Genomic DNA, 70319 nt, shown 5'->3' on the forward strand with positions numbered 1-70319 from the left:
ATGAGCCTAAGAAGATGTCTGCTGCTGGAAAACTGAGCAAAAACGGAGGTCACATAACATATAGCAATTGTAAAGGAATTGGGCATAACAAGAAAAAGTGCACAAAAATTGGTGAATCTTCTGGTGCAACTGTCTTAGAACCAACACAACCAGCTAGGCCAACAGTACAAGTACAACAAGTCAGAATAAGATCAAAAGCACAACCAACTACACCAACACCAAGAGCACAACCAACAACACCATCAGCTCAATCATCACATGTATTATCTTTGAATATAAAAGATTGTTTTGTTTTATGTCTAACTTTTTTTTCTCTCATATGTCAGGCTTCCAATAGAGCAATGCCACCAATGTCAAAACGACTAGCTCAAGCACTTGCTAGAAGGAATGCAAAGAGAAAGAAAAATAATGATGATGATGATTATGGAAATGGAGTAGGTGTAGTGTATGATAGAACTTCTGGCGCCACCTCATTCCGAGTAAGCATGATATATTATTATGCATTGATAATGGTTGGCCATATTTATAATGGTTGGTATACATTGATAATGGCTGGTATATATTTAATGTTTATGTTTTGTGATTGGTATGTAATAATAATGGCTGGTATTTAATGTTTCTGTTTGAGGTTGATACTTATAATGGTTAGTATTTGTTGTTTTATGGTTGGTATTGTTGTTTTGCAGTCTTCACTTAGCACTGAAGTTGTCATCGATAATGGCGTTCAAAATGAGGATAACATATCAAATGAGCCTCAAACACATGTCACTGATTGGACATTCAGATATTCCATGTCACAGCCTGCACCTACAGCCAGAGGACCTGTAAGTAAAGGGAAACAGAAGTCTGCAAACTTGAGAAAAATTGCTTTTGTTCCAGATGGTGCCGGCCCTTCCAACCTGCCGTTTAAACCAACCAAAAACTTGACATGGAATGGAAGTCCAGCAATAAGTCCAACAAATATAGAGCAACAAAGAAATGATATGATTCAGATGCGAAGCCGGAAGACTGCCAATGCTAACAATATCAGCAATTCTGCTCAGATCTGAAAAAGTTGGCCATGGATTTTTGCTTTTAAAATGACAATTGTCTCTGTTTTTTGTATCCATTTTTGTGAGCACACTTGGTTTTGCTCAAGGTCTCTAAGAACGATGTCGATCTTTTTGTGTACACGCTCATATATGTTGGCGTTATTTTGTTAGCTTTTTGTATACACAATTAGCTTAGATATTTAGGCTCAAGGAATGTAAGCAGCAGATGCTTTTTGTTTGAGTTTTTTACTCTCAATTTGGTTATATGAGCAAAAATATTCTAAAATTTGTTATGTTATTTATTTTCATTAATCATACTATATTGTTTCTTAACTAAACCACATAGTCCAAAGCAACATAAGAGAAAGGATAATAACAGAGCATAGTTAATTCTATATATTTGAACTCCAAATCATCAAGTACATTAACTGATATTAAGCAGTCAATACTTAGACTACTCCCAATACCTAGAATTATGAATGTTTCGACAAGTACATTACAAATGTTTCGACCAGTCCTAGACAACTCCTAATACCTAGAATTATAAGAGAAAGCCCTTGATGATGAAAACACCAAACAATGCTAATGTAATCATCAATGTAATTTTGTAAATTTTCAATTTTTCTTGCAATTCTTTAGCCTTCTGCCTCAGTTCTTCATTCTCATAACGTCCATTAGCATGCAGATTTAGTTCTTCATTCACATAACCTCCATCAAAATTCATCAGCCTTCTATTTTCTATGAGAAGCTGTTTATTCTCTCTTTTCAAGTCATTGATCACAATCTTTGCTCTTGGAGGCACAACGGGATCAGCCCAACTGAAAAAATTGCATCCACCATCCTATTTCATTTCATCAAATTTAGAATCTCAATTGATTATAAATGTTAACTAGAAATTACAAGCATATCACACTTACATCAAAATTTCGGCATCCATAAAATCTTCTCCCAGCATTCTTCTCCTGCCATGAAGCAAAGAGTTTCGCAGCTTCTAAACAATCGCACAACGGAGGACGACAGGCGTACTCTTCTTCATTGTTGCGCCCTTGGATCCTGCTACCATGAGCTCTCGAAGAAGAGGAAGAGGTGACCATCGTTTGAGTTTGGGGAAGAGTTTTGAGTTTGGAAGAGATGAGGTTGCTAGGTTTTATTTTCAATTTAGAGGTTCTGTTAGGGGTTATTTTAGGGGAATATATAAAAAATGGTGGCATGGAATACCTTGGTGACATGGAAAACAAAAAGAACACAGCTAGCTGAGCACGTGGTAGAAGATTGACGGGGTTAGAGGGCTCCGTTAGTGAGGTATTAATTTGTCCCAAAAAATGAGTCCAGGTGCTTATTCGTACTTTTTTTAGTTTGATGGCTTATTTGTACCAACTGCAAAAGTACAATGGGTTTTTTGTACCTTCTGCCTTTTTTGTTTGGTTCATGTTGTGAGTTTGAGATTGGCCTTTTTGTCAAGTGTTTATATGTGATTGGTATTTTTTATGTAGAAACTCTATGTAAACTACATGTAAATTTAAAGTAAACTCAACGTAAATTTAATATAAACTAGATGTCAACTTAATGCAAACTATTTGTCAACTAAATATAAACCAAATTTGCATCTTATTTTTATTTCTTTTTTTTTTGTGAATTTTTCTCATTAAGGTTTAAAGTTCCGACTGTTGTATTCAGAACTTTAATCATGATGTATACAAGGCCGGCAAGTGCTAATTTCGACTTTCTTCATGAGTCCTCTTTAATTTGTTGAAAATTTTCTCTTGTAATTTGACTAAATTTAAAAGATAAATTAAATATCAATCGGAAATCAACAAATGATCAACTGAAAATTAACTAAATATCAATCAAATATAAAAGAATGACTTTTCATTTTTCCTTCAGCGAAACATTTCAAATTTATTATTACCATTTTTTCCCTCCTTAATCTTAACAAGCGTCGATTTCGACTGGTTTGACAAGTTCGCTTTAGTCTGTTGAAACTCTTATTTTGTAATGTTACAAGATTTTAAAGACCAGCCTAATGCCAACAGAATATCAATCAAATGTCAACTAAATATCAACCGAATGTCAATCGAAAAACAACTAAATGTCAACTGAAGATCAACCAAATATCAAATGTTTTTCACTGACACAGAAGTGAGGACATGATTCAGTATCAACTTGGATTTCTTTTTTAACATATTGAGAGGATATTAATTGTGCAGATTGAATAATTTTAAGATCACCTAATATCATTCTAATATCAAACAAATATTAAAATGAAAAAGAAATTTCAACAATTCACACAATAAAATTCTAGATAATATCAAAACACATAATTAATTATTAATTGAACTAACAACAAAATTTTATCAATTTCAATTTACGTAAAGTTGATTTTCACTTTGTATCAACTATACTTAAATTTAATTTTTGGTTATACATATTAAAAAAGTTTTTTCTTTTTGTCTCTGTCAAAATCAAACCCACGATTCCATAATCAATATTAAATTAATTCATAGAATGGCTATAAACTTGTTTATAACTACTTTTCCAAATACTACAAACATGAACTATCTACTCAATTCAACTAAAACAATAAAATCCACCCACATGCATAAGCAACAAAAATCAAAAACTATATTAAAATTGTCTTTAATGAGACCTACTAATAATATTCTATATCTGCATATACAAAGCTACCTCTAACTATAGTGCTAACACGAGTTTGCAAATTGCGAGTCTGACCCATTTTTGTTAGACCAAAATCTAAAATCTTAGCTGCCCATGTTTTCCTCCATATCACAGTAGGACTCTAAGGGACAACAAATAGGAGCTCGACTGTCGCCGGATCTCTGCCGCACCTTCCATAACAACAACACCGTATTGTCGCCGGATGTCCGTTGTACCTTCCATAACAGCCGCACGAGACTGTCACATTTGCTTTCGCCCGAGAAATTTGTGCTCCGCCTCCACCTTCGATACATTACTTGCCGATTCCCTTAAGGATGATGACAAACGCAGTGCTACCTGTAGTGGAGTAGTTGTTAGTAGTAAAAAGATCAAAAAGAAAGAAGAAGATGATTTGAAGATTTTATCTTATTTTAATACTAAATCAGCTTATTTTAGGTTTTGAGGTATGTATGCAAATTTCTAGGGCTTTTTTCATAAACAACCAACATTTGGTAAGTTATTACTTTTATACAGACAAGAGTTTTCAATATGAAAACTACTGTACACGCTGAAAAATATTACTTTTATACGGATATATATATATATAAGATATTTCAAGTCAAACCCTCATAAATGAATAATTTTCTCTCTCATCACAATTAATTTTTCTCTCCTCTCTCTCAACTCATCTCTCTCAGCTCGTGTTTGCTCCATCGTTTTCAGCCGCTACGTCCTCTGTTCCTCTGCTCCTCTATCATCGTTCTCATCATCTTCTCCGCCAACGCCATCATCTCCTATGATCGTCGTCGTCATCAATTTTGATTTCAGATCTATAATTTATTCATTGTTCTTCTTTTTCTTTTTTATTTTCATATCTACAAATTTTATACTGTTTTTTCACCATTAAACATGTATGAAGATTATATTTAGAGAATATAATATTAATTATATGTTATGTAAAATAAATTTGTGGTTTAATAAAATAATTTTTTGTTATTTCTGCATTTTTTGTGTTTGGTTGTATTTCTGTATTTTTTATTCTGCAACACAATTTGTTGATGATGGTTGATTGCTGAATAATTATAATGTTACAGTGTTGTTGATTTTATGTTGATTTTGTGTTGATAATCAGTTGGTAATTGTTTGATTTTAACATTAACAAATTTTATTCTAGAAAAATAATGGTAAATTAGATAATTTTGACCGTGAAATAAATTAAAAAAAAAATTAATTGAAATTAGATAATGATATGTTAGCATTATCATGTTGACATGTTGTTGATTTCTTGTTGATAATTTATTAATTGTCACCGTCTTTTAAAAATATATGTTCTATTTTATTTTTTATGTTGATTCGTTGTTGATTTATTGTTGACATTATGTTGATAAGTATTTCAACTTTTTTTCATACTAAATTTTATGTTGACATGTTGTTGATTTGTTGTTGATTTATTGTTAACATTATGTTGATAAGTATTTCAACTCTTTTTCATATTCAATTTTATGTTGACACGTTGTTGACATAATGTTGATAACATGTTGATTTTTCAATCATTGAAAAACAAATAAAGTTTAGTCTTAATTTGTTGTGTTGATGAGCTGTTGAAATGATTTTGATAATATGTTGATTGTTTACGACTTAAATCAATCAATGTTCTCATTTTACAAATATCTTGACAAAATTAGTATTAATTGTTGATATCGTGTTGACATTATGTTGATAACTTGTTAATATGATAGTAGTAATTCTACTAAAGCACAACAAAGGTACAAAATGTTTAAAATAAATGAATCAGATAAAGAAATTATCAGAGTAAGCAATCAAAATAATATGAAAAAACAACAACAATAATTCAAATGAAAAAATAAAATTATTCTTACATATAAAAATAAAAATATATTAAATAAACACCAACACAATAGTTCACAAAATATTAAAAGTTTATTTCACAGACAATATTATCTTATTTGTCAATGTTGAAATAAAAACAATAAGTTGATATCAACATAATATCAACATAAAATCAACAACACTGTAACATTACAAAAATTCAGCAATCAATCATCATCAACAAATCGTTCTGCAGAAGAAAAAAAAAACACAGAAATACAAAAAAATGCATAAATAACAGAATTTCATTATATAAAATCACAAAATTATTCTATATAACATGAAAAAAGTATTAGATTTTTTAAAGATACTCTTTATACATGTTTAATGGTGAATAAACAGTAAAAGATAAACAAACTACAGATCTGAAAATGAAAAAAAAAATCAGATCTAAAATTAAAAAGATAAAAGAAAAATGGCGCGGCGAGAGAAAGGCGGAACGATGGAGGCGAAACGGCGGAGGCGGCAGAACGGCGGAGGTGAAGCGACGGAAGCAAAGGAGCAGAAATCGTGAAAATTTTCTTTCACAGCTCAAAAGAAATCGTGTAGAAGAAGAATGATTGAGAGAAATAAGAAAAATCGTATAAAAGAAAAGAATTTAAAGTACAAGTTATTAAAGTAAGAAAATGAGGTAGGTAAAGTAAAGATTTGGATTGGGCCGTATAAAAGAAAAGAGTGGCCGATTTCAAGTATTTCATATAAAAAGCCCAAATTTCTATCTTTTTTTAGAGATTTTTTCATATTTTTGAGGTATAAATGAAAACTAATTGAGTTTTTGAGGGATTTTGTGTGCTTAGCCCATCTGTATTTGGGTTATTTGTGAAAAGAGCCCAATAATAAAAGCTGTTATATAATCCATTAAATAGTCACTTAAATAATGTTAGCTCAATTTTATTATTTAATTTAAAATTTTTAATATTTATTTTAATTCAGTAGTGTTAAATAATATAAATTAAATTATTCAAACAATTTTAAAACTATTTGAAATGTGAAGTCAATTTTTTTAATTTAAACGTTTTGCTGAAAATATTAAATTACTAATTTTGTTATTAAAATAAGTTTTATAATTTTAATTTCTTGTAAAAATATTAATAATAGTTCATAATTTTTGGACCTTTATACTATGTACTAATGTTATTAACTGTTTTTTCTCTATATACATTTATATAGATAAAATATTTTAAGATACCTATTAGTTATTAGTTATAATTATATTCATTTAATAAAAAATTTAACATTTAAATATATTTAATGAAGTAGTCAATATTTTTTGATAGTTAAAGTTAATAAAGTTGTGAACATTTAAATATTTTAATATTTATAACTTTTAACAATCAAAATCCAGTATTAGATTTTTAATTTTATTAAGGACTAATGCCTTAAACTCATTTTCGATCCTACCCTGACGTTGAAAACTTATCAATTTTATCCTATTTTGCATTTTATCATTTCAATTGTACCCCAATCTTTTAATTTATGTCATTTTTTTACTTAAATGATGAAATCATTCAATTAACCATGTTTAAAGATAAAATTAAATTCATTTCCATTCAGAAAAGTACAAATAAGTCTTTTATCTTTAAAAACTAACTAAAAACCATAACGAATTTAAATTCTTAATTAATTTAACTAAATCTAAATAAATTTTAAAACATATACAATTAATATATACTATACATGGAGAACGTTTTTGATTTTTTTTTGCAAATGGAAAAACGTCAATTTAATATTTTAGAGTACAATTGAAACGATAAAATGCAAAACAGGGTAAAATTGATAAGTTTTCAACGTTAAGATAAAATCGAAAAAGAGTTATAAGGTTGGAGTTTTTTTTAATGTATTAGGCCTTTTATTAAACACTACTTCATGTACATGCACAACAACAATGAGCTTCGGCCTAAACGATAAGGAGTGAGGGTTTGAGTTCAAATCTCACCTCGGGCAAAAATTGAAGATTTATGAAATTATTGAAGATGAAATGTTATATAATTGAAGCTTGAAATTGGAATTTAAGAAACAGAAACCCACACTGCAACATCATGTCGTCAAAATGATGAACGATGTAATAATAGGACGACATAGTAATTGTAACTTGTAAATAATAGTTGTTGTAAATTGTAATCACAGAACGACGTAATATTCTTGTGTTTCGTTTAAAGATAATTACAGATCTGAAGTTTTATAATATGTTCCTTAGATTCATAATCAATCAAGAATTTTTTTATTATACTGTAGATCTGTAATGCCGATTTGGCTTGATCTAGTTTTAAATCTAGTGTTTTATGTTGCTACGTAATAGACTTTGGGTGGTTCATTTGGTAGCCGAAACATCTAATATGTGTTGTAATTATCTAACCCGATAGTTTGGCTAAATTCGAGACTCTTATAGTCATTTTATCTATCAGTCATTTTATAGCTTGTAAAGTAGTCCTTTCAAAAAGTCATGCACAACAATTAAATTATTCCATTCAAAAATAAAGTATCTACATGAGATTATTGAAGTACATATATGATATATTCAATCTAAATAAGCATCAACGTGGACTTTCTTTTGTACTTAAATTCTTGAATCACAAATCACAATTACGTTAACGTTTCCAGTATTTATATAAAATAATTTTTTCAAAGATATCTTAAAATTTATAAATAAAAAATAAAAAAATCAAAGATTAATTAATATATTTTTTTATGTATTATCATATTAACTAGTTAGATAGATAGGGACATTTGACGTGTATTAAATAAAATTTATGTTGCATTTGGAGTTCATTTCGCGTTGCTGTTCGAAATCCAAATCTTACAATACAAAACATTATTAAAAAAAAAAGAAAAAACAAAACCCAGCTTCTTGTATATCTGTTGGGTTTTTTAGAAGTCGATGAGCGAGCTGGGTTTGCAGAGTGGAGTAAAACAAGAAACGACGGCGTTTTAATGGCGTTAAAGCTCGAGGAACAGCTGAAGGAGGTGGGATCGAAGCTCCAGACACCTCCTTCTAGTAAAGATGCGCTTCTTAAGCTCTTAAAGGTTCTTAGTTTTACCTAATTTCATAATTTTGTTTTGAATTTGGTAGTCAAACTTGAATTGTTGCTTGTTTCAGCTTTACAGGATGTGAACTATTTGTTTTAGGGTTTGATTTTATTTTCTTTCTTGCAATTTCGTTTTAAATTGGTGATAATTTGACTCAATTAGGGTTTTTAAGACTTAATGTTGTATTTAGGGTTTGGAACTGTGTTTTAGGAAGTGTACTATCAGTTTAAGTTCAAGTCTAGTCTTTAATTAGCTTGAAAGAATGTGACCTTGATGGTTCAGTTTGGTTTTAGGGCTTAGTCTTAGTGTGATGAAATAGAGAAGTTAGGTTTTTGTGTAAGTTGTTGAATTAGGTTAGGTTTTGATTGAATTAGGCTTAATGTTTTTTCTAGGTTCTATAGGTGAAATTTTAAAATTGAGTGAAGTGTGTTGTATAGAGTACAATTCATGTTGAAGATTTAGATTGTGTTCAGATTAAATAATAGATTAGATAAAGACCAATTTTTTTAACTGTTAGCCAGTTTCATATTTTACCCCCTTTTATTTTATATTTTTGGGGAAAGACATACAGTGGTGCACTTCTGTACTCAGCAAAGACAATTGCTATTACATGGGTAGTTTTCAGGTTTACACGAGGCAATGGTAGAGGTGTGACATGTGGAGTTTTGTTGGGTGTTAGATGGGGAGCATTGCTGGGATATATAGTTGATGGATTTTAGTGGTTGTAATGGTGTTTTCATAATTACTACCATTTTCATCTTTGAGATTCTAAGTATTGGAGAGGTAGGCCCTATTTCATGGACAATTGTCTCCATTAGGAATATGGTAAAAAAAAAGTTAATAGAAAAAGGAAGTGGAGATTTTGTATTTGAGGTTTATTTGTATGTGTATGACTGCTTTATCATCGATGTCACTTGCAGTTCAATGTATGATCTGCTGATACATCTATCTATGCCTCACTGTGGAAAAAAATAAGTAAGAAAGAAGCATTTTTTTGAGGCCCCAACTTCGCATGTCTTAAGTTAATAGCTTTTATTGACTGCCTTATTAGATTTTAGGACAACTTCTGACTGTTGCATGTTTCTAGTAACTATACTAAAATGTTATTTATATGTTTCTAATTTTTGTGCAACATATTGAAGATTTACTAGGTGTTAATTTTGAGGGATGCAAGTAAAATTTATTCTTGATCACGATGTAAAAGATTCAATTTTTTAGTTTGTAGCTGGTTGATTCTTGTACATATGCACATTTACTTTGACATGGTACAGTAATCTGTAAATGGTGAAAGCCACCTAATGGATACATCTTTTTTCTTACAACTTGTATTATATCTTTTATGCGACTTAAGTGGCAACATCTATTTGAATCTATCTTTATGCCAGGTGTTCCTCCCTCATTTTTTGCTCCTACTCCAACAATCTGATTTTATGAAGTTGCATGATCGCATCCTTTACGGAGCAAAAGTTTTATTAACATACAGCTTAAACAAACACTAGTGTGCTTCTTTATGGCTCAAAATTGTTGGGACTGAATCACCGCTTCCTTCTTTGTCACTCATTCAATCTTCAGTACTTGACATTCATCTTTCTTCCATAATGCCATCAAGTATATTTTAAATATTTCAGTTAGTTAATTGCTTGTTATGCAATTTTCTGTAGTTCATTTATATTTCATTTTGGTTACTTAGTGTCAATATTGTTTTGCTGTACTCTTTTCTATGGGAGAATTAAGAAATTTTACTTGATTATAATTGCATTTTTGGATACTTGTTCTTGTAGAGGTGCAAATTTGATTACATTGTTGTTCTTTTATAAACTTGCTTAAGTTTTCTTTGCCTGCAGCAAGCTGCTATATGCCTTTCTGAGATGGACCAGTCGCCCTCAGCTGCTATGTTGGAGTTGATGCAGCCTTTTCTCGATGCGATTGTGAAACCAGAATATCTTAAGCATCAAGATAGGGATGTTAAGCTTCTAGTTGCAACTTGTATTTGTGAAATAACTCGTATTACTGCACCTGAAGCTCCGTACAGTGATGATATTCTAAAGGTTTATTATCTTTTCTGAAGCTCAGCAGATTAATGGAACTATTTGACGTATTTTTATATCACACTTTTTATATTGCATATTCAATGTAATAAGATTGGACTATTTGTACCTGCAGGATATTTTTCACTTGGTCGTAGGAACTTTTAGCGGGTTAAGAGATACTGGTGGCCCGTCATATGGAAGGAGAGTTGTTATTTTGGAGACTCTTGCCAAGTATAGGTCATGTGTTGTGATGTTGGATCTAGAATGTGATGATTTGGTGAATACAATGTTCAGTACATTTTTTGATGTTGCCAGGTGTGTTCTATTTTGCAGTTTTTTTCAGTGTTTTCAAAGGGATTAGTCATAGTGATTCTACCTTGTTCTCTTTTTTTTTTCGGGGCATCATTCTTGACATGCCAAAATGACCAAAATGACTGCTTCTCTTCTAATTCAAAGATACACACTAATGGCTGCAAATGATCTGATCATTCTTCTGTCATGTTTTGTCTCGTACTAAGCCTTAATTTTAGGTTTAGACTTGGAAATTAACTCAATCAGCCGAACTAAACCAACCTCATTAATTTTTATTCGTCTTATTTGTTAAATGTGCCAAAAATAACCCGATCATTATCATCAATATTGGCGTTAGCAAGGGTTGGGAGGGTGTGTTTATAAAAGCATAATGTAAATGATTCACATATTCGCGCTAAATGAACTGGCACTCACAGGAGGATAGCTCTAGACTGAGACCACAAACAGTTGTCAAAACATTCCTCTTTGTTCTTTGTCTTGCACACGCAGATATAGGCGCACACACATATAGACACACAAAGATATAGGTGCAGGTGCGCGCGCACACACCTACAAGACAAACATGGATCCGCACATGCAACCATATGACTGACTGGATTTGTCTTTTGATTCTAATTTCGCGATGTGAGATCTTCAGATCCTGGAGACAGCTGCTTATATTGTAAATATAAAAATACATCTACTTCTACAGCTGCTTGCTTTTTGTTGTTCTCTCGGTTTCTGCATTTGAAGTACACAGGAAGATATTATATGAGCATGGTTTACTATTCTTTTCCTTTTTTTCTTTTTACACACTCTCTTTGAACTACAGTTATTTCGTGGATGTAGAGCTTTTTTTTTCTACCATTGTCTAAAAAATTTCACTTGTGCAGTGACGATCACCAAGAAAGTGTATTGTCATCAATGCAAACAATAATGGCTGTTCTCATAGAAGAAAGTGAAGATGTTCGGGAGGATCTTTTATTTGTTATATTATCTGTATTAGGTCGAAATAGAACTGTAAGTATCTTACTTTTGTTGTTTTGCACAATTTGTTGCGCCTTGTGTTTATTAGTATTATTTTGTTTTCCTGTTATGGTATTAAATCTACTTATTGTTTGTCCTTAGAAGTAGCTAAATTTTAAACCCTTAATTCCAGGACGTTTCTTCAGCTGCAAGAAGACTTGCTATGAATGTGATAAAGCAGTGTGCTGGAAACCTTGAAGCTGGAATTAAACAGTTCCTTGTATCATCAATATCTGGAGATAACCGGTCAGCGAATAGTCAAATTGACTATCATGAAGTTATTTATGATGTCTACTGCTGTGCTCCTCAGATCTTATCAGGAGTCATTCCTTACCTCACAGGAGAGCTTTTGGTAATTACAGATTCTGTGTCCCACTGCTCTGTATTTGATTTAGGCTGTGGTGCATTATGAAATGGTTCTTAAGCTCAACTATTTTTGATACTTCCTTCCAAAATGATCTTGTCAATAAATGATCCTTCCTTTCAAAATGCCTTTTGAATATTATAATATTGATTACCTTGCATATTAACTTTAGACTTTTGGGGAGCTTTTTACCATTTAAGTTTATGATGCTGGTATTTCTGGAATTAGTTTCATATTGCATAAATTTTATTACTTGCAGACAGATCAACTGGAAATTCGCTTGAAAGCAGTGGGGTTAGTTGGAGATCTGTTTGCTCTTCCAGAATCTCCCATACTTGAAGCCTTTCAGCCAATTTTTTCTGAGTTTTTGAAAAGGTTGAGTGATAGAGGAGTAGAAGTCCGAATGTCTGTCCTGGAACGCGTCAAAAGCTGTCTGCTGTCAAATCCATCTCGAGCTGAGGCTTCTCAAATTATCTGTAAGTACGGCAAGTGAATTTAGGAATCTTTAAATGTCATTTATGTTTATATTGATCTTGTTCAATGCTTTCCAGCTTCCCTCTGTGACCGATTGTTGGACTATGATGAGAATGTCCGTAAACAAGTTGTTGATGTGATCTGTGATGTGGCATGTCATGCCTTGCATTCCATCCCTGTTGAAACTATAAAATTAGTAGCAGAACGTCTTCGAGACAAATCTGTATGTTATGCCTTCTCCTTTAGTTGATGAGCAGAAAATTGTTTCTTGGTTTTTTGCTAGATATCATAGATAATCATACATAGTTGCCAATGTGTTTCCTGTTTTTTTTTGTTTTCTCTAGCTACTTGTCAAGAGATATACCATGGAAAGGCTGGCAGAAATATTCAGGGTTTATTGTGTAAAGTCCTCCGAGGGCTCAATTAGTTATGGCGAATATGATTGGATTCCTGGGAAGATTTTGAGGTGTCTTTATGACAAAGATTTCAGGTGATACATCTCGATTTGCGTACTATATCTATTATTTTATATATATTGAAGCTAAGAAAGTACTTAGTTTTCATTTGAATATTGGTTATGCATGTTCCCCACTACAGATCAGATACAATTGAATTTGTTCTCTATGGGTCAATTTTCCCAACTGAGTTCTCAGTCAAGGATAGAGTTAAACTTTGGGTCAGAGTGTTCTCTGTATTTGACAAAGTTGAAGTTAAAGCTCTTGAGAAGATTCTGGAGCAGAAGCAAAGGTATGTTATAAATGGTCAGTTGACATCAGGCAACTGCACATGACATTTGATCATCCTCCCTTCTTTTAGTTTTATGTATTTGATGGATTGTGCACTCATTTTCAGGGGATTTCCTCTTGGATTGCAGGTTACAACAAGAGATGCAGAGATATATATCCCTTAGGCAGATGCATCAGGTGGAGATGGAATTATTTCAATAGAGGCAAAAAGAATGAGCCACGAGTATCACAACTAAAATATGCTTTCATGTCTGAATACAGGATGGAGATGCTCATGAGATCCAAAAGAAAGTACTGATCTGTTTTCGGATCATGTCTCGCTCATTTGCTGAGCCTGCTAAGGCTGAGGAGAATTTTCAAATGCTTGATCAACTGAAAGATGTCAATATATGGAAGATTTTAACTAATCTCCTTGATGCAAACACTAATTTCCAGCAATTTTGCAGTCTTCGGGTAAGCAATAAGTTTGTTAGTGGAAGGGGTGTGCAAATACGAAAAAATCAAACCAAACTAATAAGTTCGATTCGGTTTAACTTTATAAAAATTTCAGTTTTTCAGTTTGGTTTGGTTTTATGCATGAAAATATTTAAGTTAAGTTTCAGTGCAAACAAACCAAACTGAAAAATCAACCAAAAACAGACTGGTTTGGTTCGGTTTGAAAAAATTTAAATCCTTGTAATTTTGATTTGGTTCGGTTTTGAAAAATAAATTGATTCGTTTCTGAATGCACACCCCTAGTTAGTGGCACAAGTGTTTTTTTAGTGTTTTCAGTAGAAATAGAGATGATCTAGGTGTTGGATGTTGGGCATTGCATTTATGTTATGTATTTGGAGGGTAAGAGAGGAATCGATATTTTCACATTGGCAGTAAGGGTTGGCTTTTCCTTGTAAAATTGAAGTCCTCTAAATTTTCTACATCAAATAATTGCACGTTTTACTGTTACCAACATGACCATATTGGCTCTCCTTGCACCCCTTCTCCACAATTACTATCGGTGTGATGGTTATTTCTTGAGGCAGCACCAGGGCGTCTTTTGCGATTTAGCATCACTTTATGTAATCACACAACAGATTCATTAACATCAAAGAATTATCTTGAGCAATGCCTTGATACAGTCCCGGATGGTTTGATGCCCACAACAGTCTCTGTATCTCTATACTCTCTTAAAAGCAAATAACTTTTTTTGTATGTAGGATGTTCCAGTCCAATTAGTTTTTTTTATTTGAGTATTTAAACAGTCGAGCTATAATTTGGTGAACATTGTTTATGTTATCCGAAACCCTGTTTCATATGCTCTTACCATGCATAGCTATACATTTATTTTAGACTACTGCAACTAGGTTGCTCTTATTGACCAACCAACACAACTATCTGTCATTAGGGTTTTCTAGGAATGGAATTGATTTTTATGTATTTTTTGATATTGAAAAAAGTGTTTTCATATTTATCAAACCATAAAAAGTGAGAATATATAACTTCACTAATTGTCTGCCTTCATGCTATGTTAAGGACTTGCAGATTCATGAATTTAAATTAAGTGATTAGAGGACCGACTAAACTGCTAAAATCAAGCTTGTTTTGCTTTGTTTGTATGCTGATGATGAAACTGCATTCTGCCTTTCCCTTCCATGGAAAAATTTTCAACACAAAAATCTTTCTTTATGCAGGAGGATTTGCTGAAAGTACTTGGCGAGAAACACCGACTCTATGATTTTTTGAGCAATCTATCTGTGAAGTGCTCGTATTCACTTTTCAGTATGGAGCATGTCAAAGAATTTTTGGTGGAGGCTGCCACACATAAATCTGCAGGAAACACACAATTTATCCAATCTTGCATGGATATTCTGGTGGTAAGAACATGTTTCCCTAGTCCCTTCATTTCATTTATGATGAAATTAGTCATCTATGTCCTATATTGTCCAGTTTATTATCTTTTATGAGGTTGGAGTTGTCATTCCATCACTGCGTTGTGAACTTTACTTCTTATGTACAACTTTTTTCATGAATGTTTTAGTTATGCGGTCTTTTATTTCCATTTTTGTAGGCTAGTATAACTTTTCTCACCATAACCTTGTACAGCAGAATTATCTGATTTCTTTTTGCATGTTCTAATGCTTTTCTTTAATCAATCCAACCATGTAAATCTTCAGCTTCTTGCACGATTCAGTCCAATGCTACTTAATGGGACTGAAGAAGAGTTGCTGAATTTTTTGAAAGATGATAATGAGATAGTAAAAGGAGGAGCTCTGCACATTTTGGCAAAGGCTGGTGGTACTATCCGAGAACAGCTTGCAGCGTCATCCAGGTGTGGTTGTTGATCGTTCATATTGACACTTTACTGTCAGTTCCTAGTTAACATGTTCAAACTCTTGTTATTGTTCACTTGTAGTTCAATTGATCTTATTTTGGAGAGGCTCTGCTTAGAAGGTAGTCGAAGACAGGCCAAGTATGCTGTGCATGCCCTAGCAGCAATAACAAAGGACGATGGGCTAAAGTCCCTTTCTGTTTTATACAAGGTTATCTTTGTCCTTGTAATTTGTATTTGGTCCTTTTGTGCATGGCCATCATTGGGAATTTTAGAGTGTATGGCAGTGCTGATGTTGTTTGCATGATTTTTCAGAAACTCGTGGTCATGTTGGACGAGAAGAGACATTTGCCTGCTGTACTTCAGTCTCTAGGGTGTATAGCAGAGACTGCAATGGCAGTTTTTGAAACCAGAGAGGGAGAAATTGATGAATTCATAAAAAGCAAGATTCTTAAAGCTAGCATTGTATGCATTCAAAGATCCTTGTCCTGTATACTTACCATTTGTAACTTGATGTATCATTTAAATTTGCTTGGTTGCTGCAGAAAGCAGAAGACGACTCGAAAGCATGCTGGGATAATAGAAGTGAACTATGTTTGTTGAAGGTTGGTTATCTAGGGGAAGTTTATTCTTAGTCATATCAAACTTAGAGACATCAAGTTTGTGGGATTCTGTGGTGACCCTTTTCTTTGTATTGTAACTAATCACCATTGGATTATGAAGTACAACTCCATTCTAGACTCCTAGATGATATCTTTTATATAACTTTCAGGTAGAGGTTTAGGATAATAATGTTAGCACTTTACTTTGTCCTGGAAATGAACGAGAAAATGAATTGGAGGTTTCCCTGCCTCCATTTTACTTCAAAACCCTGAAAATTCTTATTCCCCAGTTGAGCAGGGAGGTAAATTAAATTGGATTAAATGAAACCTTTATTAATTTTTTAGTTCTGTTGCCTACTTTTAATATTGAAATCTGAGATGCCATTTTCTATATCAAATTAAAGTATAATTATTAACTTTTCTCTTGAGGCTATAGTCCCCATTTTATATGTTAGCTGCAGTTTACGTTGCTTCTCTTGATTTTCTAACCAGCCAGGCAAAGTATTTCTATTGTAATCTTCCCTTAGCAAGGCATATCTTAAAATGAGCATGAGAAGTGTACTTCAATTCTTCTCATCTTTATATGACCATCCATTTCTTTTTCTTTCGTACTACCCAACAACAAAAGTTTAAAGTTTAAACTGTGGTCTACTGATGATTACCTACAGATATATGGGATCAAGACACTGGTTAAAAGTTACTTGCCAGTTAAAGATGCACAACTTCGTCCTGATATTGATGCTCTTTTGGAGATGCTTAGGAATGTACTTCTGTTTGGAGAAATATCAGAAGATATAGAATCAAGGTTTATATTCATTACTTTACTGATTGATTTATTTTATTTTGTTTATAGTTCTGTCTTTCCTTCTAGCTTTTGGGTTTGTTCTTTTATATGGTTTGCGTTTAATGTACAATTTTGTCTTATCTACAGTTCAGTTGATAAGGCCCATCTACGGCTTGCTTCTGCTAAGGCAATTATCCGTTTATCTAAGCAATGGGATCATAAGATACCTGTTAATGTGTTCCACTTAACCTTAAGGACACCTGAGGTAGAGTCCTTGCAATTCGTGTGTAACTTCATTTATACTATTTGCATACCTTTAGCAAGTGAATGATTAGTTTATTGTAAACGTATACCTTTACAAAAAATTCTTTCCTCTTTTGTAGATTGCTTTCTCTGAAGCTAGGAAACTATTTCTGAGTAAAGTTCATCACTATATAAAAGACCGCCTTCTGGATGTGAAGTATGCTTGTGCGTTCTTATTTAATTTAAATGGAATTAAGCCCCTTGATTTTGAAGAGGTATGCGTGTACAGAACCGATTATCTTTACAAGTTCTTTACTAATGGATAAATCAAGTGCTAATCAATCTTTCTCTCAAGGTATGATATATGATGTTTTTCTAATTTGTATTGTGTTTGCAATGGCAGGAGAAGCAAAATCTTGTTGATATTATTCAAATGCATTACCAAACAAAGTCACGCCAACTGTCTGTACAAAGTGATGTAAATCTCTCTGCATCATACCCTGAAGACCTTCTACCATATTTGGTCCATGCCCTTGCTCATCATTCATTTCCTAACATAGATGAATGCAAGGATGTTAAAGCATACGAACCAATTTACCGGTATATCTAATTGCCCATTTTAGGCTTTTTTTGGATATGCTTTCCATGGTGTAGTTTCATTAATAAAGACTGTTATTGCATTAAGAAGAAAACAAGAACTCAAATGGAGGATAACGCTGGTTCTGTTATGTATTTTTTAGGCAACTGCACTTGATTCTTTCCATTCTCGTGCATAAAGATGAAGAAGTCAAGTCAGAGCCTACCACAAACAAGGAGATGGAGATAACATCTGCAATAGTTTCTATTTTTCGAAGTATCAAGCGTTCAGAAGATGTCGTCGACGCTGCAAAGTCAAAGGTTGTGAACTTGTCAATTTTTTCATCTTCTTATTTCAACGTAATTATTAGGATGTTATAATAATGACAAAATAAAAAATACAGTAAACATGACGATCAATGAAATGCAACTCTGCAAGCTTATATCTATACTGATTTACATTCACAGAATTCACATGCAATCTCTGAACTTGGGTTGTCAATCACCAAGCGCTTGTCTCAAAAGGAGGAAGATATGCAAATGTTGTCTGCATCAGCTCCCTTGCCTCCTATGCTTTACAAATTATATGAGAAGAAAGAAGGGGATGATTCTCTGGTAATTATTTTTTGTTTGACTTGAATTTTCTTGCTGTTGTCCCAAGTGTAATCTCATTTAGATGTTACCTTTGCTCTCTGTTTAACTGTTATATATTTTACAAACTTCTTGTTGAATATTGTATAAATTACTGCTATTGCATGTGTATTTGATAGGAAACTGAAGGCAAAACATGGTTGGCTGATGAGAATGTCGTTGCTCAATTGGAATTGCTCAAGTTGGAAAGTGATGGCAAAGTATGCTCTACTCCTTATAAGTTAATATTTTGTGGTTTTTGTGGCTTGTGCATATTTCATTAACTTACAGAGATATTTCTGGTATCACATCAGATTAAATCTGATATTATTGAAGACGAGGTTCTAAAAGACAGTGATAAAGAAGCAAGTGAGGTGCCTCTTGGTAAGATGTTAAAACAGTTAAAATCACAGGGCGCCAAGGGTGGAAAAGCTAAAAAGAACAAGCCTTTAACAGCCAAAACAAAAAATGCTGAAAATGATGTTGATGTTTTGAAGATGGTGAGAGAAATCAATTTGGATAATCTGGGGCTATCTAGCAAGTTTGAGGCAAGCAATGGTCACAAACATTTCCCAAATGAGAAAAAAGAGTTGGAGCCAGAGCATCAAAAAGTTAAAAAGCGAAAGGCTACTGACATAGAATCTGTTCCGGTACCTAAACGCCGAAGATCAACTACTCATAGACTATCTCCGGGGAATTTAAAAGCTTCTTTAAGTGCTTCAGGGGATGATACAAGCCCTGATTCTAAGGGAAAAAAGGCTACCCCAAAACGAACAGCGCAAAGCTTCAAGTCCGACTTATTGGCATCATGCATTGGAAATAATTTAGGTTTCACGTCGAGATATAAAGGTAAAAGCTCTGCTCTTGATCACAATAGCAGGGAAGTTGAAGTTGAAGAAAATGATGATAATTTGGAGGTCAGTTGTTTGTTATGTCTTATGCTAGATGCAATCACACATTTGCAACTTTGTGGTTGCTATTCATTGAATGTTTCACCTTATTATAATTTCTGTAGAAGTCAATTGCGTTAGGGGACACTGATAAGAATGACTCAAAGTCTTTGACTGGAAGCATGAAGAAACGAAAAAGAAGAAGTGTTGCCGGGTTGGCGAAGGTTAACACCTTTAAACTCTTTTAGTTCGCATCATCTAGCTGACTCGTGATATATCTGTGCCTCACATTCACTGATTAATTAAGACACTTTTTATGCTTGTTTTTCTTGTTGTTTTCTTAGGACTACACAATCATTCTTTTCTGTTTGTGTTTAATTGAAGAGTCTGGTCGTCTTTGTTTGCCAAAATTATATTTGTTTGGGGCAATACAATGCAGATGCTGCTCCACTTCCAACTAAACAATGTTGTTGCTCTTATTTTTGCTGCTATAGATTGTCTTATTTTCCCATTTAGTTTAACATAGGAAGAGCCATGGCCCATCTATTGTATCTTATTACTTTTACTGAAAATCACAAATCTGGTGTTGATATGATTTTGATGACCTTGAGTGTATGGTGAGAATTTGTTGCAGTTATCACTCCCTTGTTTGATTTGGATATAGTTGAGCTCTTTACTGGTTTTAAGCAGTCTTGAATGTGCCAAGCAATTGTGTTTTCTGTGTTGTGGTTTTGTGGTGTAAATAATATCTTGTTGTAATTCATTCAAAAGCATGTTTTTTTTCAATGTCTTTTTACCAGTGATCTATCAGAATTTGTGCATAATATTCTCCTTTTCAATTATTTGTTTATCTTGGTTTCTTTGTTGGTAACATTGTGATACTTTTAACAACCCCTACTTTTGTTTCCAGTGCACAACCAAGAAAAGTGGAGTTGATATTGAAGAAATAAATGGTTATAGAATAAAAGTTTGGTGGCCCATGGATAAGAAGTGAGTATTCTCTTGATTTACCCTCTCCTTTTCTTTGACACCAAACTCATGATGACAAAGACTTCTTTATATACTCTCCCTGCCAGTGGTTGTGCATGTGCTTTTTTTTTTATCATAGCCCTTTTGGTGGCTTAAAGCTCTGCTGCTTTACATGTTAAGCTTCCATTAAGTCACTCATGTCAAGATGCTCAAATCTGCCAGTACCTTTCTCTTTATAGATTGAATATTGAAATTCAGATAGTAGTAGAGGGGGTGATATCGGTTTGTGGTAATGCCAAGGTCAGATACTATAGAACTGAGTTGAAGATTTGCAACTAAATTTTCATACTTCAAGGAAATCTTAGGAAGTTCATATTTAGCATTCAGAATCTTGCCTCATGATGTTCTTTCTATCAACAGGTTTTATGAAGGCACAATTAAGTCTTATGATCCTATCAAAAGGAAACATGTGGTACGGTGCTCTTTCCTGTCTGTATCTGTTAACTATACCATATTACTATATGTATATAAATATATATTTTTAGCAACTTTTGCTACTTAGTGTAGATACTATATGATGATGGAGATATAGAAGTACTCCGTTTAGAAAAAGAACGCTGGGAGTTAGCTGACAATGGACGCAAACCAATGAAGGTCTTGGTTCTTTCTTGAATATTTTTCTTTTTGCGTAAACAAGTGAATGTTCCATTTCTATTAAGGCAACCAACACTGACATTTTACTTTGCACTATTTCAGATGTCAAAATCATTGAAATCTCCCCCGTCAACTAAAATGTAAGTGACTACTTCTTTTGAATAATTATATCTTACTCCTAAAATTAGAAAAGGTTTTCTGGAACTGTTAGCTCTGTTTAAATCTGCTGTGGAACTATTTTTCTTCATAGTATCATCTCTTTGTTGTGTTAATATAGTTATTATTCCTGTCAAAATTTAATCTGTTCTTGCCTAATGTTATCCTACTCTAACAGGTCCCCTGCACTGAAAAATAGTTCTGGCAATTTGAGTCGGAGTAAGGAATTAGAAAAGATGTGAGTAGGAAATATTTTCATCATTGGTGCAGTCTGCTTGTACGTTTAGTTCTTTCAGGACACTGTTGGTTGATATTTTTTGTTCTTCTTTTAGTGTTAAACGGAAAAGAACTCCTAAGAAAAACTCAAAGCACATACAGAAAGAACTGGAGGATAAGGAAGACACTGATGTACCCAATTTTGAATCCACCAAGGAATCTAAAGAAGATGAAGAAACACTAGGTTAAGTGTCCTTTTAATTCTGAAATTAGTGTTAGATAATTATTGTGCTAATGTCTTAAAATTTGCGCATTTTGCTATGCTAGATAAATCTTACAGATGGTCATCTTCTTAATAAAAGATTTTTTATACAAGAGTTATGTGAGTTAATGGTGAGATTATATTTGTCAAGGTTAATCCCTACAACCAATCTTTAAGTGTAATTTTGCTCTTCGATCGAAAAATCTAGCCTAAACTGGAGGAAATTGACAGCTGATTCATATAGTGATCCTAGTTGGGCATTTGTATTGTTTGTTGCAATTTGTGTTTGTAATTGTTTTGCATTCTGTTTGAAAAGGTAGTCAAGATAATGATAATTTTTTCTTTTGGGGGACATGAGTCTCGATTTTTATTAATATTCAAATTTGCTTGTTCTGTGTTTATCCAACCATAGTGAACTCTCTATTTTGCAGGTGATTCTCAAGGGGATGATTCTGATAAAGAAGTGGCATCAGTTTCTGGAGGAAAAGACTTGGGCGATGCACTGGAGAACAAAAAAGGATCAGAGGAATCCGATGGGAAAGTGAAATCCAATTCTGAAGATAAAGTTTTTGGAGATGCTGATAATCAGCCGGAAGATGCTCAAGTTGATGATGCAGTAGAGGAATCCCATTCAGAAGGAGAAGAAGATGAATTAACACGAGAGGAAGTTAATAAGCACAAATCAGACTCTGAAGGGGATCAAGATGCAGAGGAAGTTAATAAAGACAAGTCAGACTCGGAAGGGGATCAAGATGCAGAGGAAGTTAATGAAGACAAGTCAGACTCGGAAGCGGAGCAAGATGCAAAGGAAGTGAATAAAGACAGATCAGACTCTGAAGATGCAATGGCAATTGATAAAGAAGAATCAGACACTGAAACGGATGAAGATGCAAAAGCCATCTCAACTACGAGAAATTCCAAAAAACTTCGAGAAGAATCAGAATCATCCGATGCAGGCAGTCCTGAACTATCTGATGATGAGCCCCTCGTATGCCTTTTACATTGATTGCGTTTAGCTTATCTTTTTTACATATCAGTCCACAATAAGTTAATAGTTAATTTTTTACTTGTAATGAAATGCAGAGCAATTGGAAACATAAAGTACGGAAATCAGCATCAAGAAGGGGAGCAAGATAAGCGGTGGAGAGGGAGAAGACAAAGCTGGGGAGATTGTAATGCTTTTTGTTTAGTCGGTTTACCCGGCAGAGGATGGAAGGAATTGAATGTTGTAAACATGGTAATAAATTTATTAAACCAGGTCAGATATGAATGTAAAGCCACAATAGGGATAGGTGTGTGAATCTCATGTGATGTAATATTGCTGGACTAATGGCAGTAGAGCCCAGGATTGGGTTAGTGTAGTCTTATCTTTCTAACCACCAAAGTTGATAAATAGATAGGTGAGATGTACAGTTATAAATTTGGGGATAGTGTTGTATGTTAGCATATTCATGTTTGATTTTTAACACTCGGCAGAGGTGAAGATGAACTGTAGCTTCTTTCATTATCAACTTGTCTTCTCTTTTTTCTTTCCTTTTCGGTCTGTGTCGTCTTGATGCATACCTCTACCTGAACTTTTCGAGCTCCGAAATGGGTCCATTTGCCATTTGCAGTAGTTTTCTGGGTCCTTTTGTTACTATCTGATTCTATCCAAGTGGTGGTTGAAATTAGAGAGGGAACAATTTGGATGAGGTTAAGTAGAAAGCAACCATTACTCTTTCAAAATGATGGGTTTAGTTTCCTTAAAACAAAAAACGGATATATAATTTGATAGGTATAATCAGCTTACACTCCTTAAAAAAATTAAAAAGGATACTAATTACTTATGGTTTTATTAGGAATGGCTTCGATCAAGTTTTTATTTTCAGTTTTCCTCCGACTTAAACTATATTAAAAATTATCAAACAATATGAAATTTACTTTAAAGATAAAAGATTATTATCCATTTACATATTACTAAATCACGATATTTTCAATGATAACAAAATTAAACTTTTTTGAACCTAAGAAAAAAAAGAAAATTAACAGAAAAACACGAAAAATGAATACAACTTAAATAATTATTAGATCACCAACGCACAGACACAAGAACTATGCATTTCAATTATAAATCAAATAAACATAGTAGCAAGGCCAAAAAATCGGTTTAAATAGCTATTCATTTTTACATTGATTGCGTTTAGCTCATCTTTTATATGTGATCGGTCCACATTAATGATACTTTCTTCTAGGGAAAGAAGTAGAGCTAATGATAAAGAGTGTAGCAGCTGGGAAGTTGCTGCAATGAATAATGTTGAAGAAGAAAGTCCATCACTTGCTAAAGCAAAAGCAAAACATCCATTAAAAAGAGGAGAAAATTGAAGCAACTATTTTATACTCAAATAAGAAAAATAAGGCTAGGAAATTGTGTCACTATATAAGAAACTGAATCATTTATCCATTGTATGTGTTTTTAAGTGAGACAGTAACTATGCATATCATTAGCATATATATACACTACGTACGTTTCTGGTGATATACCGAATCATCCCCAAAATGGTTGGAAATGCTACACAAACACGTTTCATTGTCGAACTTAAATAAGCGTAATTTTGATGAAACGATCATATCCCATTGCATAATGATACTTCAACAAAGACCAAATAACAACAACTATCAAACCGTATAGCGAGATATATACTAGCAATCGATGTTTTCATGCTTGCACTCTACCCAAACTACTAAAAACTAAACAATAATATAACCGTCTTGAAGTAGGAAAGTAGACAAAATAATTCGCAAATAAAAACTTCATTGATGATAGCGGGAAAGAAAGGCGAATACCAAATTATGTTAACATCGAAGAAGATGATGCAAGAGTTAATCAAAACTATTATTGCTGCAGGAAAAAAAGGAAGTGTTAAAGAAGTCGAATTCAAGTATAACAAAGAAAGCAAACTCACATATAAAGATAATATCCCAAAACCTATGCAAAAAAATGGGTGAGATAACAAACAAATCTCTTCCATGACTTACTACAGAATGTCCTGTTTTAACAAGGCATAAGACAATCTCTGTTTTATGATTACCGCGGAGGCATAGCATGTTAAAAAAATCAAACATATCTGCAAAGTTTCCTACGATTCTCACGTACGTTACTGAGAATTTCTCATTTAATTGCAATGCTAGTTAATAACTTGCGAAACTGTTACAATCCTCGTTAGATTACCTCGATGGTCTAAATAATACAAGCCGTCGCTGTGTGATTCCATCAAAGACTTCGGCTTGATATGTACCAGTATTTTTGTCATCGTCCTTTGCGTCTAAAGTGATATAGTACAGTACGCCGGACGCAAATGCATAATTAGCTTTAATAATTTTGACCAGTTCGAGATTAGAGCCCTAAACAAAATGACACAACAAACAAATCAGAATTATACTTTTTTGTGTTTGAATTCATAAACCACAATCTAAAATTATCCTACATTTTCTATGTTGTGTTGTGCAATTGCAAAATCAGCCATAACTTTGAGTTCATCGTCTGCCTCTTCTCCCACATGCAAAAGAGGCACGATTTCATCGCACACCGATGAATCCGAAATACTGTCCACGTCAAAACCCTAAAAATATCAAAAAAAACAGCAAACATTAGTTACGTTGTTAATTTTTCTTTTTGGCGCCCAGATAGCTGACGCTTAGATCACTAGACCAAATCCGTGCGGGCAGTTACGTTATTATTATTATTATTATGGAAAGAAAAAGAGAGTGTTACCCCCGAAGCATAAACTTGTTCCCTGTATATAGCAAACTTCTCGTCCTTAATTTGTTCTCTCAAACGTTCATAAGCTTGTCCTTCTTCATCGTCCGGGTTTGCCGACGAAGAGAAAAGGGAACCGGCAACTGAATGATGGATCAACATGGCAGATCAAAACTGCACTGAATGTGTTGTGACTTGTCAAACAGTTTCACAAATTCGATTTGTTTATTTATATGTAAAGGGAAAATAAGCGTGAGTTTCCTTGTCAAAATACGATTAGGAACCCAATGCCAATGGCCCAATGGTATAAGGAAAACATACAAATAATATATCCCCCATGTTTTGGGGACTTCATGTTCTTTGCCACTCAAATATATCCCTAACATATATATACTATATTATAAAAATGAAACAAATTACTTTAAACCTTTCACGTTTTATAATTCACAGTTTAATCTTTCTTATTTAAAAATCAAATAATTTTATACTTCAATTTTGATTTCGACAACAATTAGAGAAGTAAGTCCATTAATAATTTAATATTAACTTTTAAATAATTTGATACCTCACTTTCAATTATGTTAACGATTTGATACTTCATTTTCAAACGATTTGGTACCTCACATTTCATTCCGTTAACAATTTGTTATCTTATTTTCAAACGATTTGGTACCTCACATTTTATTCCGTTAACAATTTGGTACTAATGGACACCAAATCCTATCATAAGTATTTTGGAGCCGAGTTGCAGGAGATCTATCCTCAGATGACATCGGACTTTCGTCCAAAGGGCTAAGTCAGACAAAATTAACAACCGAATCCATGAGATTCGCCTTAACTGGAATAATACTTCAAAACCATAAAGATAACACTACTAAAAAACCTGCTTTTAGCGACATATTTTTTCGTCGCTAAAAGGAGGAAATTCGTCGAGAAAATGTTTCCCGATGGATTGCCATCGGCAAAGACCTCATCGCTATTTTTTTTTGCAACAGACTAAAAAATTTGGCGACGGAATTGTAAGAAATTGCCGACGGATTTGAGCGACGGATTTGAATCTGTCGCTAATTTTAAAAAATTAAAAAAAAAATCGTAAAAATAAATTATTATTTAATCGGTCACCCGGACTAAAAAATTTGGCGACGAAATTTTAAGAAATTGCTAACGGATTTGAATCCGTCGCTAATTACTGACGGATTTTAGCGACGGATTTGAATTTGTCGCTGTTTACACCAAAATTAAAAATATGGCTAAAAGGCCATAAAACCCTTATTCTTTTTCAAAAGATAGAAAAATTACTGTGAATAATTGGCCAAGGCTGAGTCCAGAAGTTAATTTTCAGAGGTTGGCTCTAGAAGTAAATTTTCAGAAGTTGCTTCCAGAGGTCGACTCATTTGACTCCATGAAGTTTAATTTCAGAGGTTGACTCTAGAAGTTAATTTTCAAAGTGTATTTGATCTGATTTGATATAATATTGGGTGAGCCTTTTTGATATTTCGTGTCACGTTGAGGGAAAGGAGTGATCCTTTATTCATCTAATAGAATAATTTTACAGCACAACCGTTGCGGTATGTCACTAGTACAATAAACCAATAGATAGCAATATGAAATATTTAATGATAAAAGAATAAATAACAATTAAAAGATTTTTTATCGTGAATACTAATTAATTTTTTTTAAAAATGACATGACGTAACTCTTGCATGAGTTAAACCAGTATTTTAAAAATCGGTCCGGACTTTCCGGTTTGACCGGTCAAATAGGTAACTGGTCACGTGTTCGGTTTTTTATACCTATAGAACCGGAAATTCGGTCTAATCGGATTGGACCAGATTAAACCAAATGAACTGGTTAAAACCGGTGAATTGGAACCGGGATGAACCGGGCGGTTAAGTTATAATTTTATTTTTTAATATATAAATTAAATTAGTTATTTATATTTAATTTGACTAGATCATATTCAAACCATATATGAGATTGAGCATCATTTAAAAACATGCTTATATTTAGCAATTTTAATTAACTAACTGTATCAAGTTGACAATTTTAATATGTATTTGTAATTAATGACAAATAAATAAATTGTTTATTTTTTTAATATTGATGAGAATCAAATATTTAAAAAATTATTTAAGGAAACATATCCATGAGATTATGTCTTAACTGGAATAATACTTAAAAACCATGAAGATAATACTACTAAAAAACCTACTTTTAGCGACAGATTTTTTCGTCGCTAAAAGCAGGAGATCTGTCGGGAAAATGCCGTCGGTAAAATTCTCGTCGCTAATATTTTTTGCGAAAGATTAAAAAAAATTAGCAACAGAATTTTAAGAAATTGCCGACGGATTTTAGCGACAGATTTGAATCCGTCACTAATTTAAAAAAATTATAAAAAGAAATTATTATTTAATCGGTCACCCGAACTAAAAAAATTGGCGACAAAATTTTAAGAAATTGTCGACGGATTTGAATCCGTCGCTAATTACTGACGGATTTAGCGACGAATTTGAATCCGTCGCTAATTACCGACGGATTTTTCGACGGGTTTGAATTTATCGCTGTTTGCACCAAAATTTAAAATATGCCTAAAAGTTAATTTCCAGAGGTTGGCTCCAGAAGGTAATTTTTAGAAGAGTATTCCAGAGGTCGACTCATTTGACTCTAAAATTTTAATTTCAGAGGTTGACTCTAAAAGTTAATTTCCATAAGTTATTTCTAAAGGTTGACTCCACTTAATTTTCAGAAGTCGATTTCAGAGGTTAACTTCAGAGGTTGATTCAAGAGGTTGACGAGTAATTCCTCAGAAGATTCAGAAGGCCCAATTCCATTTTCAGAAGGGTAAGCCCATGTTTAAAGTGGCCATTAAATTATGTTTTAAATGACCCATAAGCCCAATAAAGTTATTTTCAGAAGAATAGAAGTTAAAAAGCACGTACAGAAGCAACAGAGACACGATTGGCAGTTCTTGAAGGTGGGAAAGAACGTGTGCAGTTGAAAGATGAATCAACAGTTTTCAAATGACAAAGCCTATAAATAAGAGAAGAGCAGCCAATTTGCCCTTGATCAATCATCCAAAAAACCAGCATAAAGACAAAAACACTCAACTCTCTGCAAATTCAATTTTCTTCAATCAGTAAAGAAATTTATGATTGAATTACTGTATTCTCTACACAATCACTTGCACTTTCACTGTATTCAATTAGTAAACACATTTACAATTGGATTTCTTTGTTTTCACTCAATTTCTCTCAGCATTAATTTTTTGGAGTACTTGTAATAAGGTTAATCAAGCCCTAATCGTTTGTTTTAATAAGTTAAGTTCACAATTAGGAATCCGCTTCCTGGCACGCCCGGACTCACACACACTTGTTGTTACGGTTGTTCACCACAAACGCAAAACGTCAGTAACAGTCCCTGATTTAAAAAAATTAAAAAAAAAATCGTAAAAATAAATTATTATTTAATCGGTCACCCACCCTTCCCATTGCTCCCACTCAATGCTCTTTAACTTTAAAATTCTCCAGCGTGTAGCTCCACCACGTAAAAATAATTAAAAATATTAAAAATTATTTTAAATTATTTTGTCATTTTTATGGATAATTTGTTTTAAACGCAGAGAAAAACTAGACAAAGATAGAAAAAAGGGATGTATTTGATCTGATTTGACATAATATTAGGTGAGCCTTTTTGATATTTTGTGTCACGTTGAAGGAAAGAAGTGTCCCTTTATTCATCTAATAGAATAATTTTACAGTACAACCGTTGCGCCATGTCACCCGTACAATAAATCAATAGATAGTAATATGAAATATTTATGATAAAAGAATAAATAACAATTAAAAGATTTTTTTTATTGTGAATATTAATTAATTTTTTGTAAAAATGATATGACGTGACTCTTGCATGAGTTAAACCATTGTTTTAAAAATCGGTCCGGACAGGCCGGTTCGACCAATCAAACAGGTAATCGGTCACGTGTCCGGTTTTTATGCCTATAGAACCGGAAATCCGGTCCAATCGGATTGGACCGGATTAAACAGATTGAACCGGTTAAAACCGGTGAACTGGAACCAGAATGAACCAGCCGGTTTATATAATTTTATTTTTTAATATATAAATTAAATTAGTTGTTTATTTTCAATTTAACTAGAATCATATTCAAATCATATATGAGATTGAGCATCATTTACAAACATGTTTATATTTAGCAATTTTAATTAACTAATAGTAACAAGTTGACAATGTTAATATGTATTTGTAATTAATAACAAATAAATAGATTGTTTATTTGATTCCATATTGATTATAATCAAATATTTAAAATTTTATTAAATGAAGAAAATGTATTATATTTTTGAAATGATAAATTAATAAATTAAATAACATATCTAAATGAAACTTTACTAATTAAATAATAAATACAATATATCTTCAATCCGGTTAAATTTAATTTTTAAAAAAATATAAATTAAATTAATTTTACAAATAAACTTTTATTTAATTTGGCGGTCAAATCGGTTGAAACCGGTGATCATACCGGTTCGGTCACCGATTCGATTTTTAAAACGCTGGGTTAAACACTCCATTTAAAAAGAAACAAAAAAGGTAGTACGTTGGTCAAAAGTCAGAGGTGGACATAGTAAAATCAGAAAAATTCCAAAAGATGACACGTGTGGTTTGAATGCAGTCTCTGACAGGATTAATGTTTGGTACCACCATTCTATCTATCTTCCTAAGATACCATCATTCTTGTCTCTAAGACCAAACTTATTATCTTTGACTCATTTTCCAGATTCCAACTTTTTCAGCAATACTTTCTTTTCACTCTGGTAACAAAACTTACCTGTTTGCTAGTATTTCTGTAAATTGTTTTCTTGTGTGTATACTGTTAGTTTCTGAAAATAGAGTTTACACACTTCACTTTCAGTGCTTCAGATTGTTTGGATTATTTTGGTGTAACCCTCCATTTTCTTCTTCACTCATTACCTTCTTTTTTTTTTGCTTTTATTATACTTTTAGTCAAACAATCTTTTTATATCTTCCCCCTCTTTGCCTTTAATCTGAGTAAGGTGTAGATTATCTCTTCATTTCTCCTCAGCAAGGTCCATTGTTTTCTCTGTATCTCTTCTTTCTAAGTTGTATTGTTGTTGAATCTTTAACCATACCATTCATTGTGGTTTGATCTAATTTCTTGTAATGGTTGATAGATTGGTTTTCTCAGATTTGGATTTTTAATGCCTTTGTGAAGTTTCTCTGATATGATTTGCTGTGTTGGGTTCTGTTCTTTATGTTTTAGTTTCTCAAATTTTTTCACAAAATACTGTGTGTGTTTTTGTTCATTATGTTTTGAGTTTTGAAAGTTAATAAGTTTGGCTTGTCATTGCAGTGGAAATTGTTGAATCTATGGGAGAGCAATTGGGAATGGTACAAGTGTGTGTTGTGCAAGGGAAAAGATTGGTTATCAGGGATTTCAAGAGCAGTGATCCTTATGTTGTGCTCAAGCTGGGAAATCAGGTTATTCTACCCTCGTAGTAATCATTTTCTTTTAGGTATACAATGCCCGTATGTTGCACGGAAACTTTTAGAGTTCTACATTTCGGCATTTTGCTCCATTTCTGCTTTCGGAAGACGCATCTGAATCTCCAAAACTCTATAGTTATAACCTATTCTTCTTGTAAAAAGTATTGTTTGCAGTTTTCCGTTTCAGCGTTTTCCATTTCGGATGTCGTTTTCACCTAGGATAATGATTGCTCCCACTGATAAGTTTGCTTTCTGCATTTTTTGATCTTTGGATTTGAATCAATATCCTCTAACCAACTCGGGCTCGTTTTCTTTTTCAATGTTGTTTCTTATCATATATTTATGTTTTGGTGTGAGCCAAGTTTTGGCCTATACTATTTTTCTTGTTTACAGCTTTTTGTTCATGCATTGCAGTTTAAACGTGTAGTTTTTTTTGCTCTATTCCGTAGTTCTAAGTTATTTGCATTTCTTGTTCCAGACTTTAAAGACCAAAGTTATCTACAGTTGCCTTAATCCTGTCTGGAATGAAGAACTAACTTTCTCATTTACAGAACCTATTGGAACTCTAAGTTTGGTAAGTTTGGAATTTCTTTAATTCTTAAAAAAATTATACTGCTAATTAAGAAGTCTGTTATCTTCATTATTGTTCTGTTAAAAATCTGAATCCAGTAGGTTGTTTCGAGCTAAGTAATAAAGATCTGTAAATATCAGTCAACCGGCTTCAGTAACTTGGTTAGTAACAATTTACTACTCTATTTGACTCGTGAAAATTTGTGGCTGTGTTGGGGTCAAGACTCTCTCTAGGCGCAGTTCCATTTGTATCTTAGTCGTAAAATGTGATGGATCCTGCGGTGATTAGTTTCGGTGGTGGAGCCACTCAAAGGAGGGCTCGTGCGCCCGCCCTGGTCGAATTCGGTCGGAGATGAAAATTTCCTTAGAGAAAAAATATCTGATCCTAAGCTCCGCCCTAGTTAGTATGAGAAATCATCAATTAGGATTACGTCTTTTACTGTTCGCTCCCCCAGACTAAATATTCTGGCTACCCCACTGTTATGTTCACCTAATTAATGACAAGATTTGTAAGCTTTCAATCTGAGGGCCAAATATAAGTTATGATATCAAATCAATGAATCTGCTAGCTAGCAGTCAGTAAATTATAGTAGTACCCTTTGTACGAGATCTGAACTGTTTTTGTTCATTTGCTTGTTGATTATGTGACTGGTGAAGTTGTTTGAAGATGTCCTTTGTCATAAAACGATCTATGTTACACGGAAATTTACAGATTATTATATTTCGGCGTTTTGTTTCCGTTTTTAAAACCGTTCTCAAACACCGAAATTTCATATTTATAACATATCTTTTTGTAGAACTATGACTTCACCATTCTCCATTTTTATCGTTTATTTACTACTTACTCGTGTATTTTTTTATTTATTTTGCGGCATATAATTTGGTTGGTATTTCAACAGGAAGTATTCGATAAAGACCGTTTCAAGGCAGATGATAAAATGGGACATGCTCATCTAAACCTTCAACCGCTAGCCTCTGCTGCTAGATTGAAGCAGATTCTGCAGGTTTCTTCAGGCGAGACAGTTTTAAGAAAGGCCGTTCCAGACACCGATAACTGTCTCGCAAAGGAAAGCTCAATTAGTTGTATCAATGGTGAGGTGGTCCAAAGTGTTTGGCTGAGGCTCTGCGAAGTTGAGACCGGGGAGATAGAACTAAAGATTAAGTTAGTCGGTTGTCCTGTTGTTTCGTCGAGGTAGCTTAAAAGAAGCAGCAGCTTAGGAGGGATCGAGTTTCTACAATGATATGGGAAGGTTGATGTATCAGTAGGCTACCCATTTTTTGATTTTACAATTTTGGGAGCATCAAATAGATTTCCATGGTGTTATCAGAAGAATCAACATTAGTGCAGATTTGGTGCTATGCAGATGTGCAAGTGTGTGTGCTCTTTTTTAGAAGTTAATTTTAGGTTTGATGTTCTGAACTAAATATGTTTGTTGGATTAATTGTTGTAACCTATAAAATTTTCCTAATGTACAAGCTTAATCTCGGTTAATGCTAAGGTCATCATGTAGCACCAAGTCTTAAAATTTGATTCCAAAGTACTATTAAGTTATGTCAAGTCAAAATTGGCATATGTTAAACTTGTTTTCTTTTTGGCAAAGGCTAAAACCATATGTTAAACTTGTTATTAAGTTTTTATTTTTTTAAATAATTTAATCTCATTAAATCGAATATGAAACAGTTACATTTGTAAAAAATTCCGAATTAAAACCCGATGATCTGACATGAATAGACAACATGCTGTCTGATTCGCAGATCTTACTTACAAAAATAAAAATAAATTATTAACTGTTTCGCTAAATAAGTGCAGTCTTCGACCACTCTTCGATCAAACTTCTCCAATCATCCACAAACGCACAACATTACCACTTGATAACTCCTTCATAAAAAAGAGATAGCAAACCTATTACGTTTATTAAGTTTAACACTAAAATATTATTTATACTATTTTTTAACGATAGATAATTATTTATGAACTTCCTAAAAAAATAACTATTTATTAATTATAATTGTCACTTGTTTATAACTTTTTCTAATTTATCATTTATCGGACTTCCAATGAAATCTATGAACTATAAAATAAGGAGCATGACATTCTCTTGCAGAAAATTTACAAAAAAAACATACTAGTGAAATATATCACATTTGTTATAAATTTATGATAATATAAATAATAGTTATGAACTAAACTAATTAGCAATTAAGAGCACTTAAAGCAAGTTAATTGAAGATTGACATGAGCAAAGCTTATGATCGGATAGAGTGGGGCTTTGTTCGAGTCATGCTATTGAAGCTAGGATTTGGGGAGAGATGGACATCGTTAGTTATGGAGTGTATTTCAACAGTAAAGTACACGAGCGTGGCGGATAATTATGATGATGATCCGATAGTTCCGTGTCGTGGGCTTCGTCAAGGTGATCCTTTGTCACCGTATCTTTTCATTTTGTGTGCGGAGGGGTTAAGTTGTTTATTAGCAGAGGAGGAGCGGCAGAATTTGTTACATGGCATAACTATTAGTAGAGGGGGCCCGGCGGTTAGTCATCTATTCTTTGCCGACGACTGTTATTTATTTTTTAGAGCGAATTTGGAGGAGGCAGCAGTGTTAAAAACAGTCCTGGGTCAGTATGAAAAAGAATCAGGTCAGAAAGTTAATTTTCAAAAGACTAGTATTATGTTTAGCCCAAATACAGATGCTAGTTTGAGGAAAGAAATTTGTGACAGTTTGGGTGTTGTCGAGGTGGGGGATCAAGGCAAGTACTTGGGGTTACCATCTTTGGTGGGGAAAAATAAAAGACAAGTTCTTAACTTTGTTAAAGAAAAGGTGTGGAGCAAGATTAAGGGTTGGAACTCGAAAGCTTTATCTCGAGGAGGGAAAGAAATTCTTTTGAAAACGGTTGCTCAAGCCGTGCCGAATTATGTGATGAACGTTTTTCTTATTCCTCTTGATTTGTGTGGAGAGCTAGAAAGAATGATGAATTCTTTTTGGTGGGGTAGGAATAGGGAGGAGAAAAAAGGCATATGTTGGGCGAGTTGGGACAAGCTTTGTTTGCCAAAAAAGTTTGGAGGTATTGGGTTTAAAAAAGTACACGATTTCAACATCGCTATGTTGGCTCGACAAGCTTGGCGTTTAATTAGTAACAGCGATTCTCTTTTGAGTAGAGTGTTTAAAGCTAGGTACTATCCGAAGACTGATTTTTTGAATGCTAAGATCGGGTCCAATCCGAGTTTTGTATGGCGGAGTATCTTTGCAACGCAAGCAGTGATGAGAAGAGGGGCAAGGATTCGAATAGGGGACGGAAAGAAAACAAAGATTTGGCAAGAGCCGTGGCTTCTTAGCATTGAGTCTGGGTTTATAAGTTCTGATATGAGGCCTGGGTTGGAGAAAAGTCAGGTATGGCAGTTGTTCTCTGAAAGTTCAAAAACATGGGATAGAGATATTATCCAGGACTTGTTTAACGAGGAGGATCAGGCAAGAATTATTTCGGTTCCTCTTAGTGTGAGAAACGAAGGGGATAGCTGGGTGTGGATCTTAGATGCCAAAAATCGTTTTTCCGTCAAAAGTACGTACCGTAGTATTCGAGGCGACGTATTTCCTGAGGGGCTGTTGGGAAGTTTCGAGTTTTGGAATAAATTATGGAACTTGCGTATACCCATGCACGTGAAGAATTTTATGTGGCGTTTAATTTCAGGGTATCTCCCAACTGTTGATGCTCTAGCTCGAAAGAAGGTGTTTATTAATGCTCAATGTATGGTGTGTAACGGGAGAGATGAAACAGTTAATCATATTTTCATTGAGTGCCCTTTCGCTGTGAGTTGTTGGGCGTTGTGTAGCCTGGATGTCGGAGGCGGAGGTGTTCAGTCGGCGCGAGATTGGTGTGGCCGCTGGTTGGGTTCTTTTAGTCAAGAGGACTGTGAATTATCTGCTCTTATTTGCTGGAGGCTTTGGTTGAATAGAAATTCAATGGTGTGGGAGAAGAAAGGTAGTATTGCAGTGTCTCTAGTGGACGAGGCGTCCCATCAATTGCTGGCATGGCAAAATGCTCGTAGGAGTTGTAATGAGGTGGGAGATCGGTGTTTGTTAAAGGATGACGGCGTCCTGACTTGGAGGAGACCTCCTGTGGGGTATTATAAGGTTAATGTTGATGCAGCCTGTTTTCATGATGTAGGCAGAACATCTTTTGGCATGGTGGTAAGGGACTCGAAAGGGATGCCGGTGTGTGCTAAGCAGGTTGGGATTGAGGGTGAGTTCGATCCCCACATGGCGGAGTTAATGGGTATTCGGGAGGTGTTAAGTTGGTTGAAAGGGTGGAATAACATCATCATTGAAGCTGATGCGATGGAAGCGATTCTTGATATTAGAAATCTGGAGTCTGCTAAGGATGATATGTTAGTGGGTGATTGTGTTTACTTAGCGAAACAGTTTAGTTGTTTGTCTTTTTTATTTGTAAGGCGATCTGCGAATCAAACTGCGCATTTGTTAGCGCGTGATGCTCGTTCCTTGTCAGGTCATCGGGAATGGTTTACGGACTTTTCTGAATTCTTACGTTTGTAAGCTGTTTCGATATTTTATTGATATTAGTTTTGAGACTCAAAAAAAAAAAGTAGAATAAATATTTAAGTGAATTTCACCCTTTTATGAATGTTTTTCATTTGTAAAATTTACATAGATAAAATCTATTTATAAGCAATTTCACCCACCATGTAATTAATTTTTTTTACATGCATGTCAAAAATGGAGGGTTGAAATTTTTTACCTATCCAGTTAGGTAATTTTGTCATACATAATATTCACACACTATTCATAACACTCCCCCTTGAATGATAAAATATTTATTTTAAATTACGCTATGTCATACTACCTCATTAAAAATCTCACTAAAGAAAAACCCAATGAAATAAAAATTTTAGTTAGGAAAAAAGAGTCTTGTGCGTAATTTTTTCCTTTCATTGCAACATAGATAATCTTTCATATATTTCGCAGATGGCGTATTCCAATATTATGAACATGTTTTCTAAATATTGTTGTAGGAAGTGCATTGGTTAAGAGATCCGATGAACTGTCATTTAATTGAACATCATGAATGTCAATTTCTTGATTCTTTATGAGTTCTTGAGTATATGAAAAGAATCTTGAAGGTAATGTTTGGTTCTATCACTCTTTACGTACCTTTCCTCGATTTGTGCTATACATGCAGCATTATTTTCTTATAAGACAGTTGGCCTTTTATGGATTGTGAAGCCACAAGATTTTTGAATGTGTTGTGTTATTGATCTGAACTACACACATTCCCTACTTGTTTCATGTAATGCAATAAGTTCATCATGATTTGAGTAAGTAACTACAATTGTTTGTTTTGTGATCTCCAAAAAATTGCAGTACCTCCACTTGTAAATACATATTCAGTTCGAGACTTAACCTTCTGAGAATTTAAGAAAGTAGCTACAATCACTTAATTTTGTGTTTCGTCATTTTGTTTAAACAAACTATGTCAGAAATTGCGAGTTTTCTATGCAAATACAATCTCTCATTTTTCTCACACAGTCGCGCCTCTCTCTTTCATTTCTCTCAAAATTTATTTTCCTTTCAAATTTATTTCTTTATCTCTCCGTCTCTTCCTCTCTGACTTACGAGAACAAAAAGTCACCGTCTTTCAGATCTACAAGCACGACATCATCGTCTTTTTTTCGGTGGTTTTATCATCATCGTCTTTTTTTTGGTGGTTTCATCGTCATCGTCTTTCTTCCAGTGGTTTCATCGTCGTCGTTCTTCCGCCTTTTAATTTTTTTGTGATTGTTTATATTTTTTAAGTTTTATGAATTTTTAGATTTTTTTGTGATTTTTTAAAATTTTTTGTATAAAAATTATTATAGATCTATTGATCTCTCGTTAAAATAATTATTCTCTTATTTATATAATTATTATCTTGTTTGATGCTACTGATTTTGTACACAACAAATTGATTTATATTTTTTATGGTGTTTTTTTGTATGTTTTTGCTAATGATTTCGTACACAACATAATTATTTATTTTGAAATATCCTATTTTAAAAGTTCGATTTCTATTTTAGAGAATATTAAACTTTTCTTTTTACCCTTCATTTAGTCATAGAACATGAAAAATATAAAAAGACAAAGATAATAAATATCTTTTAAATCTGTATGTAGAGAAATTCTTAGGTAGACTCGGTCTACCACGTCATCTGTAGACCAAACCTATCATATTATGACATATCATTAAAATGATGGCAATCTTGTAATATTACTATTCAAAGGTTAAATAAGTAAAAAATAAATTTACAAGATTGCCATCATTTTAATGACGTGTCATAATGTGATAGGTTAGTCTACGGATGACGTGGTAGACCGAGTCTACCTAAGATTTTCTCAAACTCTTATCATGTATGTAAAAGCAAATGAGATTTGAAATGGTACAGATAACTAATAATTTTAGTAACTTTTAGAATAAATGAATTTAAAATAAGTAGATTTTAAAATTTAAGTTAATTACAAAATCTCTGGAAAATAAAAAGTTGGAAAAAAACAACAACATAAGTAAATGGTACTTTCCCACTATTAGAATCTTCCTCTTCTTCTTCATCTTCAGCCAGCAAAGGTTATAACTGTAAGTCTTAAGCAGTACCCATATCAATCTCTTTGCTTTATCTTATCTTATAATGTAAAGTTTTTTATTTTTTTTCTAAACAGCAGCTTATTGTAATTTTATAGTATGTTTTCTTGGTTTTCTTTTTGCCTTCCTAGATTCCATAATGTAATATAAAAATCCAAACCTTTATCTAACATCTCAAATTTTAGCCTAAGCTATGACAATTTTACATATTTGTAGACAATTTAGTGAACAAGAAATGAAATGTGTTTGTAAATGGCATTATTGATTTTCATGATGAGTCCTCTTTTATATTAGTATAGCCATTGTAGGATTGGTGAATTGAATTCTACTATTTGGGGAAAAAAAGTGATTGCAGATTTTGAAAGTTACAAACTGGTTGTGTAGGTGTAATGGCCTCGAAGTTTAAGCCGGTCTTGCTACCGACAAACCCTGAAGCTGATGCAGGTGGTGGAAAGGAGAAACAGATAAAACCCTTGGATCTTGGGAATGGAAGTGAAATCATTTACATGCCGAGATTTTTGTCATTCAATGATTCATGGGAGTTCTTCAATTACCTTGACTCTCATATTCCTTGGACTAGGCCCACCCTTCGTGTATTTGGTCGCTCATGCGTTCAGGTTTTAATTACAAATCTCTCTTTTGTCGTAAGATGTTCTACAGTTTGTTATGTTACTAGATTTACAGGTTATGCTTGTCGGTAGTTTAATATATATTTGTCAAGAAGTTGCACTGTGAGACATTATTTTGCCTTAAAATGAGATTATTCCTTCCTCTATGGACGAAATGATGGTGATATGATAAAGTTTGGAGGGGGACTTCTAACCAATTTGATGCCATGCGACTTATTGATTGCACCGTGTGTGGAGATGTTAATGTTTTATAAATGAAAGGATTGTACCCTCCTTGTTTAAGGGTAAATGAAAGGATTGTACCCTCCTTGTTTAAGGGTCTAACGTATGAACGAACTTCAGAATTGTCTGGACAATCTAGACATGAGCTAGCAACTTACTGTAGAGCTTGCAGATTTCATGTTGGGTTTCCATTTTGCAGTATGTTTAGTTATAAATTGGCATATCTTTGCTATTGTGCAATATATACTAGCATCAGTCCAGGGGACAGGGACATGTATTATGTTGCAAGATCAGGTTTGGCAAAATTGATTTACATTGGATTTAAGCCACATGTATACTTGTGGAATGATAATCCTCTACTCAATTCAATTGCTATAAGGATCAAAAAACTATTTTACAAAGTTACTGTCTTCTGGTTTAATCATCCTGGCCAGCACTTTAATCTAGAATCAAAGGATTAAAATGTTGTGGTTTTGTTTGAGATGTATAAAAGATGCTAGAGTGAACTACAGTGGGCAAGGAAGAGGGTGATTAGGCAAAAGGAGGTTGATTAGTGCTCGGCATTTACATTGTGAGCGCTAATATGATAATATCTATCACTCTTACCCATTGCATTGGTATAGATATGAATATTATTGTATAGGTACATGCAAGTTTATATCTACTTGTTACCATTTTAAGATTTTATGGTGCAGCTTTATTCTTTGAGATGTTAATGTTCTACTAGCGAAAGGAAGGTATCTTCCCTGTTTTAGGCTCTAATATGTTAACCACCTTTAGAATTGTCTGGACAAACTAGACACGAACTAGAAACTTACAGTTGAGCTTGCACCACTTTGTGTTGGGTAATGATGCTCATCAGGTTTTAATACTTTACATCGTCTATTTATGAATTGGCGTATCCTTGCTTATTTAACAGCATATGCTCATCTCTGCAGCCCAGGGACACATGTTATATTGCAAGTCCAGGATTGCCAGAATTGACGTATAGTGGATATAAGCCTCATGTCTACTCCTGGGATGATTATCCTCCACTCAGAGACATCTTGGACGCTGTAAGAATGCTGTGTCCCAAATCTTTTGCCATTGATCCTACTGATTATCTGTTTTTTCCTTGTTTCCTATTGGTTCTTTTTCCTCTGTTATCAATGATCTTGGGAATGCGTTTTTACTTGTATTCTGAAGGTTCAAAGAGAACTTCCTGGCAGTAGATTTAATAGCCTACTGTTGAACAGATATAAAGGTGGGAATGACAATGTTGGTTGGCATGCTGATGATGAGAAACTTTACGGACCGACTCCAGAAATTGCATCTGTTTCCTTTGGATGTGAGCGCGAGTTTTTGTTGAAAAAGAGAGAGAATAAAAAATCAACACAAGGTACTATGAAGTGTTACTAGAGGTGTAGTCAAGTCGAGGGTGTAGTCAAGTCGAGTCCAAACACTGTCAAACTTGATTTCGACTTGACTCTAAAATTTAAAATTCAAAACTGAACTCAAAAGTTTTATTCTAAGAGATTGAGTTCGAGCTCGCAAGAAAAATTAAAATCGAGTTTGACTAGGCTCGACTCGAGTATCTGTATAAATATTTTAAAATTAAAGTTTAGTACATAGCATTATTAAATAAATATATGAAATTATAAAAGATTAAAAATAAATTAATCAAAATTTGATTAGATTTGCGAGCTTGTTGAGCCGAGTATCTTAATATTCGAACTCCACTTGACAATTGATTCGAGTAGATCAAACTCGAACCGATTAACATCGAATTGATTTCGATTATTTTTCGAGTCAATCCCGAGTTGACTCGACTCAGTTGACTTCTAGTGTTTCCATCATTTTCTTTCAGTTTCTTAGTTATCATATTTGACAAGCTTTGAACATTAAAGCTGATGACTACTTGAATTTGTAACCCTGCTTGTGATTGTTTGATACGATGGTTTTGCTTCTATCAATTCCAGATGTTCGTTATTGGAGTTTGATTTTGTTGTTGTCATTTTGGTCTGATCCAGAAAGAAGATCTGAGAATGAACCTGCTAGGAAGCGGTTAAAGAATAGTAACAGTGTCGATCAACATCGTTTCACGCTAAAGCATGGATCACTATTGGTGATGAGAGGTAACACGCAAAGGGACTGGTTGCATTCGGTGCCTAAACGTACGAAAGTAGAGGCAACTCGAATTAACCTTACGTTTAGGCATGTACTCTAAATCAGTGCCAGAGGAAGAACAAGATTTCACACTGTACTTTGTAACTCAGGCCTCCCTTAATTTTGCTTGCTGGTGATTCTAATGTCTGTTGAGAGAAGAATATATGTTAATTAAGTCTCGAGTTCTATGTTTATAAAACGAAATATAAGCAGCCTTTTGTTACTTTGACGAGTCCGAGTGTTTTGTGGAGCTAATTCACAGGAATTGTACATGATACTGTATTTAAGATAGTTCGCATTAACAGCTCCTCTCTCCTATATGGTCTTTTTTTTTAGAATATCATTTTTTTATTTATAATACAAGCATTTCTCAACTTTTAAATTTTAGTACATGACAAATATTATCATTTTTTGGTTTGTTTAAAAATTATTGATATCATCTATATAATGCTAATTTTAATGAGTTATAACTTTAATGGTAAACAATAAGCTATTAGATCGTGATTTTAAATCTCCTTTTTCAAGGACGGATCATCCTTAGGAGTTAGGACCTTAGGTGGCCATGGTCACCTTAAACAAAATGTTGACAAATTGGGTATTATTTATAGTGAATTATCTTATTTAAGAGTTATAAAATTAATATTGGGCCACTAATACTAAGTTTCACTGCTTATTACTACCTCTGATCTACATAATGTATTTATGAGCTCCCTAAACATTCAATCCCAACTTCTATTTTATTCTTTATTTTTTATTTTTTATTTTTATTTAAATATTAATTTTACATTTTAATTATATACAATAAAATTTTATTTGATAAAATATACTCTTCCGCTCTATTTTAAAACTTTTATAATTTTATATTAAATTTCATTGTTTGTCCTTCATTTTTAAATTTAAAATAAATTCCATAAAAAAATTCATGATTATTAATAAGGATGAAATAGAAAAAAAAATACATCATAACAAATGCACTCTTAATTTTTATGTAGGACTAAATAAATTTTTTAAAATAAGACAAATAATAGAGAAAACCACAAAAATATTACTATTTAAATAAGAGTTTACAAAAATACACACCAAATTAAAAATCTACATTCATGACAAAAAAAGAAAAAATTTTACATTTTCTACCCAACCACTAAATAAGAGACACATGACACACTCAAAATCAAGAAAAAAATAATCAAAAACGTGTTAAAAATAGTCAAGAATGCGTTAGAAACGCGTCTGACGTGTGTCTGCCACGAGTCTGACACGCGCGTCAGTCACGCATCAGCGCGTGTCAGCATTTAAAAAAAATTAAAAAAGTATCATTTATGTATCTGATATACACACACGTATCATTTATATTTATATGTATTATTTATGTGTCTTTGAGGTATATGTGTTACAAATTTTAAAGGCCAAACCCATATAGATGTCCTTGTACTTTACACTTTTTTTTTCTGTAGGTTCTTATACTTCATTTTTGTATTATCTGATCCCTCTACTTACCTATTTTTGATTTTCAGGTCCTTTGAGAGTTTTTTCCAGTCCCTCTACTTACAATTTTTGTTTCCTCCGGTTCCTCTATTTACAATTTTTATCCAGCCACACAAAAGGACCGGAAAAAACTCATAAAGGACCTGAAAATCAAAAATAGGTAAGTAGAGGGGCCAAAGAATACAAAAATGAAGTATAAGGACCTACGAAAAAAATGTATAACGTACAGGGACCTCTATATGGGTTAAGCTAATTTTAAATTAAAAGATATATGTATCACATGCTTTAAAAATAAATGCATTATATTATAAAAAATATCTATTATTTATTATATATTAAAAATATATATATAGTTGGTTAGTTTTACATATATCCAATATGTATATAAAAGATATACTAAACTTGTATCGATGATATATCAAAGGTGTATCTATGATATATCAAAGATGTATCGATGGTGTATCTACGATGTAAGTGTGTATCTACTTTGTACTTACGATGTATCAATAATTTATCTATAATGTATTAATAATACATCTACAATATATTAGAGTTGTATCAACGATATATCTAAGGTGTATCGATGATATATTCAATAATATATCAACGTTGTATCTACAATGTATCAGTGATGTATATACGATGTATTCAATAATATATCCTAATCTATGGGGTATCTATAGAATTTATTCCGTTAAAATAATTAAATAAGATAAAAATATATATCTATGATGTATTAGTTGTGTATTTATGATGCATTGACGATTTATCTACAATGTACCAATGGTGTATATGTGATGTATCATTGATGTATCCATTATGTATATACATAATAAACTGAACAAATAACTATATAATGCCTTCATTAAATTTATCGTCAGTTGACGTTAATCTTACACATAGGAATATAAAAAAATGTAAATATTTATATTTTCTGATTTACATAACAAATTAAATCTTATAAATAATTCGGATACATCTCATAAACAAAATCATGTACATTTTAAAAAAAATTCACATACATCTAAAAAATATCGAAGATACGTCTCAAAAATAGCTCAAATACATACTTCAAAATAAAGGTAATATACTAAACATCTTGCAAAAACGATTGATGAAACCATAAAACTGCAAACAGAAGGGAAAATCAGTAAGCAAAAACAGATTAATAAAGGAAACACGTGTTAGGACTTAGGAGTAAAAATGGATATACAATGTAATAAATAAGCCAGCTTAACTATTAAATGTAAGAGGAAATTACATCCTTTACATCATTTTTCAAAGGCCAAATGTTGTAAAAAGGCCAAACCTTTCACAAAAGTTTCACAAAAGTCCTGACCTTTCAATTTTGTCGATTTTGGCCAAAAACTGATTATTTGGTTTCACAAAAGTCCTGACCTTTCAATTTGGTCGATTTTGGCCAAAAATGGATTATTTGGTTTCACAAAAATCTTGACCTTTCAATATTTGACATGCCACATAGGCGCCACATAGGTGTCACATAGGCAAATTGAAATCAAATTGAGAGTTGGCCACAATTGAAACCAAATAATTTGTTTTTGGCCAAAATCGACAAAATTAAAAGGTCAGGACTTTTGTGAAACTTTTATGAAAGGTTTGGCCTTTTTACAACATTTGAGCTTTTTCAAATTATTTGTAAATATACTCTCCTAAGTTTACCAATTACAAGCGTGCTCCTTTTTAAAGTTTTGTTTTCAGATTTACGTGTTTTTATTTCTTCTTTGCTAAGCACTAACATAATTTGTCTATAACTAATAACTATTCTATTCTTTTCTGTTTGACTTTGTCTTTATAACATTTATAAAATTCACAAAAATCCACCATCTGGTCATCCATCATACCTTTCATTTCACACTTTTTAATTGAATATTTCACCATTCTCTTAAATATTTCCTATTAGACAATACCATAATTTTAGATGGTGGAAATTTATTATTTAATTTTAGACATTTATTTTCAAAATAAAAAATTTGATATCATCTTATGAAGACATATGTTATTTGTTATTAGACATTTGTCTTTTAACATGAATATTGTTATTTTTATTGTTTTATTGTTTTATTTAATTTTCTTAAAATGAATTGTATTCATAAGAACATATATATTTTTATCTTTCATAAATAATTGTTTTCTATAAATATTTTATAATTTATCATTTATAAATAGACATTTGTCATTTAAGATATTTTATTCTATTTAGTTATTTTTTTTTAAAAAAAACTATCTATGTTATTTTATAAAGATTTTTTATGCCATATCAATGATATTAATAAAAATTATAATTTATTATATAGTTCAAAAGCAACAAGTTATAGAATGTAATTTTTCCTAATTTTTAAAAAAATTATACTAAATTTGTTGCATTTCAGTTTTGATTGCTTGATGGTTGATTTTAACTAATGAGCTGTTGAAAAGAAACTATTAAATAACTAAAATTCTATAATGAGCTACTTAGAAACTAAAAGTAAATAAATACAAATTAAAGTATATAATATTTTTAATTATTATAATAGTTGAATAATAATAATATCATATCATTGCATGAATTTGTAATGACATTACAAAAACTACTCAACATATAATTTTAATATTATTTATTATAAAAATATAGCGTCATTTCTATATATTTTTATTATTATATTCATATGTTCTACATATAATGTATAAAGTTGTTTTCATCTACAAAAATTTAACTTTTTAGAAATTATCTTTGATTTTTTTTATATTATTCAAATAAAAAAATATATCAATATCATATGTTATAACATAAAATAAAATTAGAAGATAGACTACATTATTTTTGAGAAAGAAAAATAATATTTGTTAAAAGATTGTATTTAGATTCAAACATTGTAAAAATTAACTCACCGACTAAAAACCAATCAAAATAAAAGCAAAATACAGCTAGCATGAAGATCAATTAAAGAGCAACAAACGAGCTACCAATATTAACCATTTAACTACCAATAATCAACCAAAGAGCAACCGTAACAAGCTATCAAAAGTAACTAAATAAAACTGATGAGCAATTAAAATTAACCAACAATCAATAAATATTCAATAAAAAAATATTTTTCAAGTATTGTAATACAAGATATTATAGAAATGTTATTTCCTAAAATGTGTACTCTCTAGTTTCTAAATATTTTTAGAAAAGTTAAAAATTAAAAAATATTTAACCAAAAAGTCAAATATATATTCAGAGCACTAAATTAAGTTTAAATCGTCTATTTAGGTGTTTTACCGAACATGTTATATACATTATAAGAAATTAATCTAGATGCATAATAAATAAAAATCTACAATGATATTATTTTATTTACTATAATTTTAATATAATCAATATTGAAGTTTACAATGTTATATTGGTGAATCTTCATTGAGCATGTATTGCTTTATTGATATTTTCTCGTAGTAATGGTTCATATCAACGAGGTATAACTCAAGTTATATAAACGTTGGACAACTTTCTGTTAAAATTATGGGTTCAATTTTTTTTAACAAATACTCTCACTCTTCAATTATTAAAAAAGAAAAAAAATAGTTATGATTCATAAAATTTACTATATTATTTTTAAATAAATAAAATTTATTAAATCTATTTTAAATTCTATTAGAATTAAAAATATTAAATGAAATTTTGAAATTTACAATTTTTTTTTAAATTATACTAAGATATTTTAAATATTTAAAAGAAAATTAATAATATATATACAAAAATATTTTAATAAAATTTATATTTATTTTTATTTTTTTAATAATTATGAAGGAAGAGTACTTGGATAAGGAATGAAAGACACGACTTTAGTATAATGATGTTTTAGTTAAATTATTATAACTTACAAAGTATTTTTATTTTTTAATAATTATTTAAGAATTTTAATATATAAAAAACAGTCAAATACGTTAAAAGATAAGTCAACTAATTTATTAGTATCATGCCAACAAGATCATTATCTTCAATAAAATAATTTATTAGTTTATATATTATAGTATGGTGGCATGTATGTACAGCTGCAAAGATGAGAATTAAAAAAACGTAAAAATGCTAACTTTTCACTTGAGGAGTATAAATGAAAAGCAGTGGAGTAAAACGAGTGTATATGTAGATAACCCTAAATATAAAGCACATTGGCTAGAAGATAAGTTATCAAAGTGTTGGTATTTGAGAAATATTTTACCGTAATAGTAATTACTGCATATTTTTTTTTAAAATAATATTGATTTATTCATAAATAAAACATGAGCCGATCGTCCGCTAGGGATGTTGGCCCCTCAATATTTCATGTTTAGTTCCGCACTGTCTTGTCCTAATGAAAAAAATTATATTGGTCATTATTTATTTATATCATGGGGAGGAGGGGGATGTAAAGAGAGAACACTAATTTTTAGTGTAGAAAAATATTAATCTAGTAGAAAGCGATAACAAATTTTTTTAATTAAATGAAAAACAGACAGTAAGATGTTGTGTTGACGTGATGCCACATGGTCATCTTATTGGATATAGATATTTTTTAATTAATTTCTTTATTTTTAATTATAAATTAATTCTTTCAACTTTTTTTTTGACAATTATAAATTAGTTCTTTTAATTTTGTAGACATTTAGTTTGACAACTACCATAAATTTTAAATGAAAAGAAAAATATGAAGGGATTAAATATTTATAATATAAATTATTATTTTTTATTATAAAGGAGAAACAAATAGGTAAAACTTATCATAAGATCCATTTATTTTTTATTTTTTATTTATTTAATTATTAAAATTTCTTTCTTTCTTTTAATCTTTACATTTTCAAAAACTGTTTTATGAAGTATTTCTATTAATAAAATGTGGAAGTATGGTGCATTCTCTGTAGGGATGGGGAAAAAACCCAGGCAAATCGATTAATGAACCGTAAAACCGAACCGAAAATATGGTTAACCAGTCCAAAAATATAGGTTTAGGCTTTTATTTTGAATTTTTATGGTTAATGTTTTAGGTTGAAGTTTTGAAGTTTTAAAAACCGCGGTTAATATATACTTCTATAATTTTTTTATGTATAATATTTTTTAGGTTGATTCAAATAAAATACCAAACCTTTACAGATTTTTTTTCAGTTATAACCAAACCTTTAAAAATCGTCTATTTAGCTAACTTTGGGATATTTAAAACCTTTTCTATCCATTCGTGAATAAAACCGAAAAGTTTGGTATTCATCAATAGAATAAACTAACCGATTTTGAATGGTTTCAATAAAAAAAAATTCAAATATCTTATATCATTCAAAATCTATTAGTTAAGTTTACTGGCGAATGACAAATTTTTCGGTTTTATTCACACATGGTTCAAATATCTTATACATGCATTTTTAATGATTCAAATAGAATACATTTTAAAATTTACACACATAAAATTTTAAACACAAAACATATTTAATAAATTTTTTATGTAGGGATAGATTTTTATTTTAGAAGAATAATATAATATTTTAAAAGAACTTCATTTTTCTTAATAAAATATATATCTAGAATGAAAATTAAAGTTTAATTATTAGATTATATTTGAAATTTTATCTTTTTCATATCTAATTTGTCTAATAGTTACTTGGTTAAAAACCGTAAAACCAAAAAACCTAACCCGTTTTAAATGGTTAACCGATTTAATAATTAACCGTTTAAAATTTTAAATTTAGGTTTTTAATCTTAAAAACCGTATTACTATGGATCGGTTTATAAATTACCTTCATGGACCGGTTAACCGGTCCATGTCCATCCCTAACTTTTAGGGACTAAGTAAAACTATTTTCGAAATTATAAGAATTAAATAAAGTAATTAATAGGAGAATTTTATAAAACAATTTTTAAAAATACAAAAATCAAGTAAGGAAACAAAAACACATGTAATGTGCAGTGGTTTTAGGTTCAATTTTATGATATGTATAAAATTATATACGAGATTAAATGAGTTAGTCGTTCTAATACATTCTTTTACTAATAAAATTTAGGCCAATACTTTAAAAAAATCCGACTTTTTAACCCCTTTTCAATTTTACCCTAACTTTAAAAACTGGTCAAGTTTACTCTATTTCGTATTTTATCGTTTTAATTGCACCTTAATTTTTTTATTTTTTGTCAATTTTTTTATTTAAATAATAAAATCATTCGATTAATTAAATCTAAAGACAAAAGTAAATTCATTTCCATTAAAAAAAGTACAAATAAGTTCTTTATTTTAAAAAACTAACTAACAACCATAATCAAATTAAAACTAAGTTAATTATTAATTAGTTTAACTAAATCTAAATAAATTTTAAACACATACAATTAATATATGATAGACAGGGAGAATATTTTTGAATTTTTTTCAAATGAAAAAGACGTAAATTTAATATTTCAGGGTACAAATGAAACTCGAAGATCAGAGGGTTTAGCAAGCGCCACCACAAAAATCAGAGGGTTTAGTGATGTTTTTTTTAACTTGGGGGTTTTAGTGATAGAAAGTCGAAAAGTCAGGGACCATGAGTGATTATTAGCCATAAAATTGACCAATTTAGGATAGGATTATGATGTCTATTAATCAGTTATGACACTCTAATTTAGGACCCTATCATTAAACCCCCTGAAATTTAAAATCGGCTGCTAAACCCTCTAAACTTTACCTAATGATCAACTAAACCCCTTTCGCCGTAAATTGACCAAAATACCTAAAATCAATAGGAAAAAAAATCAAACCAACCAAACCTAAAATCACATATCTAACCAAATTAAATATAAACCATCAATCCAACTAAATCATTAATTCACCTAATCAACCAAAAACCGCCACCCATTGCCGTCGTCTTTTTTCCGGCCACCACCATCCATCCATTCAGAATTTTTCTTTCTTTCAGGGAGGTTTGATTTCAGGCGAACCCGGATAAAACGATGAACAATGGATCTGTTCATCCAAGATGAACAGATATCCTGTTCATCTTGGATATCTGTTCATTGATTTTCAGGGGAACCAAAATGAATTCGCCTAAAAACGAACCTTTATCGAAAAAAATTAAAAAAAAATAATTTTAATTATTTTTTAGAATTCTTTTCGATTATAAATAATGATAAAAAAATATATTTTTGGTTGGAAATTATTTTCACCGGTGATCACAAAGGTGGTTTCCGGCTGGTGTACGGCGGCGGGTGGACTAGTGCTGATTTTAGATTTGATTAGATAATTTTAGTGTTTAGAGTGTTGATTTTAGGTTTGATTTGGTTAGTTAAATGGTTTATATTGGATTTATTTGAATGGGATAACTTTAGGTTTGGTTAAATTAGGTTGGTTTAATTTTCTCATTTATACTAGGGATATTTTGGTCATTTTTGAGAAAAAATGAGAATAGGAACGGTTTTTTGGGACGGTTTTGGGGCAAAAGGGATTTAGCTGATCACTAGGTAAAGTTTAGAAAGTTTAGTGGCCGATTTTATAAGGCCTAATTACTTAAAAAACTCCCACCTTGAAACAATTTTTCGTTTATACCCTGACCTAGGAAAAAGTTTATTTGTACCTTTTTTTTGATTTTTCGTTTTCGACTGTACCCCAAAATTTTTATTTTTTGACAATTTAATTAATTAAAGGATGAAAATATTAAAAATAATTAAATAGAAGGGTTATATCATCTTTTTTCTATTTGAAAAAAATACAAATAAGTTAAAAAATGAAGAATTATTTTAAGCTTTTTCTAGATAAAAAAGTTCAATTTAGTGTTTTAGGGTAGAGTTGAAAACAAAAAATCAAAAAAAGGGTACAAATGAACTTTTTCTTTGGTCATGGTATAAACGAAAAAAATATTATAAGGTGGGATTTTTTTAAGTAATTAATCCATTTTATAATTCAGGGGTTTAATGATATAAAATTCTAAATTGGAGTGCTATAGTTGATTAATAACCGATTAAGGATCGAAAAGTAGTTTATGAAAATGACGCATAAAATGCAAACGACATCAGTTACCTACTGATAATTGAAGATAATAGGCCAAACCCATCTAGAGGCCACTGTACTTTACACTTTTTTTTCCGTAGGTCCTTATACTTCATTTTTGTATTATCTGATCACTCTACTTACCTATTTTTATTTTTCAGGTCCTTTTTGAGTTTTTTCCAGTCATTTTGCGTGATTGGAGGAAAAAAAGATTGTAAGTATAAGGACTGGAGGAAAAAATATTTGTAAGTAGAGAGACTGGAAAAAACTCAAAAAGGACATGAAAATCGAAAATAGGTAAGTAGAAGGATCAGATAATAAAAAAATGAAGTATAAGGACCTACGGAAAAAAAAGTGTAAAGTACAGGGGCCTTTAGATGGGTTAAGCCAAGATAATATTGTGAGGTAGTTCTTAGGAATAAAATAGATTAGGCCAAATGTTATAAAAATGTCAAATCTTTCACAAAAGTCTTTACCTTTTAATTTTGTCGATTTTGGCCAAAAACTGATTATTTGATTTCACAAAAGTCCTGACCTTTCAATTTTGTCGATTTTGGCCAAAAATGGATTATTTGGTTTCACAAAAGTCCTGACCTTTCAATATTTGACATGCTACATAGGCGCCACATAGGCGTCACATAGGCAAATTGAAATCAAATTGAGAGTTGACCACAATTAAAATCAAATAATTTGTTTTTGGCCAAAATCGACAAAATTGAAAGGTCAGGACTTTTGTGAAATTTTTATGAAAAGTTTGGCCTATTTACAACATTTGGCCAATAGATTATGACAAACAACGAACTTGGTATCCATTTTGGTTTGGTACTGCAGCGGGTGAAAAGCTATAAATAGACAAACAGAGACGAGGGAGAGTTTATCCTATTACGTTTTCCAACGTAATATGTTTGATAATGATATGATCGATGACGCCACTCTTACCACTTTAAAATCATTTTCTCAAGAACTCCTCAAACCCAGCTGAGTCCAGCTTTCACACAATCCCAATTCTCAGGTAATCAAATTTCCTTTGCATTTCATCAATTCTTCCCATTTCTTAGTTGCCCAATTGCTTAATTTTTTTAAATTTGGACAGCTTTAATTCCATTCCAATCATGGCTCCTAATGATACTCTAAAGCCTCGGGGTAAGACCTATAGCTTAACTCTTCATCGTTATTTAATAACCAGCGGATCCAGAAATTTTGTATAAGGTGGGCAAGATTGTGTTGAAAGTGTGTAAATTGACAAAATATAAATTTTAAGATGACAATGTTACCAATTTTAAGGCGGAAGAATTATATTATTAATTTTTTTCAAAGATTCGAACTAATAAGGTGAGCAACTGTCCACACCATCATAAGCTCTTCCTAGGTCCGTCCGCTCCTGATACCCAATAGTCAGTATTTTTTGATGATCTTCTAAGTTTTTTCTCTGTTTAAAAATGTAGATGTTTGCATTGTGGGTGTTGCTCGTACACCTATGGGCGCCTTTCTGGGCTCTCTTTCTTCTGTTTCTGCAACAAAGCTTGGTTCTATTGCTATCAAATGTAAGGAATTAGTCTTGATCCCATTAAATTTTCTATTGATTGTGTATCTTAATTTGGCTGTTATTCAACGGTTGAGATGTTTTGATGTTATGCAATTCTTTAGGTGCTCTTGAAAGAGCAAAAGTTGATCCATCACTTGTGCAAGAAGTCTTCTTTGGTAATGTTCTCAGTGCAAATTTAGGACAAGCCCCTGCTAGGCAGGCTGCTTTAGGTGCTGGCATTCCTAATTCGGTCATTTGTACTACCATTAATAAAGTTTGCGCATCCGGGATGAAAGGTATTGTCTTTTTCTATAGTTGAATAAGTGTTAATTCTTGTCGGAAATATTGTGATGGTGTTAATGAAACGATAAGTGATGATTAGTTTTTTCTTTTCAGCAACGATGCTTGCTGCACAAACGATTCAACTAGGCACCAATGATATTGTTGTGGCGGGTGGGATGGAAAGCATGTCTAATGCTCCTAAGTATCTTGCAAATGCAAGGTTTGTATTTCTGTTGTTAGTTGCACGTTGATTATGCTTTATCACCTATTGCTTTTCTATGTTGATGATGTTGGTAGTTAAACTGTAGTTAAAGAAGGGTTCATCTTCCTTGCAAAAGTGAAGCTTTTAGGTTTTCAACTTATGCGGGTTGTTTTTATAGGATTTATGTTTTTGTTTTGATTCTTCCAAGCCATATTTGGATAATTGTCGGCACAATAAGGAATGGGACAAAGGAAAGTAAGCTAATATAAAGTGGGGGAAGCATGTTACCCTACTGCTCCTTGCTCAAGGATATGCAGTAGACGAGAGGGTTTGAAGAGTAATTAGTTTGAGTTCCACACATTATAGGCAACATTGTCCCAGATCCTATGGAATATGTTTTTTCTAAAAATATTGTGAGTAATAAGGAGAAACTGACTGCTGATGGGAAACAAAATATCATATTCAGAAGTTAGTGGGAGGTTTAAAGAAGCTGGAAGCTCCTGATTTGTTGCTAAAATTAGGAAATAGTATAGATTGAAAATTGATCTATTTTGTTATTTATCTTGTGTCTTCGCTATTTTGGTTCTAGACTTAAAAGGAAGCTTTTCCTTTATCTTGCATATTGATTTCACACCATTCTTCTTGTATTCTTGTTACTTTTATGTTATCAAGTCCCCAAATTTCTCCCTTTCAAGTACATCTTTTGATAAATGGAGTCAATGCGCTTTTTCGACATTTCAAGTTCTCTTTGTTTAGTATTTATGAGATTAAAATAATCTCATTCTAATAATCCTTTTCTTTAATCATACTTTGAATCTCCTCTAGTGACTCATAATGTTTTTCTCGAGCCTAAACTTTTCTTTAATGAGGAGTTGTCTCATGTTCATAACGTATGAGAATTTTGCTTCTGTTATGTTACTCTTCATGTTTCAAAGTAGAGTTTTTCATTTGTCACACAAGCTGTATTTTAACTATATGTTAGTATGAATGTTTGTTGTATTGCTATTGTTGCTATTACTAATTTTGCATACTAGCTAAATGCTTTCTTATGTCTGAAATTGTATTAGCTGTATTTAACTATATGTTAGTAATATGAATGTTTGTAGTATTGCTATTGTTTCTATTTCTAATTTTGCATACTAGCTAATTGTTTTCGTATATCTGAAATTGTATTGCTCAAGTGTATTAAATTATTCCTCGTTCCATCCTTATCATGTCTTTTCAAACAGAAATGGTTCTCGACTAGGACATGATACTATTGTTGACGGCATGCTCAAAGATGGCCTATGGGATGTATATAATGACTTTGGAATGGGAGTTTGTGCAGAATTATGTGCTGATCAGCATACTATAACAAGAGAAGAGCAGGTATGTTGGTTGCATTCCATATATAGCTTTTCTATTGATATCTTTTGACCTACTGACTATGTATGACTTGAACATCATCTGTGATGTTATAAGTACATGTCTACATTTTAGAATCAAGATCTCAAGATGTTTTCCTTGTACCATGGAAACTGGCAGACTAGCACTTCCATAATACTGATTTAAATGTTGATAACTTTGATGATCTCTCTTTCTCTTTTATATGTATAGACTATAGTCAAGGAAAACCAAATTTAGGGATACTTCTAATTCAAATCATGGTGAAAAATCAACAACTCAACTAAGCCTTTATCCCAAGCTATTTGGAGTCAACTAACTACATGGATTCTTCTCTCCCCTGTACAATTTCATGTCGCATCGTCAAAGGTCTAAAATTTTAGATCATCTTGAATCATTCTCCTCCAAGTTAACTTAGGCCCGCCTATCTCTTTCTTTTTTACATCTACTCTAATCTAGTCAACTTTTCTAAGTATATAGCTCAGAAGCCTGAATCATCTTAATCTACCTTCCTCAGTTTATTCTCAGTAGGTGCTACTCTCACCTTCTACCTAATATACCCATTATGAATTTTATTTTTTATCCTATGTCATACATCCATCTTAATATTTTCATCTATGCCACACTTATCTTAGTTATTTTTTTCTTTATTGTCCAACACTCACTACCGTATATCATAGCCGGTTTTATCACAATATATGATAGCAATCCCGGAATAGCAGTTAAAGGTCAAAGAAAGAATAAGAAATTGTAGGACAACATTTTAGGGAATGAGAAATGAAGTTGTAGAGCAATGGACAGCGAGCAGATAGTGCTACTAAGGTTTTCTTTAAACTCCAAATATGAATTTTTCTTCTAATTCTCATGTCTTTCCTTTCCTACCCATGTCTTTCGTGTTCCCACCATGAAAAAAGAAAATAAATATTTGGAGACACTTCGGCTTACTGGAGATATGTAGATCAACCTGATAGGTGTTGGTGCTTCTTGGAGTGAATTATTTTTGATGTTTGATATTGTAATATGAACTTATTTAATTCGGGGGTGCTGTATGCAAGGGTGGACATGTGGACACAGGAATACGCCGGGGACACGTATGGGACACGATAAAAGAAGTGTCACAACATTTTTTACTATTGAAAGGAGGGGACACTCTAGGGGACACGTCTGAAGTGTTTTAAGTTTTCAAAGCTTATAGTTGGAGTTAACTTTAATGAATCAAACTTTCTTTTAAACTTCTTATTTTACTTAAATTGGACGAATCATGAATATCTTTTACATAATATTTATAATTATTGTGTATATATTTTTGAAATATATATATATATATATATATATATATATATATATATATATATATATATATATATATATATATATATATAACTCATTTCCTGTGTTCCCGCCGTGTTCGTGTCTCATATTTTAAATGCCGTGTTCATACCATACCCGTGTCGGTGCATCATAATTTATTTCTGAATGCTAGCTTGCCTACTCTTTTCTCACTTTCTCCATTCCTCATTGTCATCAGCGCTAGCTCATTCAAACTATTAGCCCTTAGTAACCCTCGTAATCAAAGTTTGCTCCTAAATCTAACAGCTGCCTGACATGTGCTTTCCAAAAAGGTTTTAGCATGCCGGTAGCTTTACCTGCCCTGCATCAATAAATATCCATTTCTATTTGCATTTCTTTGTATGTGCCTTAATACATCTTTTCTGTTTTAATACTTGACCAATTTTACAGGATTCTTATGCCATTCAAAGCTTTGAGCGTGGTGTTTCTGCACAAAATCATGGTTGTTTTTCGTGGGAAATAGTTCCGGTATGATTTTTATCTTAAGAAGATTTAGAGAGTAGTTGCTTTTGTATAATGTTTGCATTAGTCTAGTTCTTTGTGAATACAGGTTGAAGTTTCTAATGGACGAGGGAGGCCATCAACTGTCATTGGTAAAGATGAAGGCTTAGGAAAGGTAAAAAGAGCAGTTTGATTTTACTTTGTGTATTTTCTTTTACTTCAGCTATATTTATAATTTTAAAATTATACTTTGCATAACCGAACTTCTAAATTGTGGTGTATTTGTTAATTTATACTGCCTTATTTCTATATTAGAGCTATTTGTTTGATAGAATATAAAATGTGATCCTGGGAGTATTAGAAATTTAAAACATACTAGGCAAGCAGTAGCGTTACATTAATAATTTATTATTTATTTAATCTAGCTTCAGAATATTGTATTGTCAAAGTTACGTAGGTTTCTCTCACATCCAAATATTTCAGAGTTGGTCTTCTAGTAGGTTTGATCACGTAAACAAAATCTTATAATGACTTCAAAATTTACTCTTGCTGAGAATTTTTTTTTTTTTTATCAATCTAATAGTTTGATGCTGCAAAATTGAGGAAGCTTCGACCGAGTTTCAAAGAGAATGGTGGGTCTGTCACTGCAGGAAATGCTTCTAGCATAAGGTTCCTCTCTATTTATATTATCTATTATGCACATGCACATGCACACGCACACATGCACACTTTGAGCCCACAAGTCAAACCACAGAAAGGACTGGTGGGATTTAATCTGGATTGTTAGACCTTCTAATAGAATTCTGGATTTTCTCCTCATGGACTCCTTTTCAATTTGTATATGCTTGTGAAGATTCACTTGTGAACTGGTGGTTATGTTACATATTATGGTTTGCATTTAGAGATGAAAACTTGTATCATTATTAGTCTGTATGAAGCTATGCATTGTGCTCATGTAGAGTCCTTTCTTCCTTGTCCTTTAGAACATCATTGCTATTTGCAAAATGATCAATAATATATTAAGTATTTTGGAAATGTTACCTTTTCCTTTCATTAATGAGAGAGGATTCATAAGTTTGAGAGAAAAATGAGAATAAATGATTACAGAACAGGAGTTTAAGGAATCCTGCTCAAAATAACAGCCTAGTGCCATTAAGACAATTTAATGAAGTAAATCTCTCCAGCATTCCAGATTTTTCTAAGAGGAAAGAGAAAATAAAATTGATCCACATTACTAGAAGAGGAAAATGTTGGTTGTTGAAATTGGATCATCCTCACAAGGTTAATGCATCTTTATAGACCGGTGTGAGTTGCACATATGGGTAATTACACGTTTATTATCTGCAATTCTCTCAAAATCCCTCTTCTATGGGCATTGTAGAGTTTCCATTATCTACAGAAAAGTACATATGAATTTGAAATTAAAGGTAGAACACAAAGTTGGGGCATATAATTTCAACTTTACGTCATTAGTCAGATGTCTGGACTCTGATGAAATTCGGTATTGTTCTGATTTGTTGGAAATGCTATTGTTGGCAGTGATGGTGCTGCTGCACTGGTTCTAGTGAGCGGTGAAGTGGCAACTAAACTTGGGTTACAAGTGATTGCTAGAATAAGAGGATATGCTGATGCTGCTCAGGTAAGAAATGGATCGATATTCCTTTTGTTTGGCTTTGTTGAGGAGACATTTTTGGATAAGTTTATTGGTGAAATTGCTGAAACAAATTTTTTTGTATACAGGCTCCGGAATTATTTACAACCACACCTGCCCTTGCAATACCAAAAGCTCTGTCAAATGCTGGTTTGGATAAATCCCAGATTGATTACTATGAAATCAATGAAGCTTTTTCTGTAAGAAAATTTCCTTTATATCCATTCTAGATTCTTGTTTAAGTTCAGTATATGTTGGCTAATTGCGGTAAATTCTTCTGCTCAGGTTGTTGCTCTTGCCAACCAGAAGCTGCTTGGTCTCAATCCTGTGGGTGATAATGTTTCCATTTTTTATTTTTCTTCATAACTCTCTTAATTATGAAATTGGGTTGTATTTTAGCTGCTATATTCACTTGTCATCTTCTGTTTGTACTGTTCAATTTGTTGAAGCGTTCTTAGCATATTGGTTTCTATAAACGCAGGTAAAAGTAAATGCACATGGTGGAGCCGTATCTTTGGGACATCCATTAGGATGCAGTGGGGCTCGTATTCTGGTTACATTGTTAGGGGTAATTTTCATACGCTGTATATTGCCATATGCTTGGGGATCCATAATTGTTGCAGTAGTTTAATTTCGGGAAGCATCAAAACTAAGAAAAGACTCATTTTAATTATTATCTTGCAGGTACTTAGACATAAAAATGGTAAGTATGGGATTGCTGGCATCTGCAATGGAGGAGGAGGTGCATCTGCCCTTGTTCTTGAGCTCATGTAAGCGCTCTACACTTGGTAAGGCTTATCATATGTATGTAGTTGTATGTTATCTTAAGTTCGAGTCTCTTTGAAATGGTACTTTCTGAAGTCCTTGAGTTTATATCTTCATATACGTGACCCTTAACCTGAATTCAATAAAGTCATCAGTTTGGTTTGATCCTATAGATTTTTTGCAAGAATTGAGTTTTAAAAGCGTTTCTGAAAATGGAAATGAAATGTTGAAACGTATAAATCAACAAGCTTCCAACATAGATGATATCTAATGACTTATTCCAGAACCAGCAAACCATACAACTTAAGATGTTTGTATAGCATTGATCCCCATTATCATCTCTTATTTAGGATGTACCCCATTGACGATTACGATATTCCATTAATGCAAAGCTTCAAAAGTTCAAGAACTTATAAAGTAATTTATCAGTGGCCATGGCGGTTATGTTGTAGTTTTTCTGATTCATAAAGCACTTTGATGTTGCAGGTCAGTTGCAAGGGTAGGACCTTCACTGTTATGATGATATAAGATGCCCTTTCCTTATTTGTGTTACCTCAATAAAGGGTCTTTATTTTACCATTCTAAGGTAAGCTATATATTTTTTTTATTTTGAAATAATTCATGTTTGTTTATATTTATCTGTTGTACTTCTTTTTTGCTTGTTTTTTTTTAGGCTCAACTAATTATTAATTATTTACAGGTCTGAGTCATATACAAACTTATTTCAAGAGCCTTGCAGGAAGCACAATAAAAGCCACATAAATGTGCTATGGATACTCTTCCATCCCCTCATTACTATGTCAAAGAGGAGCAGTAGAGATAGCAGATATATTTAGGAAAATACATCATGTACTAAAGAATAAATAAAAGTATTTACAAAACTAGACTAAATTTTTTAGTTTGCAAAACCCACTTATAAATTATAGTTTTAAGATGTTTGTGATCAGCAATGCGATGATCAATAGATGGATAGGGATTATCTCATGAACATGAGAGATCATATTCATTAATCTACGTATTAAAATAAATGGTGTAAATAAATTTAACTAAAATTGATTTTTTTTTAATTTACATTATTCATTTTGTAATGAATGATATAAATTTAATGAATATCATTTCATTTTAACATGAGATAATTTTTTTTTTATGTCAAAGGCTAAATCACATGAGGGAATCTCAATTCTCAATAAATTATATGTGCAAATTGTTTTATTAATAAAGTAATAATATTTATTATATATGTAATTATAGTGGAATAATTGTAGTCTATTTTATAAAATACAGTAGTTATTAATAGTTTATTTTAGGTTTAATTATTTTTTAAATTTAAACTTTTGCATTTTTATAAATTAAAATTAGACTTTTGAATCTTTACAATTATATCCAATTTGAAAGTTTTTTTTTGTAATTATAGTTAAAATTTTAAATTATAATCTTTTTATTAATTACGACCAAACGTTTATATTAAGAGAAAATTATAAAACTATATAAAAAACGGAATAATATAACAAAAATGCTAAGTCATCTCTATTATTACATCACCACCTAAAAAAGCTGAAACTTTACATTTAAAACCTTCCCAATGAGAATGCAACACATGACACACTCAAAACAAATAAAAAAAAGTCAAAAACGCGTCAGAATGGGTCTAAACGCGTCAGAAACGCGTCTGACATACGTTTGACACGCGCGTCAGGACCGTGCGCCAGTCACGCGTCAGTTTGTCAAAACTATTCAAACATGTATCAGATATGTATCTGTTATGTATCAGATATGATTATTTATGTGTTTCAAAACTATATTATTTATATGTATTATTTATGTGTCTCAAAACTATATTTTTTATATGGAGTATTATTTACGTGTCTCAAAAACTATTCAAATGGACACAATTTACTTCACGACTCTTTTCATATTAAATACAACTTTAATGGTATATTTTAAATACAAATAATACATATTAAATACAACTTTAATGGTACATCTCAAAATACACAAAAAATACATATTAAATACACAAATAATATCTCTCTCTGCTACTGCAATCTAAAATATTAAATACTTGTGCCATCAATTATAAAAAATAGAGAAAAAAATCAGAATTTTTTTTTTCAATAGATATCATGTAATGCGTACAAAATAGACAAACAATACGTTTTTGATACACTATTTATACATAATGCATATCAAAATACACAAATAATATATTTTAAATATAATTTTAATAATACATCTACGATACATAAATAATACATATTAAATATAATTTTAATAATCCATCTATCTTAATATAAAAATTACAACGTATAAATTATATATCAAAGATGTATCTATATTGCATTATAACTTAACGCTTATGTTATAAAAAAATTATAATTTTAAAAAAATTTAGTCTGCAATGTATCGTAAGAGAGAATGCTTTACTCATGGTCTCATTTTCTAACACTCTCTCGTGCATAATGATTAAATCGAGTTGTGATCAAAGATGAACTAGCGTTTTTTTATAATTATCACTTGTATGGGGTACTTCACTAGTTTAAAAATCGATTGATGTATTTATGATGTATCAAAGATGTATCGGTAATGTTTATTGATGTATTTATGATGTATCAGTAATGTATCTACAGTGTACCGGTGGCACATCTATGACGTATCGGGTGATGTATCTATAATGTATCATTGATATATCCAATATGTATATACATAATATATATAACTAATAAAAAAAAGATGAATTAATAACAATATCATGTCGTCATAAAATTTATCACAAACTGAAGTTAATCTTTGAGTTTACATAAAAAAATGTAAACATTCTACAACTTTGTATTTTCCAATCATTTAACGTTTATTTTTTATATATTAAAAGATTCAATAAAGTTTAATGATAAATAGTTTTATTTTATTCAATAACTATTTAAATATTTTTAGTTTTGTGTGATATATATTTTAATTTATATAAAATATTTTTTTTTATTTTTTTTCTTTTGGTAATTTTCTTTTTTTCTTTAAAATATACCTCATTTGTTATTTTACACAAGAAATAGAAAAAGAGAAGGGTTGCATCTATTAGAAATTTGTATAATTATAAATATATAATTAAATTTGACATATTCTATTGTTTCTTTTGTAAAATTAATACGACATGTAACATTTGTGTAAAATAATTATTCAAATTTGTAAACACTACTTCCATTTCCTTTTTTAACTAATTTATGCTTCATTATTTTAGATTTTTTGACTCTATTAACAATTGAGGTTAATTTTATAGAGACAATCATTGTTCTATTTATATAGTGCTAACTCTATTTATAAAAAGCGAATTAACAGTTAAAAGTAAGAAAATGATAAAGAAAAAAACTTTCAGAATCGTGACTACAGTTAGAAAATAGCCAATAAACAAAAATGATAGTTAGTGAAAAATTGAAAGAATTTGAAAAAGATAAAAAAAGACGAGAGATAAAAATAAAATGTGGAGAAAAAATTAAAATGGTGAGTGAACAATAGTGGTATTTAGTGAAAAATAAATAAAAAGAATTTAAAAGAGGAAAAGAAAATGGTAAAAATAGAGATAGAAAGTGAAAAAAAAAAGAAAGAGAAAGAGAGATGGTAGGGACCACATGGAGAGAGAGAGAGAGACCACATGTGAAAAGAGAGAGAAAAAGAGAAAGGGACCACATATGTGAGAGAGAGAAAGAGGAGAGGGCTACGTGTAAGGCTAATATTAAGTATGTATTTAGTGTAAACTATTTCTATTTTAAGCTATTAAATATAAAAAGCAACTTAGCATTGAATGAAAGAAATTAGCTGATTTAACATTTTTGAAAAGTAATTTTGTTTTTTGTATTTTTGTGTAATTTTTTTTTATATTAACCCTTTTTAAAATTATTTATTGTTCTCTTAATTTAGTATTATCTTGAAAATTCTTTTGGTCATCTTCTACCATGTGCTCTCCAACTTGATTAAAATAACTTTGTTCTTTAGGTTTAGGCTTGCAATAAGGAGAATAATCATGTTTTTTTTTTTAAAAAACAAATATCAATTGTATGATAGGAGTTAATTAGTATAACTTGTAGAGCTATAATTTTTTTTTGTCCCCCTTAGGTAGAAAATTATTAGGATTTCCAAAATTAGTATTAGAAAAATGTTCATTCTAAGATTTAGTTCCTTGAAAAGAATTAAAAGTAAGTCTTCTTTGAAATGAATTGCTAGTCTGTGAAGCAAAAACTTAAAGTTCATTAGTTAATGAGTTTCAATTTGTAACACCAATTTCCAGTTGCCTCTCATGTTACAAAAGTACAAAACTAAAGAAAAAACTTTGTTTATCTTGGTTAAGGGAGCTAAAATCCAAACCTGAATCTTAATAATATCATAATTTTCATTTAATTTTTTTTAAAACTTAATGACATAATAAGCTTCTTATTGATTCTTTAGCAGCCTTTAAAGTATCATAATGTCATTGAGAATTGCAACTACATACTAGTACAATCCTTAAATTCATATATTTATCCCACAAAATCTTCAATTGAGTAAAATAACCAGTCAAAGACAAATTATTCCGTTTATATGTATAAATTCTATTTTGCAAATTAGAAATACGTACGTAAGGCATTACTTTGAGAGACTTTGTCAATAAGATTTTTCCATACTTCTAAAGTTATATCAATCCACGGTATGCTTTGTGAAATTGATGGAGAAAGTAATCGCAAGATCCAAAAAAATACCATTGTGTTGCAACTCTCTCAAATTGGAAAACTATGATCATCTATTGCTGGAATATGTATACTTCCATCAACAAATTTTAGTTTGTTTTTCAATAATAAGCACATCCTCATGAATTGTGCTTAAGAATGTTGATTTTGTAATTAAGCAATGAAAAAACAAGAATTAAAGACAAATTTTCACTTGGATGTAGAAAAAATGGACTCGAAGGATGATCGAAGTCTAGATTTAAATGAGCCACGAAATTTGAGCAAGATCTCATGATCTTTAAGTAATCTAATTATTAGAATTTGATAAGAAAGAAAAGAAAAAATGAATTAAATCTTTATTTGTTTACCGAGAAAATTCTTATTTGTATACTAAGAAAAAAATAACTGCTCATGAGAAATAAATGTTCATTTATTTATAGAGTTTGATGCTCTCATGCCATATTAGAATTTAAACTTAGAGAGCTTTTGTTTGTATAGTAAAAATGAATCAAATTTTTATTAAGAAACATTAAAGTCTGTTTACATATTTACATAGTCTGTACTCTAACGGCTATAATCCAATGACTATTTTCGTACTTTAAATAAAAGGCTTAATTTTTTAAAAATCCCCCACCTTGCACTTTTTCTTCGTTTATACCTTGACCTTGTAAAAACACCATTTATATCCAATTTTGAGTTTTTAAGTTTCATCCCTACCCAAAAGCATTAAATTGTACTCTTTTCATTTGAAAAAGAGTTTAAAACATACTTTTTTCTATTTTTAAAAATACAAATAAATCCTTAAACTTAAAAAATAATCAAATACATCCAAATAATTAATTAATTTTTTTAATTTTATAAAATAATAAAAAAAATTATTATTATTTTAAATTTTTTTCTCGGAAACATTTTTTTAAAAAAAATTAAAAATTTAAAAAAAATTCGGAAATATTTAAAAAAAAAAAAAAAAATTAAAATTATTTTTAATTTTTTGAAGAAAATGGTATTTTTGTACTATTAATAACATTAATATCTAAATAGTATATAAGTTAAAAATAAATGATTGTTTTAAACTCTTTTTCAAATGAAAAGAGTATAATTTAATGCTTTTGGGTAGAGATGAAACATAAAAACTCAAAATTGGATACAAATGGTGTTTTTATAAGATCAGGGTATAAACGAAAAAAAAAATATAAAGTGGGGTCTTTTTAAAGAATTAAGCCTAAATAAAATAATGATTCGAGAGAATCCTATCAATTATTTAACCGAACTTAACTAACTCTTATACACTAACGACTCGTGATCTTGCTGAGCTAGAGGAGTTGAGAAGCTCAGTTGCTGAGTTTGAGCCTGAGGCAAAGGCGGATCCATGCCTACAATGGTGTTAGGAAAAAGAATAACTATATATAATTCTGTATAATAAAAAGTAAATAAATAACAAATATTTATATTTTAGTCCATACCCACCTGCTCAAATTCTAATGAAGTTAGTCCATAAAGCCATTTTTTAAAACTTTAATTTAGAATTAATCCACGAAATCATCTTTTATAACTCTAATTAAGTAGGTCCATACTAATTAAAATTACAGGATCACATTAAAATATCATTCGTAGTTTATTGCAAACATAAAAACTAAAAATTATTTAATATAAATTAAATTGTAGGTAATTAAAAGGGTTAATTCCATATAAAATCACCACCTTTACACGTTTTTTCATTTTAATCACGTCCTTTAAAAAGTGTCAAATAAAATCATCACCTTTCATTTTTTTGCAAGTCTATCATCGATGAATAAAATTTGATGTCTTTTTCCTTCCAAATAAATGTTTTAATTTGACTAATGCTCTATTAACACACAAAATACATTCCTCTTACTTTTTTCTTGTTGATTCTGGTTGTCGAGTCAATAAATATATACCGAATTTTTACATTCGTGATAGATTTGCAAAAAAATGAAAGGTGGTGATTTTATTTGACACTTTTTAAAGGACGTGATTAAAATGAAAAAATGTATAAAGGTGGTGATTTTATATGAAATTAACCTTAATTAAAAAAATTTATTGAGAAATACATATCTCATATTTGTAATTTTATTAAATTTTAAAACACATGTTTATTTGAATTTTATTTAATAATTTATATATAACATATAACTTCAATTCAAAAAAAAAATGCAATTGAATCTCATAATGTATTCATTGGTAACAATTCCGTACATATAGCTATAGTAACAATAAATTGAGTTTCTCTACTGTCGAATAAATAAAGAATGATTTATAAAATAAAATGAGTTATCAATATTAATTACTTATTTAATAACGTTTATTTTTTAATAAATTGCTTAACATATATTGAAACAAAAAAATTTAATAATGTAAGTGACAAGATATATTACATAATATTTTAAGATATGAAAACTAATGGTTGATGATTTTTTTTTTAAATTTTTTTCAATATTATTTAATTTAATTTTTTAATCTATATATCAACCCTACCACATAAAATTTCTGGATCCGCCACTAGCATGAAGAGTTGAATTGTTGAGCTTGACTTGTTGATCTATTCTTCCTATTGTCTCTGTATATATGTTTAATATACGTATAGTATTGGGAGAATAAGTAACGACGTTTGGGCAGCACATTTTACAAAAGTTCTAAAACATATATAGGGGGTTTATGATGGATTTTGAATTTTTTTTGGGTTTTCTACTGTTATTATGATTTAGTCCTTCAAATTTATATTATCAGCAGATCTAATCTTTTGAATTTTTTCAAATAGATCAATACCTCATCACCAAATATATTTTCCTGAAAAATTATTTTTAAACACTTCAATTTCTTGTTGTTTTTTCCTCTGTTCGAAAAAGAGGTGTCTATAAAAAGTCACTTTCTACTTTATGTCTCATTTTTTTAACATTCTTATTTTCCAACATAAAATTATAAGTTATAAATTACAGAGACCCTCAACTAATTTTGTAAAAAATTATTCTTTATTTTTAATTTTTTTCCCTCTATTTTATTGAAAATTTAAATAGTATCATCGGAGATGTTTTTAAATTTTATCCATTTCATAGTATTTATTGCATTTGACTTTGACAAAACAATTAAAAAAATAATTATTATATCTTGATTTTATAAGCAATTTTACTAGGTTACCATATCTTCAAATTTGGTGATATTTATTTATTTTATTTGTATTATTATATTCTATTGATAAATTAATAGGAGACAAACTTAAAAAAATAACAATAAATGCTTTATTGATATAATAATTTAAAATAACAAGTGTAATGGACCAAAAAAAATTCTTTAAATGAGATAAATATTATAGCCTGGTGGGAACAATTTATAATTCCAATTAATTTCATAAGTTATTTGATTAAATTTGGAGCATTAAAAGTTTTAAAAAATTGTTACGTAATTTGAAACATGTACCTAATTATTTGACTCAAAGATCATCGAAAAATATCTACCACTAAATCATACTTGAACATATAATAATTCAATGTGTCGAATAAAAAATTGCTGGACTTAGGTAAAGGCTGATATCGACAAAATGGTCAACTTTTAACTTCTAAATTGTTTGTTTTGTTTACAAAAACAAAAAGTTAAAAATTATGTTTAAATTGTTCAAGCGAGTCTAAAAATAGATCAAACCTTAGATGAACAAGTCAATTAATATTTTGCAAGTTCTTTTCCACGTATCCCTACAAGAAGAAGAAGAAGTAAAGATTTTCTACTATGACTTTATCCAAAAACAAAAAACGAATATTAGTTATTTAATTAAAAACAAGTAAAAAAAAAACAAAAGAAAGTAAAAAAAACAAAAATAGAAATAAAAGTTGAGGTCAGTTTTGGTTTAAACTCCTATTTTTGTAGTGATTACACTGCACCATTGATGGTTGCAAAAGATTCGCAGTTTTTTGCATTCAAAATAGCAAATAACATATAGAGAACAATGCTAAAACAATAAATTAAACGAGCAAACTATTCTTCTTTTTTTGTTGGTTGCAAAATATTTGAAGTTTCAAAACAAAATAATAAGAAACACTTAATTGTATTTATATACATTAGTAACATCTTTTTTATGTATATCATTCAATTATTTCCCAAATATATTGAAGCTAGCAAGGTCATTTTCAGGTATATATCATCCTTTTTTTCTAATCATAATGTAATTTATCAAATTATTTTGTATTAGATTCGGAAAGAACAACATGCTCTTTATGCACTTTAGGTTACAATTTGGTGAATCTTGGTTACTTTATTCACTTATTTTGATTATAGCCCGAACACTATCCGCGTTGCGGAAAATCGAAAATATTTTTCTTGCCTTACCAAAATCTAGAAATATTTTTAAAGTATCATTTTATCGTAACATATTTCGTGGAGAAATTTTTAGATAGACTCGGTCTACCACGTTATCCGTGGATTGCCAATTATATCATAACACCTCATTAAAATGAGTATTCTTGTAATTTTGTTTGTTATTTGCATACACTTTTGAATAATGATATTATAAGAATACCCTCATTTTAATTAGGTGTTATGATATGATTGGTTTAATATACGGATGACGTGGTGGACCGAGTTTACATAAAAAATTCTTTATTTCGTGAGTATTTTTGTTTTCATGCAATCTATTATGGATAGTTATTTGAGATTTAATATTATTGCATATTTTGTAGATCATAAGTGTGGGAAGAAGAGAAAAAGAAAAGGGTGAAATGGTAAAAATTAGAATAGCAGATCAACAAAAAATAACAGATTCTCCAAAGGGAGAGGTGGGAGAAATTGACACAAGACCACCGTTTCAATCTGTTAAAGCCGCCGTTACTTTATTTGCTGAAGTAGCTAAGGATCAAGACAAGGCTAACCCCAAGAAATCCAAGCTTTCTGAGGTAAATCTATGCACAAGTACTAAATTGATCTTTTTTTCATTAAAAAATTCAAATAAATTATTTATTTGAAAATTTCAAATAAAAAATTGTTCGAATAAGTCATTTATAAGGTTTTATTTGGATTTATTTCCGAATGAAAAAGAGTCCAACTTATAAAGTTGAGTACAGATTAGATATAATTAGCGATTTTACAATATTGGGGTGAAATTAAAAAGAGACTAAAAAGTCGAGATCTTTTTAGTACATTAAGCTTTATATAAACAAAAGTCTTATAACATAAGTTATGCTTCCAAGTCATTTATTCAAATTGAAAATGTAATAATCGTAGGGTTAAAAGGCAGAGTGGTACTAAATTTTTATCCTATACCGAAACTTTACTTTTTATTGCAAGTTAATAATCTCACAATTTTCATATAAAATAAGTTGATTCTGTATTCCGTAACAACTTTTATTACCAAAATAAATTGATAGGCAATCATCAATTATTTGATTCCATTTGAAGAAATTGAAGTTTATACCAAATTAAAAAAGACAAAATGATTTTTTATATCCACATTTTTTATCAAAATAACAAATATGTCCTTAAAAATAATTTATGATAATATGATCTGTCAATTAATAATTACTGACAAATAATTCATCAAAAAAAATTATGACAAATAAATTCTCCCTTTAATTTAAACCTATTTTCGGACACATTGTCCTTATTTTAAATTCCTCGTAAGTAACCCTTTTTAAATTGAAATATTGTATAAAAAAATCATCCATAAAATTAAAATTAAATAACTATAAAACTAGGTTTAAAAATGAGGGCTGGATTTATTTGTCAGAAACTACAAATTTGATGGATTAGATTGTCACAATTTTTTAAAACAATAAATTTAGGTGATATAATAATTTTGTTTTTGCAGAATGAGTTAAATAAGGAGACTCAGCTTGTGTTGGTTCAAAGAGAAATTGAAAAATACAAGTTTCAATTAGAGGCATCCGAGACTACAAAAGCTAGAGTAAGCTCTGAGCTTGAGAAAGCAAAACTAACATTGAATGAGTTGGCCACCAACCTCAAATCCGCAAATGAATCCAAGTTATCAGCAATTGAAGTTGCAGAAGCTGTGAAGCAACAGGTTAAGCAGCTTCTCGAGGTTGCGAAATCTCAGCCGCAGTTCGGAAATACTGCTCGAAAACAAGAATTAGACGACGAAAGAGAGAAATATATGATCATTGTAGCTCAACTTGATGTTGCCAAGCAAGAACTGACCAAACTGAGACAAGATTTTGATGCTGCGTTGGATGCGAAAGCCGCTTCATTCCAACAGGCAGCGGAAGCACAGCGTTTAGCGAATTTGAACGCGGAACGCGTTGATAGTCTTGTTAAAGAAATCGAATCTATGCAAGAATCAAATCGGCAAATACAAAGTGCATCCGCACAAGCTCAAGAACAAGCAGAAGATGTTAGTGTTGTACCGGAGAAAGATGAATATATAGAAGCTTGTAAAGCACGTAAAGAAGAAGTTGATAAGAAATTGGAATCGCTGAGGCAAGAAAATAATGCGGAAATGAATCGAAATCTTCAAGTGAAGCTCGTCGAAACGACTGTTGGGATCGAAACTTTGCAAGAAGAGATGAGAAAAGCGCACGCATTGGAAATGAGCGCGGTCAAATTCATAACAACCGAGCTAAACGAAGCAACGAAGATACTTCAAGAAATCGTAGAGCAAGAGGGTATGCTTCGGAACATAGTTTCGACACTCAATCATGAATTAGAACAATTTAAGAAGCAGAAAAATGAATTCTATATGAAAGAATTGGCATTAGAGGAATTAGAGCAAAGATCAAACCTTGAGAAGTTGATAGCAGAAACAGAAACTGCAAGAAGGGAAATAGAAGAGATAAACAAGGATTGTGATCAACTGAAGCAAGAAACCGAAAAGTGTCGAAAAAAGGCCGAAGAAGGAAAGAAAAAGCTCGAAATTGTGGACGGAATGGTGGAACAAGCTCAAGAACGCGAACGAAGAGGTATGGATGAGATGAGAATGTTATCAGAAAAGATAAAGAAAGAAAATCAAGATTCTGATAAGATAAGAATGACAATAGAGGAGTTTGAGATGTTAAAAAAGAAAGTGGTGGAGTGCGACAATGTAGCCGAAGCAAAAGAAACCGCTGCCACGAATGAAGTTAAACGCAGCGAAGAGCGAAGAAAAGTTGCAGAGGAGAAGATAGAGGAAAATCTGAAAGCAATTGAGGAAATTGATGAAGCAACTGAGATAGCTTTGAGGTCAGCAGAAATGGCAGAAGCTGCACAAAGTGTTGTTGAAGGTGAACTTAGAAGGTGGCGTCACAAAGAACCTCTTGTTATACCTATGAGTCCATAGTTTAATTAATTAGTTTCATTTCCTACAAGTCTTAT

The 70319-nt window shown here is 31.3% G+C and overlaps 6 protein-coding genes across 14 annotated transcripts in view; 5 read left to right on the top strand and 1 right to left on the bottom strand.

Moving 5' to 3' along the window:
* Positions 1-8337: 8337 nt before the first annotated feature.
* LOC126665218 (sister chromatid cohesion protein PDS5 homolog A) lies at positions 8338-23328 on the top strand. Of its 3 annotated transcripts, none has more exons than XM_050357943.2 (33): positions 8340-8600; positions 10448-10651; positions 10767-10948; positions 11818-11944; positions 12084-12302; positions 12574-12790; positions 12866-13011; positions 13133-13278; positions 13386-13535; positions 13663-13711; positions 13796-13987; positions 15202-15384; positions 15685-15839; positions 15924-16050; positions 16155-16304; positions 16385-16444; positions 17110-17246; positions 17373-17490; positions 17609-17743; positions 17872-18068; positions 18209-18365; positions 18513-18659; positions 18815-18895; positions 18989-19591; positions 19690-19788; positions 20475-20554; positions 20954-21005; positions 21101-21187; positions 21290-21327; positions 21522-21581; positions 21676-21803; positions 22253-22809; positions 22905-23328. In XM_050357943.2, exons 1-33 carry the CDS (start codon positions 8508-8510, stop codon positions 22956-22958), a joined length of 5130 nt encoding a protein of 1709 aa, XP_050213900.1. In that variant the 5' UTR covers positions 8340-8507; the 3' UTR covers positions 22959-23328. The 3 variants fall into 3 exon arrangements, 2 of the variants coding, with proteins under 2 accessions (XP_050213900.1, XP_050213901.1); XM_050357944.2 differs by having other exon boundaries at positions 19693-19788; XR_007637565.2 differs by lacking the exons at positions 21676-21803; positions 22253-22809; positions 22905-23328 and having other exon boundaries at positions 8338-8600; positions 21096-21187.
* A 535-nt stretch (positions 23329-23863) lies between these two features.
* Positions 23864-25858, bottom strand: LOC126678105 (uncharacterized). 3 transcript variants are annotated; one of them, XM_050372984.1, is made up of 5 exons: positions 25573-25858; positions 25286-25420; positions 25030-25202; positions 24645-24699; positions 23864-24138 (listed from the first exon to the last, which is right to left on the bottom strand). In XM_050372984.1, exons 1-4 carry the CDS (start codon positions 25717-25719, stop codon positions 24681-24683), a joined length of 474 nt encoding a protein of 157 aa, XP_050228941.1. In that variant the 5' UTR covers positions 25720-25858; the 3' UTR covers positions 23864-24138; positions 24645-24680. The 3 variants fall into 3 exon arrangements, with proteins under 3 accessions (XP_050228941.1, XP_050228956.1, XP_050228948.1); XM_050372999.1 differs by lacking the exon at positions 24645-24699; XM_050372991.2 differs by lacking the exon at positions 23864-24138 and having other exon boundaries at positions 24411-24699.
* Positions 25859-30279: 4421 nt separating this feature from the next.
* On the top strand, positions 30280-33148 carry LOC126664983 (protein C2-DOMAIN ABA-RELATED 11). Of its 3 annotated transcripts, none has more exons than XM_050357622.2 (4): positions 30280-30389; positions 30947-31074; positions 31559-31654; positions 32550-33148. In XM_050357622.2, exons 2-4 carry the CDS (start codon positions 30964-30966, stop codon positions 32844-32846), a joined length of 504 nt encoding a protein of 167 aa, XP_050213579.1. In that variant the 5' UTR covers positions 30280-30389; positions 30947-30963; the 3' UTR covers positions 32847-33148. The 3 variants fall into 3 exon arrangements, with proteins under 3 accessions (XP_050213579.1, XP_050213581.1, XP_050213580.1); XM_050357624.2 differs by lacking the exon at positions 30280-30389 and adding an exon at positions 30432-30629; XM_050357623.2 differs by lacking the exon at positions 30280-30389 and adding an exon at positions 30433-30662.
* Positions 33149-38166: 5018 nt separating this feature from the next.
* Positions 38167-41579, top strand: LOC126664981 (DNA oxidative demethylase ALKBH2). Of its 2 annotated transcripts, none has more exons than XM_050357620.2 (5): positions 38167-38273; positions 38664-38896; positions 40069-40185; positions 40316-40508; positions 41140-41579. In XM_050357620.2, the coding sequence occupies exons 2-5, from the start codon at positions 38669-38671 to the stop codon at positions 41334-41336; spliced, it is 735 nt and encodes a 244-aa protein (XP_050213577.1). In that variant the 5' UTR covers positions 38167-38273; positions 38664-38668; the 3' UTR covers positions 41337-41579. The 2 variants fall into 2 exon arrangements, with proteins under 2 accessions (XP_050213577.1, XP_050213578.1); XM_050357621.1 differs by lacking the exon at positions 38167-38273 and adding an exon at positions 38309-38327.
* Positions 41580-51557: 9978 nt separating this feature from the next.
* LOC126665835 (acetyl-CoA acetyltransferase 1) lies at positions 51558-59446 on the top strand. 2 transcript variants are annotated; one of them, XM_050358766.2, is made up of 16 exons: positions 51558-51733; positions 51815-51864; positions 52167-52265; positions 52369-52542; positions 52643-52748; positions 53960-54098; positions 55854-55931; positions 56014-56079; positions 56488-56573; positions 57444-57543; positions 57645-57755; positions 57841-57882; positions 58037-58123; positions 58240-58343; positions 58807-58906; positions 59021-59446. In XM_050358766.2, exons 2-14 carry the CDS (start codon positions 51834-51836, stop codon positions 58327-58329), a joined length of 1209 nt encoding a protein of 402 aa, XP_050214723.1. In that variant the 5' UTR covers positions 51558-51733; positions 51815-51833; the 3' UTR covers positions 58330-58343; positions 58807-58906; positions 59021-59446. The 2 variants fall into 2 exon arrangements, with proteins under 2 accessions (XP_050214723.1, XP_050214722.1); XM_050358765.2 differs by having other exon boundaries at positions 51559-51733; positions 58240-58325.
* Positions 59447-66978: 7532 nt separating this feature from the next.
* LOC126680617 (WEB family protein At1g12150) overlaps positions 66979-70319 on the top strand; it is a 3518-nt gene continuing 177 nt past the window's right edge. Inside the window, exons 1-3 of the mRNA XM_050375769.2 lie at positions 66979-67154; positions 67700-67912; positions 68824-70319. The exon at positions 68824-70319 is cut by the window's right edge and continues 177 nt beyond it. Of these exons, the coding sequence (XP_050231726.1) occupies positions 67739-67912; positions 68824-70284 (1635 nt within the window). The 5' untranslated portion in view covers positions 66979-67154; positions 67700-67738 and the 3' untranslated portion in view covers positions 70285-70319. The remainder of the gene's footprint in view (positions 67155-67699; positions 67913-68823) is intronic.

The sequence above is a fragment of the Mercurialis annua genome, linkage group LG1-X, assembly GCF_937616625.2.
Source record: "Mercurialis annua linkage group LG1-X, ddMerAnnu1.2, whole genome shotgun sequence".
NCBI lineage: Eukaryota > Viridiplantae > Streptophyta > Magnoliopsida > Malpighiales > Euphorbiaceae > Mercurialis > Mercurialis annua.

Excerpts from the sequence above, each read along its gene's own strand:
- LOC126678105 (XM_050372984.1), bottom strand. The coding sequence starts at position 25,719 with ATGTTGATCCATCATTCAGTTGCCGGTTCCCTTTTCTCTTCGTCGGCA. Across the intron at positions 25,421-25,572 it reads AACAAGTTTATGCTTCGGGG|GGTTTTGACGTGGACAGTAT; the intron begins GTAACACTCTCT and ends TGATATTTTTAG. Across the intron at positions 25,203-25,285 it reads CACAACACAACATAGAAAAT|GGCTCTAATCTCGAACTGGT; the intron begins GTAGGATAATTT and ends CATTTTGTTTAG.
- LOC126665835 (XM_050358765.2), top strand. The coding sequence starts at position 51,834 with ATGGCTCCTAATGATACTCTAAAGCCTCGGG. Across the intron at positions 52,749-53,959 it reads AAGTATCTTGCAAATGCAAG|AAATGGTTCTCGACTAGGAC; the intron begins GTTTGTATTTCT and ends CTTTTCAAACAG. Across the intron at positions 57,544-57,644 it reads GATATGCTGATGCTGCTCAG|GCTCCGGAATTATTTACAAC; the intron begins GTAAGAAATGGA and ends TTTTGTATACAG.
- LOC126664981 (XM_050357620.2), top strand. The coding sequence starts at position 38,669 with ATGGCCTCGAAGTTTAAGCCGGTCTTGCTACCGACAAACCCTGAAGCT. Across the intron at positions 38,897-40,068 it reads TTGGTCGCTCATGCGTTCAG|CCCAGGGACACATGTTATAT; the intron begins GTTTTAATTACA and ends TCATCTCTGCAG. Across the intron at positions 40,186-40,315 it reads TCAGAGACATCTTGGACGCT|GTTCAAAGAGAACTTCCTGG; the intron begins GTAAGAATGCTG and ends TGTATTCTGAAG.
- LOC126665218 (XM_050357943.2), top strand. The coding sequence starts at position 8,508 with ATGGCGTTAAAGCTCGAGGAACAGCTGAAGGAGGTGGGATCGAAGCTC. Across the intron at positions 17,744-17,871 it reads AGCCCCTTGATTTTGAAGAG|GAGAAGCAAAATCTTGTTGA; the intron begins GTATGCGTGTAC and ends TTGCAATGGCAG. Across the intron at positions 21,582-21,675 it reads AGTAAGGAATTAGAAAAGAT|TGTTAAACGGAAAAGAACTC; the intron begins GTGAGTAGGAAA and ends TTCTTCTTTTAG.
- LOC126664983 (XM_050357622.2), top strand. The coding sequence starts at position 30,964 with ATGGGAGAGCAATTGGGAATGGTACAAGTGTGTGTTGTGCAAGGGAAA. Across the intron at positions 31,075-31,558 it reads TGCTCAAGCTGGGAAATCAG|ACTTTAAAGACCAAAGTTAT; the intron begins GTTATTCTACCC and ends TTCTTGTTCCAG. Across the intron at positions 31,655-32,549 it reads CTATTGGAACTCTAAGTTTG|GAAGTATTCGATAAAGACCG; the intron begins GTAAGTTTGGAA and ends GTATTTCAACAG.